This window comes from Magnolia sinica, chromosome 7 (genome assembly GCF_029962835.1).
Source record: "Magnolia sinica isolate HGM2019 chromosome 7, MsV1, whole genome shotgun sequence".
NCBI lineage: Eukaryota > Viridiplantae > Streptophyta > Magnoliopsida > Magnoliales > Magnoliaceae > Magnolia > Magnolia sinica.
The window spans coordinates 23,875,764-23,947,852 of record NC_080579.1 but is presented as its reverse complement, the minus strand read 5'-3'; the positions used below and the strand labels follow the sequence as shown (position 1 = coordinate 23,947,852).

General features: G+C 40.8%; 1 protein-coding gene across 1 annotated transcript; it reads left to right on the top strand.

Annotated features, from left to right (window-relative positions):
* The first annotated feature begins 20,855 nt into the window (after window positions 1–20,855).
* LOC131251225 (protein STRICTOSIDINE SYNTHASE-LIKE 10-like) lies at window positions 20,856–71,517 on the top strand. Its single transcript, XM_058251829.1, has 3 exons — window positions 20,856–21,320; window positions 22,764–23,039; window positions 70,592–71,517. The coding sequence occupies exons 1-3, from the start codon at window positions 21,034–21,036 to the stop codon at window positions 71,163–71,165; spliced, it is 1,137 nt and encodes a 378-aa protein (XP_058107812.1). The 5' UTR covers window positions 20,856–21,033; the 3' UTR covers window positions 71,166–71,517.
* The last annotated feature ends 572 nt before the right edge of the window (window positions 71,518–72,089 follow it).

Here is a 72,089-nt window from a genome sequence, read left to right as displayed (position 1 = left end):
ATCGGGCTTGATTTCTTATGGCAAGAGGAAACAAGGCCAAACGAATAACTTCAATTTAAGATGTCCACATTCGTGAAGAAAGTGACGAATTAAGGCACACTAACAATAATCTACAATGCATGATGGAGAAGGTTTTCTGAAGACTTCTTGTACAAGCCTCCACAAGTATTTTGATTTTAATTTATGATGAAGATGCTTATAAAGTGTTTGATGAAATGATCGAACCAAATATAGATGGAGTGAACGAAGGGCACATGAAATTTGATGATGATGAGTCAATTTATGATAAAGATGCCCATGAAGTGTTTGATGAAATGACTGATCAAATGAAAATGGAGTGAACAAAACCACATGAAATTTAATGATGACAAGCCGACTTCCAATAAAGATGTTCATGAAAGACTTGATGAAATGACCAGACCGAATGAATATGAAAGTCTTGTTATTTGCAAAGTTTTGTTTGTTTCTCAAGCACCCAATAACCATTTGCTACTTGTTTTGCATGAAGAGAAGTTATATGTCAACTTAAAATAATACTCATTCATGGTTGGCAATGTAGTCTTTTTGGGCTATATTGTATTATCCCAAGGCATCAAAGTATATGAAGAGAAACTCAAAGCAAGTGTGGAGTGACCAACCCCAAAATTAGTTATCGAAGTATGATACTTCCATGGTTTAGCAACATTTTAATGACGGTCCATGAGTATTGGGCAAGATACTTATATTTAATATCTCGTTAGGTGGAAGAACAATTCTTGATATGAAGATATTTAATTTGATTAATGATGAAGAGTTATGGGATCTCAATAGAAGTATGTGGAAAAAAAATTATCAAGCCAAACTCAAGGATTACAATATCTATTCTTATGCTTATGAAGTTTTAACTAGGCTAAATGTTTTTGTTAATCCCTGCCACTTATCAGATGGAAGCTACTCATGATATATAACATTATTCAAGAGCGGATGATTCTAGCTATCAAGGTAGCGAATGCTTGGATAAAAGGGAAGAGATCACCATGTCCTTTCCTATGATAGTTCTTAAATTAGAAGAAGAGAAACCTCTAAATCAATGATAAGAAATAATATTTTTAAATGAAAAATGTTGCTCATAACGAGCCTGATGTGTTTATGAGTAAAAGAAGCTTTATACCCTTAATTTGATTTAAATTAAATATCTTTTTCAAAATAGTAAACTTACTAAAAATACTAAAATGTCTAATTCTCCCAAAATTCATATGCAACTCTTGGATGATTAGACCAAATGATCATCAAAATCCTTAAAATGCGTAAACACTTATCTTACTTAAAATGGTAGGTTTTGACTTCATACTCGACTTTAATCCTTGAAATAATTGAATTTTGCAAAGTTGCTCAGGAGAACCAGTAAACCTTAGTTGATTGGTAAGACAGAATTTGTTGATAGCATTCTAATTAGGTATTATACCCTCCAAATAGATAAGTAATCACAAACTCATAACCATTGAAAGCTATAGCCTGTGGTCAGGCCCTTTGTTCCCTCAAACTCCTATGGCCATATAATCCCAAAGTTACATTGACTCAACCCTAACCTGTCCTCCATTAGCCACCGAGAAATTTCCTACTGTACGGCCCATTCCCAAAAATAAGCCCACTTATTCTGAGCTCTCAAGATAAGCCCCAGCTGTACGGCCCCATTTCTTAGGTCGAAAATGCCCCTGCTTTTTCAGCTTTTTGATATGTGAAAATTGGGGGGCTACCTTTGGCTACGGATTATAACTGTAGCTATAGCTGTCGCTATAATCGTACCCATAACCCGCCGATTGTAAAAGGGTGGACAACGAGTTGGGGTCAACCGGGTTTGGACCCGGACCACCCTGAGTCACTATCCCACTGACCCAGTCAACCGGGTTGACCCGGTCGATCCCAACTCGCTGTCCACCTTTGTACTTTTTTTTTTTACAAGGAGAACTTTTTCTCTCCTACATTTTTCTCTAAAACATATTTATATAAATATGTATATATAAGCATATAAATTTTTTTTTCTCTTTTTTTATTCATTTCATTCTTTATTCATTTAATAAACATATCTCTTAAACCAGAATGAGTTACTTGACGTACCATATAGGATTTTGGGGTAGGAGATGCTACTTTAGCTAACCAACCTACCTATTTTCCAAGATTCCATCAAGTCGATGGTTGAAAATTCATTTCATTAACTTCGTGGCCAATTTCAATCAGTTCGCGGTCAATTTGATTCATTTCATTTCATGGTCAATTCCATGCATTTCACAGTCAATTCCCTTCACTTTCACGCCCAATTCGCTTTACTTCACGATCAATTCCATTCATTTCATGGTCAATTCACTTCACTTCACGGTCAATTCCATGCATTTCACGGTCAATTCCCTTCACTTCACGGTCAATTCGCTTCACTTCACGGTCATTTCCATGCATTTCATGGTCATTCTCGGCGATTCCGTGTTGATTCACGGTCATTTCCATGCATTTCATGGTCAATTCCCTTCACTTCACGGTCATTTCCACACATTTCACGGTCAATTCGCTTCACTTCACGGTCATTCCATGCATTTCATGGTCATTCCCGGCGATTTCGTGTTGATTCACGGTCATTTACATTTCACGGTCAATTCGCTTCACTTCACGGTCATTTCTGTGCATTTCACGGTCATTCCCGGCGATTCCGTGTTGATTCACGGCCATTTCTACGCATTTCACGGTCAATTCCCTTCACTTCACGGTCATTTCCATGCATTTCACGGTCATTTCGCTTCACTTCACGGTCATTTCCATGCATTTCATGGTCAATTCGCTCCACTTCACGGTCATTTCCATGCATTTCACGGTCAATTCGCTCCACTTCACGGTCATTTCCATGCATTTCATGGTCATTCCCGGGGATTCCGTGTTGATTCACGGTCATTTCCATGCATTTCACGGTCAATTCCCTTCATTTCACGGTCAATTCGCGTCACTTCACGGTCATTTCCATGCATTTCACGGTCATTCCCGGTGATTCCGTGTTGATTCACGGTCATTTCCATGCATTTCACTGTCAATTCCCTTCACTTCACAGTCATTTCCATGCATTTCACGGTCAATTCGCTTCACTTCACTGTCATTTCCATGCATTTCACGGTCATTCCCGGCGATTCCGTGTTGATTCACGGTCATTTCCACGCATTTCACGGTCAATTCCCTTCATTTCACGGTCAATTCGCTTCACTTCACGGTCATTTCCATGCATTTCACGGTCATTCCCGGCGATTCCGTGTTGATTCACGGTCATTTCCATGCATTTCACTGTCAATTCCCTTCACTTCACGGTCATTTCCATGCATTTCACGGTCAATTCACTTCACTTCACTGTCATTTCCATGCATTTCACGGTCATTCCCGGCAATTCTGTGTTGATTCACGGTCATTTCCATGCATTTCACGGTCATTTCCCTTCACTTCACGTCGTGTCTGAGTCGACCCTCAACCTGACCCGACCCGCCTGAGTAGCACCACTGCTCAAGACCATTAATTCAGGCATGGGGTAAGGAGTACAATTCTTTATAAAGTCCAATAGATTCTTTTATTAAAATCAATGGATTTTTCATTGAATTGCCCAAATTGGAGTCAGACATCAAAAAGGCTTTTTAAAAACTTGGCCTTTTTTTGTTGGTCTTCCAGCTGAACTAAAGCTTTGAGCCAGGGATCCTTTTCCTGTTCATGCTAATCTATACTTCTCATCAAGGGAAGGGGTCCGGTGGACGATTTTGCTGTCGTGGACTTGCCAGCTATCTGAAAAATCAACTCAACCCAAGTAATATAATACCACTTTCTTGGAATTAAGATTTACTTGAAATGCCCTCTGACACTATTGGCCGTGGTCCCAAATCATTTTACTCCACTTCCAAAACAATCAGGCAGTGTCTTTAAAATGTTGGCTATCCAGATGTCATTGTCCTTGCTAGATAATGCGCAATAGTTAAGCCTCAATTCAAATTTAAAAATCACAGGATTTGGACCTATTAGGTTGGCTATCTGGATATCATTGTCCTTTACAGATAATGTGTAATAGTTAGGCCTCAAGTCCAGTTTAGGCATGATTTTGCTGGCATGTGAGTGGTGTAATCATGCATCAGTGAGCTACGCCCTATTCTCGGCAGTAAATACTCAACCATGTCCTTTTTCACTCAGTATTGGATAGTGGCATATTTGCCTGCATGCTTAGCGGGCTCATCTAGCACTACGAGCTCTAGATGTCCTACTTGTGTAATTCAGATAAGGTATGGATACGAGGAACAAGACATGTAAACTGGATATCCAACATGCCAAAAGCGACAGTTAAAAGAAAGACTGCGAATCAACACGGAATTGTATGGAATGACCGTGAAATGCATGAAAATGACTGCGAATTGAAGTGGAATGACCGTGAAATGCATGGAAATGACCGTGAAGTGAAGGGAATTGACCGTGAAATGCATGGAAATGACCATGAATCAACACGGAATTGCTGGGAATGACCAGGAAATGCGTAGAAATGACCGTGAAATGCGTGGAAATGACTGTGAAGTGAAGGGAATTGACCGTGAAATGCGTGAAAATGACTGTGAATCAACACGAAATTGTTTGGAATGACCATAAAATGCATGGAAATGATCATGAATTGAAGCAAATTGACCATGAAATGCATGGAGATGACCATGAAGTGAAGGGAATTGACTGTGAAATGCGTGGAAATGACCATGAATCAACACGGAATTGTTTGGAATGACCGTGAAATGCATGGAAATGACCATGAATTTAAGCGAAATGACCGTGAAATGCATGAAAATGACCGTGAATTGCAGGGAATTGACCGTGAAATGCGTGGAAATGACCGTGAATTAACACAGAATCGCCGGGAATGACCGTGAAATGCATGGAAATGATTGTGAATTGACCGTGAAATGCGTGGAAATGACTGTGAATTGAAGGGAATTGACCGTGAAATGCGTGGAAATGACCATGAATCAACACGGAATTGTTTGGAATGACCGCGAAATGCATGGAAATGACCTTGAATTGACCATGAAATGCATGGAAATGACCGTGAATTGAAGGGAATTGACTGTGAAATGCGTGGAAATGACCGTGAATCAACACGGAATCGTCGGGAATGACTGTGAAATGCATGGAAATGACCGTGAATTGAAGCGAATTGACCGTGAAATGCATGGAAATGACCGTGAAGTGAAGGGAATTGACCGTGAAATGCATGGAAATGACCGTGAATCAACACGGAATTACCGGGAATGACCATGATATGCATGGAAATGATCGTGAATTGAAGCGAATTGACCGCGAAATGCATGAAAATAACCGGGAAATGAAGCGAATTGATTGTGAAATGCATGGAAATGACCGTGAAGTGAAGGGAATTGACCGTGCATTGAAGGGAATTGTCCGTGAAGTGATTGAAATTGAATGCGAAGTGAATGGAAATGTCCGTGAATTGAACGGTCAAGTCCCTTCACTTTACGGTCAATTCCATGCATTTCACGGTCATTGTGGTGAATGATAAAATTCTTCACCGAGATTGTAGAACTGGGGGCCATGGTTGGTTTATCCAAGCCATTGATGTGAACATTCTCACCATGGATGGATCACGCCCTCTAAATCTCCTAAATTATAAGATCTTAGCCACCAAATAATTCTTAAGCATGCTGTTTTATACGAACACAACAATGAGGTTAGAGTTGACCAATTGGGGAGATTTCTCAGACATGACCCATTCATGATGGTTTCCTCCGTATCAATGACTTGGATAAATATACAGGGTCAGGTGGAATAGATGGTTCTTGTGAGCTATTTTGGATGCTTAGCTAAAAGCATAGACTTCTTTAACTTAGCCACAAAATGTTGTGGTTAAACTTAGCTACAATTGGTCATGTGGGATAGACTATCACCATTCCGGCCCCATCCCAAAAGCTGATTAAAAGAATCTAAGCTTAGCTACAGAATGTTATGGTAGAGTGGTTAAGGAATCAATTCCATGCATTTTACGGTCATTTCGCTTCACTTCACGGTCAATTCAATGCATTTCACGGTCAATTCCCTTCACTTCACTCTCATGTATCCAAAAATGATGTAGATCCAAAGCTCAGTGGGCCACATGATAGAAAACAGTGGAGATTGAATGCCATCACCATGGAAAATAGTCGGGGTAGACCAGGTTTTGACCCGGTCGACCCCAACTCGCTGGACAGTTACCCAGTCGATCGGGTCACAACTCAGTTGACCCCATTTACATAAAATTCACATAAATGGGGTCGACTGGGTCACAACCCGGTCGATCGGGTAACTATCCCCATTGTGACAACATTCAATCTCCACTATTTTCTATCATGTGGCCCACTTGAGCTTCTTATTTCCATGCCAATTTGGAGACATCATTTTCATCAATAGAGAAAGGGCCAGTTTCATCATCTGGTGGATGATCTGGAGTGGAGGAGGTGGGCCACCATCTTCCAATTGAGAATCTCTATTTGCATGAAGGGGGAGGAGACGGTAGTGATTTAGAGGGTATGTTATTCCACCAATCAAGAGTCTTGATTTTCTTGAAGGGGTAGAAGGAAATGGTAATGTACTGGAGGGAATTGACCGTGAAATGCTTGGAAATGACCGTGAATCAACACGGAATCGCTGGGAATGACCGTGAAATGCATGTGGTGAAGTGAAGCGAATTGACTATGAAATGCGTGGAAATGATCGTAAAGTGAAGGGAATTGACCGTGACATGCATGGAAATGATCGTGAATCAACACGGAATCACCAGGAATGACAGTGAAATGCATGGAAATGACCGTGAAATGCGTGAAAATGACCGTAAAGTGAAGGGAATTGACCGTGAAATGCATGGAAATGACCGTGAAGTGAAGCGAATTGACTGTGAAATGCGTGGAAATGACCGTGAAGTGAAGGGAATTGACTGTGAAATGCTTGGAAATGACCGTGAATCAACATGGAATCGCCGGGAATGACCGTGAAATGCATGAAAATGACCATGAAATGCGTGGAAATGACCGTGAAGTGAAGGGAATTGATCGTGAAATGCATGGAATTGACCATGAATCAACATAGAATCACTGGGAATGACCTTGAAATGCATGGAAATGACCGTGAAGTGAAGCGAATTGACCGTGAAATGCGTGGAAATGACCGTGAAGTGAAGGGAATTGACCGTGAAATGCATGGAAATGACCGTGAATCAACACGAAATCACTGGGAATGACCGTAAAATGCATGGAAATGACCGTCAAGTGAAGTGAATTAACCGTGAAATGCGTGGAAATGACCGTGAAGTGAAGGGAATTGACCGTGAATCAAGATGGAATTGCTAGGAATGACCATGAGATGCATGAAAATGACAGTGAAGTGAAGCGAATTGACCATGAAATGCGTGGAAATGACCGTGAAGTGAAGGGAATTGACCGTGAAATGCATGGAAATGACCGTGAATCAACATGGAATCGCCGAGAATGACTATGAAATGCACGGAAATGACTGTGAAGTGGAGCGAATTGACCGTGAAATGCGTGGAAATGACTGTGAAGTGAAGGGAATTGATCGTGAAGTGCATGAAAATTGTGAGACCCGTATCCTAAACCGTACTATTCCGTAGGCTTCCGCAGTCCTCTCGGTCGAATTCTGGCAACCCGCGACCTATAATCGGCATTTGTGATATGGTCCAAATGATCCTTCATTATGATTCTTTTTGGGATGTGATTAGGCCCATTTGATGTATTTGGGGCCCTTGGGTCGAGGCCCAACGGGATGTTTATAAGGCCCATTGCAATGTGTGATTCCACCATAGTTGTGTAATAATATTTATGGCGGGCCGTGCCTTGGGAGCAATGATGGTTTGGCGTCCATATTGTAAGATTAATGTTGGTTAGATGTCCACATTGTCACTCTCCCTACGGCCCATTGATAGGCCCAACTTGTTGTATATGAGGCCCATGAGCAGGGCACGCCTGTGATGTATATTAGGCCCATGTTTAGGGCCCACCCAACGTGTATTAAGGCCCATGGGTTGTGTCCCATTGTGATGTATTTCCGGCCTAGATGGCAAGGCCCGATGTGGTGTATTCGAGGCCAATGGGATGTGGCCCATTACAATATATTCGGGGCCTATGGGATATGGTCTACTGTAATGTACATGCGGCCCGTATATGGGGACCATTATGATGTTGCATATGGCCTTGTGTGAGGACTAATGTGATTGTATGTGAGGCTTATGTGATGAGGCCCACTTTGTTATATTTGTAGCCCATCTATGAGGCCCATTAGTGCGGCCTATTGATGCAACTCACTTGATGTGTATGAGGCCCATTAGTGCAGCCCATGGATGCAACCCACTTGATGTATATTGGCCCATTAGTGTGGCCCATTGATGCAACCCATTTGATGTGTATGAGGCCCATTAGTTCGGCCCATTGATGCAACCCACTTGATGTATATTGGCCCATTAGTGTGGCCTATTGATGCAACCCACTTGATGTATATTGGCCCATTAGTGCGGCCCATTGATGCAACCCACTTGATGTGTATGAGGCCCATTAGTGTGTCCCATTGATGCAACCCACTTGATGTATATTGGCCCATTAGTGCGGCCCATTAATGTAACCCACTTGATGTATATTGGCCCATTGGTGCAGACCATGTGATGCGGCCCACTGTGACGTGTATTAGGCACAAGAGATGCAGCCCACCGTGACGTGTATTAGGACTATGTGATGCGGTCTGTAGTGATGTGTATGTAGCACTTGTATGAGGCTTAAAGTGATGTATGTTGGCCCATATGATGAGGCCGATGTGACGTAAATCACGCCTATCGTGATTGTATGTGAGGCCATGGGCCTACTATATGTTTGGCCCTATGTAGGTCACTCCTTGGGAACAATGTTGGTTAGATGTCTCATTGATGGGCAATGACGGTTAGATGTCCTCATTGTGACCTTCCCTTAGGCCTTGTTAGGCCATTCTCTTCATGGGTTAACCCAAATAAGTGGCCCCATTCGCCATAGACGGATGGCTCCGAGCTATCGGATTTGATATAACCACGGTCGAGAGCCGATCTTTACATTATGGTTGATTGGTTATCTAGCTATGGACCCCACCTTGCTTATATATGCTGGTTGTCGGTACCGATTATCGAGGCCGATTTCGATTTGTTGAGGCCAATTGTGTAAACCGATTCCAATTTGTCGAGGCCGATTTTGATTGTTAAGGCCGATTTCGATTGCCAAGGCTGATTGTCGAGACCTATATGATATATATATGACCCGTAGTTGAGGCCCATTGTGATGTATCGTGGCTTATGGGCAAGGCCCATTGTGATATATATATTAGGCCCATGATGCATGACCCATTTGATGTATTCGAGACCCATGTGCAGGGCCCACATGTCATGTATTTGAGGCCCATGAGTAGGGCCCACCTATTGTGTATATGTGGCCCTTGAGTAAGGCCCATTGTGTTGCATATTAGGCCCTTGTGTGAGGCCATGGGCCCATTATGTCATGCCCCAAACTTGGAAGCCGGGCTCACAAAATTTTCGATCACCGAATCCAGCGCCGACAGCCTCTGTAGAACCCCATTCTCGGCTCCTCGCACCTATTTACCAGGTTCCGATCCTGGGATCTTACAAGAAGAATTTCTAATATCAATTTAATTCATAATGAACATAACCATAAGCATAACCCACGAACAATAACCATAAGAACACCATCACGAAATCATGTGAAGACATGCCTAAAACATATAAAATCACTTGGTGGGGCATACCTGAAATTTGAATGCAGCTGAAATCTGGTTTGAACCCTTAGCCAAGTGGGATGCACATAATGGGTGGGCTGGATTTGTGAACCACATCAGGGTGGACTCCCTGTCCATGTGACCCTATCAACAGGTTGTATGGCAAATGAACATTCCAGTGGGCCCCATGGCCACGTGACCCTATCAACAGGTTGTATGGCAAATAAACATTACAGTGGGCCCTAGTTTCTCCCCTGGTCCACGCAACATCATGAACAATTTGGTTGGAAAATAAATATTATAGTGGCCCCCCCTGGCCCACGTGACCTTATGCACAGGTTGGATGGAAAATAAACATTATGGTGGGCCCTGGTCCACGTGACCTTGTGAACAGTTTGGATGTCATATAAACAGTACAGTGGGCCCTAGGTCTGAGTGACCTTGTGAACAGTTTGGATGTCATATAAACATTACCGTGGGCCCCCAGGTCTGGGTGATCTTATCAATAGGCTGGATGGAAAATAAACATTATGGTGGGCCCCACATGGGACCCACTAAGGCATGTATTGTAATCAATACTTTCCATTAGTGTGGGCCCCACCGTAAGGTATGTACTTCATCTATGCCGACCATCCTTCCCATCCCTATGGGATCCATCATGATGCATGTGTTTCATCCAAAGCGTCCAACCATTTTGGAGATAATTTAAGGCCCATTGTTGAGGCCCATCTTGATGTATTGGTGGTCCTTGTTGAGGCCCACCTTAATATAGTTATATAAGACCCATGTGGTGAGGCCATTGTGATGTATGCAAGGCCCATGGGTTATGGCCCATTGCAATGTAAGTAAGGCCCATTGATACGGCCCACTTGATGAATATAAGGCCCATATGATATAGCCCAATTGATGTATTTAAAGCCCAATGGGGCGCAATTAGGTTCATTGCAATGCGTGATTCATGTTTATAACGGGTAGTGCCTTGGGAACAATGATGGTTAGAGGCCCACATTGTAAGGATGATGTCGGTTAAATGTCCGCATCGTCACTTTCCCTAGGGCCTATTAATAGGCCCATACTTGTAGTGTGTAGGCAGTCTAGGTCCATCTTCGTTATGATCAGAGCCCATCACCACATAACATGTTTAGTATAGATCCATGATTCGTGATCATACGCATTATATGTATGCCTGATGTGAGGATTGACTGATCATTGCACATGCCTTCGGGTAGATTGTTTATGGACTCCCTGATAGGCGAAGTTGCCCTACATGAGCGCTCAGTATTCGCAGGATTGTTACATGTCTGAAAGTATGATTCATGCACTTGCATTGTGTGATTATTATATGCACTAGCGACATTAGGGCCATAACCTCCACAGACACATCGTGGGTGGCTAGATTGGATACCGAAAATATTGTTACTAAGCATCGGGGCACCATAGATGTCCCTGGGTGAAAATCCCTAAACCTGATGGTACCAAAGGATGACTCCAACGTCGAGACCGAGTGGATATATGAGTGCATGAGGGCTGAATACCAGGAGGCCGTGTCTCCCACTGTATCGTGGTCGGTTGGAAAGGGGTGTGGCCTTACTTGCCCGAGGGTAGGGGGCAATACTAGGATGAGTTTGACCAGCTTGTGAATGGGTCCACTATCGACATGCCGGATAGGTATTGGCAGATTATTGGCCAGGCGAATAGTGAGGTTTCTTACGCTCACTTGGACTGTGCGGCTAGGAGAGCGGCAGTGCCACTTGGAGTGTACTAAATCCCGGTGATTATCCAGAATGAGAACTGTACTGATTTATGACGAGGATTGACAAGCTTGAGTTGCATCTCGTATCGCATGGCTGTGTTATGGCCGATAGCATTTATATCTTGCACCGCATAGCCTTGGTACGGCTGATTGCATTCATGTATTCATCACCATGATTACGCATTACTCTGACCTTACATTCTGAGCACGCTTATATTGCGCACACACTTACACCACCCTCTAAGCTTTCTATAAGCTTATGCACGATCGATGCGTGCAGGTGACGCCAGGACGCAGCCGTAGCCTTGTCACAGCAGGAGCGTGCAGTCGAGCTTTTGGAGTTTCCGTTATTTTCATTATATTGTATTTCCCTTTCATACGCCTTGTACTTAAAAGTCTTTGATCATAGTAAATTTTGTGATGGTGTTCTTGTGGTTATTGTTCGTGGGTTATGCTTATGGTTATGCTCATTATGAATTAAATTGATATTAGAAATTCTCCTTATAGGATCTCAGGATCGGAACCCAGTAATGAGTGCTTGGAGCCAAGAATGGGGTTCTACGGAGGCTGTCGGCGCCGGATTCGGCGATCGAAAATTTTGTGAGCCTGGTTTCCGAGTTTGGGGCGTGACACATTATACGTTATACTCTATGTGGGCCATTCCTTGGGGGCAATGTTGGTTAAATGTCCACATTGTTGAGGTCGATTGTCGATGTCAATGTCGATAATGATACCGATTATGAGTATGTGACTGCATAGCATCATGACACATGCCCATACGCATCATCTGTATGTTTGTTATGAGATGTGATTGATCATTACATATGTCATTGGGCAGGTTGTTATGAGACTCCCTGATAGGCAGAGATTGTCTCACCTGAGCGCATGGTATGCGTAGAGTGAATGCATGATTGGATTGTATGACTCATGCATCTTGCATTGTGATCACTGTACGCCCTAGCGACATTGGGGCCGTAGCCTCCACAGGCATATTATGGATGACCAGATGGGATATCGAAAATCTGTTCAAGTATCAAGCTGCCATAGATGGCCCTGGGTGAAAATTCCTAAACCCTCTTGGTATTAGAGGACGCCCCAACGTCGAGACCGAGTGGATACGCGCCCGAGTGCCGAATACCAGGAGGCCGTGTCTCCCACTATGTCGTGGTCGATTAGGAGGGGGTGTGGCCTTACCCGCCGGAGAGCAGGGGGCATTGCTAGGCTGAGTTTGACTAGCTCATGAATGGGTCCGCTATCGACATGCCGGATAGGTATTGATAGACTATTGGCCAGGCGGATAGTGTGGTTTCTTACGCTCACTTGGACTGTGTGGCTGGGAGAGCGACAGTGCCATTTAGAGTGTACTAAACCCTGGTGATGATCTTAGAGAGGAACTATACTGATTTGTGGATTTATTGAGTAAGAGTTGCATACTCATACATTCATTTTATTCACTATCCACTCGGGCTGGTGGTGCGCAACTAATTGTTGTGTACCTTCGCGTGGCTAGGATTTCGGTTGGGTGCGCGACTAACCTAAGATCAGGAGTCTACCACATTGGGTCTGACTATCTAAATTTAGGTATGAGACTGGTTTGGATAGAAGTCCTTTGTGATAGACCCCGTAGCCTGTGATACTACGTACTATCATCCCGACTTCACACTCCAGCATGGTCATTCCATTTGCAACGCATATTACATTACATCCGTGGCATATGGCATTTTGGATTACCGTTTTTTTTGTGTTTATGTGGTTTAGGTACAGCTGACGCTATTCGTGAACTCATCAGCAATTGCATATTGTATCGCATCCTCGACATCTAATATTTGGCTCTTTATGACTCCTCATTTGTATGGTTGTTCTATATTGTGTATTCTGATATTGATTGACTCGTGGACTTGTTCGTACTTCCGCTTACTCTGTTATCGTATGATTTATGATCTTGTCAGTATTTCTGCTTACTCTGATAATTCATGATCTTGTCAATATTTCTGTTTATTACGATATTGTACGATTTATGGATTATTAGTATTTTTGATATTGTATGATGATGGCATTGTATTGAATACTTGGCACTTACCTTGTGCACACACTTACACCACACTCTAAGCTTTCTATAAGCTTATGCACGATAGATGCGTGCGAGTGATGTTAGGTTGCAGCAGCGTTGAGCTTGGAACGTGCAGTAGTCTTCTGGAACTTGATTTTTGATTTATGTATTTCCCTTTCAGCATTGTACTTAAATGATTATATTAGTGAATATGTGATGATGATGTTGCCTTTATGATTTGGGTATACTTGTGGTTATGCTTATTATGAGATAAATGTACAAAAAAAAATCCTCCTTGTAGGATCCCAGGATCGGAATTTGGCGTATGGATGCTAGGAGCCGAGAATGAGGTACTACGGAGGCTGTCGGCACCGGATTCGGTGATTGGGATTCTTGTGAATCCGATCTCCGAGTTTGGGGCGTGACAGAAATGACCATGAATCTAAATGGAATCGCCGTAATTGACCGTTAAATGCATGGAAATAACCGTGAAGTGAAGCTAAATGACCGTGAAATGCATGGAAATAACCGTGAAGGGAATTGACCGTGAAGTGCATGGAAATGACCGTGAATCTAAATGGAATCGTTGGAAATGACCGTGAAATGCATGGAAATGACTGTGAAGGGAATTGACCGTGAAGTGCATGGAAATGACCGTGAATCTAAACGGAATCGCTGGAAATGATCGTGAAATGCATGGAAATGATCGTGAAGTGAAGCAAATTGACCGCGAAGTGAATAAAATGAATGAAATTGACCGCGAGGTGAATGAAATGAATTTTTGACCATCGACCTGATGGAATCTTGGAAAATAACCACATAGGTTGGCTAAATTAGCTTCTCCTACCCCAAAATCATATGTGGTACGTTAAGTTACTCATTCTAGTTTAGGAGATATGCTTGCTAAATAAATAGACAAAGAAATGAATTAAAAGATAGAAAAATATTTTTATATACTTATATATACATATTTACATAATTATGTATTAGAGAAAAATGTAAGGGGGGAAAAGTTTTCCTTGTATATATATAAAAAATAAAAAATAAAAAAATTTGCCAGGCAGTCTGGTCTGGGTTTTTTTTTTTTTTTGGCTGTTGAATTTTCGTTACTTTTGTGGGTCCCATCATAAGGTTTGTGTTATATCCAAACCGTCCATCTATTTGGCAAGCTCATATTAAGGCTTGAGACAAAAAATAAGACAGATCTAACTATCAAGTGGACCACACTGTAAAAGGCAGTGGGGAATTGAATGTATACCATTGAAACCCTTTTAGGGGTTACAGAAGTTTTGGATCATTATAAAATTTGTTTTGCTTCTTCATCCAGGTCTTTTTGACCTTATGAATAAATTGGATGGAAAATAAATGTTATGGTGGGCCCTACAAAATTTTTAACGGTGAAAATCAATTTTCCTGCTGCTCGTTGTGGTGTGGTCCAGTTGATCTTTGGGTATGTTTTTTTTTTTTTGATAATGCCCCGAAATGATCTCGAAATATGGATGAACGTTGTGGATATAATAAATACATAACTATGGGGCCCATGTAACTTTGATATCTTTTGAACCGTTCGTACACCTCGGAGTTCGAGGAGCGTAAGCGCTCGTCTTTGAGCACCAGGCGATCCGGCTCAGGAAGGAAAGCAGGGGCATTTTCGACCTGAGAAATGGGGCCGTACAGCTGGGGATTATTCCTGGAAGGTAAAAAGCAAGTGGGCTTAAAAAGGTTGTGGGCCATATACTGTTTGTACAGTTGGAAATTTCTCTCAGCCACCCAATGTTTGTTCTCCTTCTGGATTGTTGTACTGTTCTCTTAATTTCAATTTCCAACCCAGATTTTTGGGACATCCATTCAAGGTGGGCCTAACAGATCATGTGGTGTGGATCACCAATTCATGGGTCTCATCAGCACTGACTGGAGTGACAGTGGTGCATGTCCATGCACGTCCTTACGCATCAGGAGCTTATGATTTGATATCTTCCGCATGATGTGGATGCAACAAAACTCAAATGAACACAAACCGATAATTGTGGATGCAGTTAGCATATAACATCCGCGTGATGTGTTTGTTTCAACTGCAATACATTATTACTACATGACATAAACGTGTGATCCCAGGGAAGCGGATTGGGTGGTGTACCACACACCACCGACCTGGCTGGTGTGATGACGTCACTAAGTTTTGTGGGTCCCATTTGAGGTATGAGTTATATTTAAATCGACCGTCCACTTGGCAAGCCCATCTTAAGGCGTGAGCCGAAAATAAGACATATCCAAATACCAAGTGGACCACACTGCAAAAGGTTAAGGAGGATTGAACATCTACCGTTGAAACCTTTTCGGGGGGTTTATAGGAATTTTGGATCAATATGATTTTTTTTTTTACTCTTCATCCAGGTCTGCGTGACCTTATGAACAGATTGGATAGATAACAAACGTTACGGTGGACCCTAGGAATGTTTTAACGGTGAGGATCTTTGTCCCACTGTTATTTGTGGTGTGGTGCACTTTAGCTTTTGATATTACTCATTTTTAGAAGAAAGATTTAAAATGATCTCTCCAAATAGATGAACGGTGTGGATATAATAAATACATCCTTTTGGGGGCCATGTAACTTTGATCTCCTTTGAACCGTTCGTACAACTCAGGGCGTCGGTGCTCATCTTCGCACTACACGTATCCACACCAGTTAGCTTTTTGTACTTGTGTCCTGGAACGAGCTGGTGAAACTGATGGATGAAATGGATATTTGGTGGGCCCACATGCCTACAGGAACCTCTCCATAGGTGTGGGGCACCAGCCCTCAGCGTCCCAAGTTTTTCGTCCGTACAAATCTGACCCATGTTTCAATTAGGGCTGAAAGTCGGTTGGGTTGGGTTGGGTTGGGTTGGGTTGGTGCTCAACCGGTAGCCTAACCTAAGGTTCTTATACCTCAATCCTAAACCAACTCAACCCAACCTCAGGTTGGGAATTCTCAACCCAAGCCTAACCCAAGCAGGTCCGGTCAGGTTGATCAGTGGATACATGCTAATATTTTAATGATTACATTAGTTTATCATATTTCAATACACGTCCTATTTTTATATTTATGAATTCATTAATTTTATATGTATTTCTAAACAAACAAGCTAAAATATAGGACAACTACTTATTTAAAAGTCGTGTTGTGTAGCACACAATCTATTTGGGAGAGAGAAATCGAGCATATCTTGTTAGCTTGAGTCATCGAAATGATGTGGACCAATGAGACCTGACAACATTGGAATTTTATGTCTTTAACACATATGATCCACACTCAATTATAATTTATCAATAACTTATATATTGATCCGGTTTGGGTTGGGTTCGGCAACCCAAGACCTCAACTCCATCCCGACCCAAGTTTTATCGGGTTGGTGTTTGTATAGCCCAAGCCCAACCCAATGTTAGGTCGGTCACAAGTCCGTCAGGTTCAACCCGCCCAACTTTTAGCCTTAGTTTCAATGGGGGAGCTGATGAGGAGAGACCATGACTCACACGAGATGGTGCCCCTATTACTGTGGGGCCCACCTTGATGTATGTATTCTTTATCCACCCCATCCATCCATTTTTACATATCATCTTATGGAAGTATCCATAAAATGAAGCAAATCCGATAATTAGGTGGACCATACCATAGGAAACAGTGCTAATTCAATGCCTCCTATTAAAAATTTCTCAGGGTGCACTTTAATGTTACCGTAGTGTGTATTTGCCGTCTAATCTGCTGATAAAGTCACGTAAGCCTGGATGAAGTGAAAAAACAAATATGGGCTTGATTCAAAACTTTGATTGCCCATTAATGATAAAACACGTTTTCTTATGGTATGGTCCACTTAATAACTGCATCTGCTTCCTTTATGGGATGTGGACACTGGTGGAAGGTTAGGCTGCCTCACTAGGTGTACCTATCAGAAATGATGGTTACATGAATCAATATATATATATATATATATATATATATATATATATATATATATATATATATATATATTATATATATATATATATAGTAGAGAAAGATATATATATATATATATATATATAATATAATAAAGGTAATTGCATCTTTATTATATATATATTATATAATGTAATATGTGGAATACACACACACGCGGATGCTCAGCTGCGCACGAGTTCGCATGAAAGACCCTCTCTCTCTCTCTATATATATATACAACTTGGACGTTCAACTAACAGCCTAATTTCAAAGCTATTTAATGCTATGAAATGTTGCTATTAGGGTCCAAAAATCATACCTGTCCATAGTTAAGTTAGACTATAAGACCGGACACTGCATAAAAAGCACACCCTTCAGACTGTTTCCCATGGTGTGGCCCACTTCAATCACTTACGGACCTATGTTTTGGGCCTCCGTCATGGATGTTTGTTTGGAATTTAATAGTTAGAGTGGATTTTACATGTTCATCATGGTGGGCCCTATAGAAATCAACGGTGGATGTCTCTCTTCTAACAGTTTCCACTGGTATTGCCCACTTAACTAACGGATCAACCTAATGTTTTTCCACTAGGCCCATAATAGGGTTCCACATCCAATGGTCCGATCGGATCTCACGTGCGCATTAAAGTGGATCTCGTGCAAAATAAAGGGCGGCTTCATTCTCACTGTGCCCAAATTACAATAAGTTTGCAATGACTTTGAATATATATATATATATATATATATATATAGATATATATATATATATATATATATATATATATATATATATATATATATATATATATATATATAGGTTAGCTTGTTAGCACACACCCATGTGTGTACACACACTTCATGTTAGCGACCCCCACTAGGGATTGATACCAAGACCTCAAGTGTTGAAGCGAGGTATGTCCACTCAGTCTGCCAGTTGAGCTATGGATATGGGTGCAGGGACTTTGATTACTAGCCTGTTTCGTGCTCAAAAAAATGTCTTGGGATGGTGTTAACATGGCTAAGTGTTGTGAGCCATGATGTATGTGTTATATCTACACTGCCTATCCACTTGTCCATATCATTTTTAGGGCACAAACTTAAAAAACAGGACAAATCCAAAGCTCAAATGGACCTCACCACATAAAGCAATGGGGATTAAATGCATATCATTGAAAATGCTGATATTTGCGTTTTTCTGTCGTTCTTGTTTGTGTGACCTTATGAACAGGTTGAATGGAAAATACAGATCATGATGGACACTAGGAAAGTTTCAACGGTGGGCGTCACTGTCTCCAATGCTTTATACGGTGCGGTCCACTTGATCTTTAATTCATCTGAAAAAATGGATGAACAGTGTAAATATAGCATATAGATCATGGTGGAATCGACAAAACTTTGTGTCGTCAACACGGCCCAAATAACTTGTGAGAACTAGTGTGCATGTGAACATTCCTCTCTCTCTCTCTCTCTCTCTCTCTCTCTCTCTCTCTCTCTCTCTCTCTCTCTCTCTATATATATATATATATATATATATATATATATATATAGTGTATCCTTAATTGAAATGAGCACAATAGCATGTGAATGCCCATATTCGAAGTCTATTCAGATCGAATGAAACCCATAATTAAGATCTTATACTTGAACATCGTAGAAGGGTTGGGTAAAATTTGTTAATGAATTTTAGGTTCTCAATTGATATGAGCAATATCATATAAAGTCTTAAATCTGAAGTTTATCCAGATCTAGTTATACCTCTATACCTGAACCATACAGTAGGGTTGAGAAGAGAATGTAATAATTATATTGATACTGTCCGTAGTATCTCATGCAACCTACTCATGTATATATATTGATTAGAATCGTCACAAGACAAAATGAAGATTTTATAATTCATGGTTGGTTGGAATCTATAGAATCGCCTGGAGATTAAGAAAACCATAGAATTCCTAACTTGAGAGACTATTGGATAAATCTGCGTCGTGGATTTTAGACAAAGGCCTCAGTTATAGAAAAGGAAAACCCTTTTACCACCCATGAGAAACATGATCTCTACTTTGCCATAACTTCAAAAAACTATTAAGATTTATATGTCTAAACTATAAAAAATAAACTAAAAACAAAATAGAAAGGTAGAAAGTTATTTTTCCAATAAAAGTATAGAAAAGAAAGGAACACAAATTTTTTTATTGCTCTTTTAAATCACATTTTTTAATATAGAAGATTCTTAAGAGAGATGACTGTAAAACATTCTTTACGTGGTGTCAGAGCAGAGCCTGCTACCTTAGGTGTTCAAAGCAAAGAGATTAGAATGTACAAACTAAAAAAGAATAGATTGATAATGCGACATTGATTTTAGAGTTGAAATAAGATAGGAGAATATTAGCCTTGATTTTAGAGTTAAAATAGAGTAGAAGAAAATTGACCTTGATTTTGAAGTTGAAATAGAACAGAAGAAGATTAAAGTATTAGAAAAGACCTTAGGATCTCTCTCTCTCTCTCTCTGGGTGGCTCTTTTTACTGAAGGTGAAAATGCCTTTTTACAGGCATTTGGAGGGTGGATTAAAAAATCTGCTACAACATATAACTTTTTTTTAACTCGCTTAATCAAGTCTATTTATAAGCCATCCATTGAAGCATCAGGATCTTCCCATTTTTCACATAAGAGCATCCCAACACTTCTCAATTTGGTTCTAGTACTTCTATTGAATACCAACAGTTGCTTTATTTCATCATGACATCCATTTACATTCCACTATTGGGAAGGTCCAAATCATCCTATTCGGAAAAATTCCTGAGCGCCCATTCTTTAGTGGGTCCTATAAGGTGGGGCACACATGTATACAGCCGTCCATGTGACGAGGACCTAATAACACGTGAAGGGAACCCTCCTCATCAGATCACGATAAAGAGTTCAGTCCGTGATCTCTACAGTTCTTCGAAGATAAGATTCATTTCTACACCGACCCAAATAACAAATTACACGTGTACTGGTCCTCATAACCTTCGTTTAAGATTGGTCCGGCCAAAAGTTTGTGCAGTACCATCCAGCCTTTCAACTAGTACAAGTAGGGCCCACAGTCCAGTCATCCAAACCATTAATACCATGGCTCTTACATTGGATTGCCCATACAACAAAAATTACCCATATTTAAAAAGTCACAACCCTTGAATAGGTGACCCAACAAATAGACGGCTCATAATAAAAACACAAACAAATAGATCACTAATAAATGATATATAGCAACAGTTCACATTAAAAAATACTACTGAAAAAGAAAGAAGGGCCATCGATGGTGTGACCCATCGTACCAATGGTTTGGATACAGAAAGTGGGGCCCACTTTTACAATCCATCTGGCCCAGTCATTGTATAATAATACATCTTTTATGCTATTGTTCCTAACAATAATATAAGTAGGAGAAACGCAAATCCAAACCATTTCCATTCTTTCCGAACAAGCAAGCAAGCAACCAAGCCAAAGCCATGAAGTTGAAGGTTCTCTTCGTTACAGTTGCGATTGTATTCATCTCTATCTTCCTAGCCCTCCGTCCTTTCCAAACTCTTTTCAATACTCCCTTTCTAGCAACTGGAGCCTCCAACAAGTTCAGGGGCTCGGAATTAATCAGTGTCGTTGGTGCAGTCGGCCCTGAAAGCCTTGCTTTCGATCCAAACGGAGGAGGGCCCTACACCGGCGTATCCGACGGTCGGATTCTCAAGTGGCACGGGAAAGATATTGGATGGATTGAATTTGCAGTCACTTCTCCCCATTAGTAAGTCTTTTATTATTATTATTATTATTATTATTATTATTTAGTACTAATAAGGAATTTAGTTATTTATACAGAGGAGGAAGCGGATTGCGTCCGGACCCGCCCGTCACTAGTAAGGAACGGGCAGATCTGTATGGGGCCCACCGTAATGTATCTGTTTATTCACACCATCCATCCCTTCTCTTAGATTATTTTAAAGTATGGTCTCAAAAATAAATTGATACAACGCTTCGTGTGGTCCACTTTAGCGTTGGATTGGCTCATTTTTCGGCTCATACCTTTAACTGATAGGAGAGAAGGGATGGATGACATGGAAAATTGATGTGGTCCACTTGAGAGTTGGAACTGCATCTTCTTTTGGCTCATACCTTAAAATGATATGATAGAAGGGATGAAAGGATGTATGGCGTGGATAAACAGATACATCAAAGTAGGCCTCCCACACAATTCTGCTCATTCCTTGGTGGGGACCGCCGGTGCCGGATGCAATCCGCTTCTACACAGAAGGCCGTTAAAACAAAAGAACGGTCGCTAAATGCATTTATTTCTCTATACACGTCTCGCTTTCCATTCAACGCATAAAACACGAGGCAGCTTCACGGCGCCCGGCGGTACCTATCTAAGAACGGAGTGGGGCTCTAAGGGACCATTATACACAACGATGTATGGGTTTTATCCACACCGTCCATCCACTTTACCGTATCATATCATCTCAGGATACAAAAAAAAAAAAAAAAAAAAAAGAAGATCCGAGGCTTAAGTGGACCACAGCATAAAAAGTAACAGTGATAATAACATCTACCGTTGAAACCTTGATACGCTAGCCCTGATGAATAATTGCTGTCCAACTTACTCATAATGTTACATAGACTAGGATGAAGGGAAAATATAAATATCAGCTTGATCCAAAACTTCCGTGGCTTTTAAAATGTTTTAGATGGTAGGTATTTAATCCTCATTTTGTAGTCTTCTTAAGCTCTGGATCTATCTACACCCAGATCCATAGCTCAACTGGCAAATTGAGTGGAGATACCTCGTTTCAAGTCTTGGTATCGATCCCTGGTGGGGGTGGTTAACATGGTTGTGCATTAACAAGCTAACCCACCCCCAACCCCCCCCCCCCCCCAAAACTAAAAAAAAAAAAACTCTGGATCTAGCTCATTTTTATTTTTTATGAAAAAAATAAACCGAGATAAAACCCATTTATCCTTAGGTATCAATCATTCAATGATTAAATTGCCTAATAGTTATTATTTTTAGGCTGTGGGCCCCTCATTCAGACGGCCTAGATCAAAGCAAATTGACAACTTGAAGTCAACCTCATATTTCTACACGAGTTCTTTTCCTATCCCTTATGCCAAATGGCACGTGTAGCTTTGCTCGTGAACATTAACGCCAGCCGTTCATCTTAGACCTGACCTGCCTTTTGTCTTTTTCGGCTAGCTTGACGAGAAGGAACGATTGTGAGGGTTCACATGACCCGGGATTGGAGCACGTGTGTGGACGCCCCTTAGGACTGCGGTTCGATGAGAAGACTGGCAATCTCTACATAGCCGACGCTTACTATGGGCTACTCATGGTGGGCCCCAGTGGTGGATCAGCCGTACAACTGGCAAGTCATGTCAATGGCAACCCTTTCCGTTTCACCAATGATTTGGACGTAGATCACGAGAGTGGAGCTGTTTATTTTACTGACAGCAGTGCACGCTTTCAACGGAGGTACGAGTTATTTCCCAAATCTATTAAAGCCAAGGCAATCATTATTCGTATATGGTGTGACAGGTGTACGAGATCCAAACCTTTCATATATACGGCCCTACTCTCTTTTGGGCCCACCCCGATAAGCACATTAATCGGGTGATCCTGGCCGCTGATTGCTTCACTCTTTAAAATGACAAGTAGGCATTTTTTTAAAAAAGTCAGCCAACGGTCATTTTTTAATGGGAGAAATCCGCGTTAGACGGTTAGGATCATCAGATCGATGGAAGCAGATTTGCCGGTGTACCTCACACCATCTATTTAGCTGTTAGATTGACGTGAGCAAGTTCCTTGGGTCTAATCACGAGGTATGTGTTATCTCTAAACAGTCCATCCATTTGGCAATACCGTCTTACAGCTTGAGACGGAAAATAAGATAGATGTAACTATCCAGCAGACTACACTGAAAAAAAACAGCGGGAATTGAACGTCTACCATTGAAATCCCTTTTAAGGTGACAGAAATTTTGGATATATATAAAATTTATTTGTTTTTACTCTTCATTCGGGTCTTTGTGACCTAATGAACAGATCGGATGGAAAATAAACGTTATTTGGGCCTTACGAATTATTTAACGGTAAAAATCATTATCTCCGCTGCTATTTGTGGTGTGGTCCAGATGACCTTTGGATGTGATTATTTTTTGGATATACCTTAAAATGATCTCTAAAAATAGATGTACGTTATGGATATAATAAATACATCACTGTGGGGCTATGTAACTTTGATCTCCTTTGAACCGTTCGGACAACTGGGAGCTCGAGGAACGTCAGTGCTCGTCTTCGCACGGCACGTACCTACAGCAGCTATATAGCTGATGCGTGGTACACCAGCCAATCCGCTTCCCATATTGATGCGATTTTGATGGATGGCCCATCCGGTATAAAGTGCAGAAGATGAATGGATAGGAGATCTCGCACGTGTGTCATGCCTATTGGCGGAGAATGACCCAAAAATCACCTAGATTAGAAAACCCATATACTAATATTAAAGTATAGTTTCTTGACATGTATGTTTTCATACATTTGTGGTCATTGAGTGATCCAAGCCGTTGATCCAGTAAGATAATTGACGGGAGGTTCCCTGGAAGTCGTTGAAACTGAAAGATTTTAACCCCTCCACTAATGCCCACAAAATATGGCTACAGAGACCGGCCATAGAAAACAGTTCAATCAATGATTGTTAGTGTGTACATGCATTTGTGATTCTCCATACATCGTAAGATTATTACTATATTTACCCCTTTGCCACACTGGTATCTATTCTTTGCTGAACAAAGAATATCCTTATCCAGTCCATTATAGAGCTGGACACGCTCGGTTAACTTGCTTGACTCGGCTTGTATAAGCTAAACTTGACTCTTTTGAAAGCTGGGTTGGGGCTGAGTCTAGCTATTTAATAGAACTGTAATTTTTTTTTTTTTTAAGTTTAGTTCGACTTGACTCGGCTCGAAAGTCGGGCCAAACTCAACTCGGTTTGACTCGACTCGAAGCTCAGCCCGAACTCAACTCGTCCCGCTTGACTCGACTTGGCTCGATTTATATACCTTATTATTATTAGAAAAAAAAATACCTATAAAATTAAAAGGGAGTGTTTATTATTATTATTATTATTATTACCCTAGCCGACCTGAGCACCCCATCCTGTCCTAGCACCCTCTCTCTCTCTCTCTCTCTCTCTCTCTCTCTCTCTCTCTAAATTTGGGTGCTCGACTATCGTCTATGGTAGTCCGGCTCAGTCAAGGTATGAACACTATTAGGGCCTGTTTGGGAGCTTAGATTTGGAATGCATTAGAATCCAAATCACAATTACATTGGAATCAAGGTGATCCCAAATCCACATTTGTGTTTGGTTGAAATGCATTAGAATCCAAATCTTTCGTTTAGAAGCTTGTACTTGGAGAGCATTCGAATTCTTCGATATATTCACGTGTCTTAAATTTAATTAACTAAATCCGCTTTCATATCCCAAATCAGCATGTATGTGTGTGCGTGATATTTAATTTGATAAAATGATTGTAATAAGCCTGATGTTTTTTAGTCGTCCATTTAGATGTCTAACGTTTGGACGATTTAGATCATTTTTTGATGTGATTTTAGTTAGAACTTTTCTTGTTAATTAGATTTTTAAATTGTTAGTTAGATTGTTTATTATTAAATTTCCATCAATTGTTGAAATAGCTAGATTAATTAATTAATTTATTTATTGTTCTAGTATAGGATGATTAGTTGCCTGTTTTTGGATTTGTATGTTGTTAAGCATAGAAAAGTGTGTTTTTGGAGGTATAGAAATTCTCAAATTGTTTTATTTTTTTATAGTTCAAGCTTGGATAGATTGGAATGCTTTCATTTATTCCAATTTAAATTGCATACGTTTGTTTTGATTTATCTCTCCATTTCTCTCTGGATATATTTCTTACATTTATTTTTATTATCAAATATCTATACTTTGTATGGATACTTGTTGTGGAAATCAAATGAAAGATCAATATTTCTAGAACGATGAGGGGAGATGTTGTCGGAATTTTAGTGTAGCATTTAAATTAGAAATGAAAGCATTACAATCTATCCCAAATGGGTGTCTAATTTAGACAATTAGGCAAGTCAAAGAAATTTAACATGACATTTAAATTAAAAAATGAAAGCATTACAATTTATGAAGTGTTGATAATTTCTTTCCATGAGATTCAAATTATAACTCCTCAGATCCGCTTTGTTGTAAGTTGACACCAATTTATTTTGATAAATGTCTAAAAAGTAGTTTCTTATTTTTATATTTATATATGACTAGTGAGGAAGTTCCAACTACCCATGGTGCCATGTGTCAGTCACATCTCTTCTTATTGTGGAGTGAGAAGCGTGTTCAACTTCGGTCAAAAGAAATAAAAGATTACTAGTGTAGGATGACTTTAAGGTAGTCGTGATCAATGGTGTGGTGAAGATTATATGTGTTCATTATAAATTATTATACATTAAGAATCTTAGGAGGCAACTACTCATTTAAACAGAAACAAGTTGTTCAAAGATACTTAAAATCACAATTCTAGACCAACAGTTGCTTTCGTTTATCAAAATTGAAGGGGACGACTCTTTATGTATACTTTCTACTCATAAATTTGACAAAGATAAGCTGAAAGACTGGTATGCAAAATTAGTGGTCATTGAAGAAAAATACTTTAGAATGATAGAGAACAAAGGTCACATGGAATACAATAAATTACTTAACTCTTAAGTTAAGAAGGCCTCCCGCGTCACTGTTAAGAGAGAGTACATGAAGATGTATGCAAACAAGAAAATAAAATGAAAATAGTTTTGACATCAGTCTCTAGAATAAATTTAATTTCTGATTTGTAAACGGTGTCCAATCAAAGAAAGTGATACATTTCATTAACCACACACTACATTGATGAATTTTAGAAACTCTATAAGAAAATTTTAAACTTTCGTCACCTTCCTTTTCCTTATAGTAGTTTAGTTATTTCAAATTACTTCTACAATTGTTTACTAAAGTGGGGCATTGAAAAGAAAATCTCTTTAATAACTTTAAATAATGCCTCTGAAAATAACAGTGTAAGTTCATTCTTATGTAGTCAATTCAAGGAAATTTAAAATTTATTTTTTGAGGGAAAAATATTCTAGGTTAGGTGTTATTCTCACATACTAAACTTGATGGTAGAAAAATGGATGAAAATAATTAACCCCACTATAGAGAACATGAGAGAGAGTGTAAAATACATAAAGGGGTGGCCACCTTCAACATTGAGTACATGAATAATATAATCCAACATTTGAATGTGAACTCCTAAAAAAATGTTGAAGTTAGATATATTCACACATTGAAATTCGACTTTTAAAATATTGGATTCAGTTGTGGAATTAGACCTTGCATTCCCTGAATATGCAGTGCATAAAAAAAAATATGCTTGGTTGCCTAGTGAAGATGATTGGAGCAAAGTAACACAAGTTTATAAGTTTCTCAAAATGTTTTATGATTGCACAGATTTTTTTTCTTCTGAAAATAAGTATTCTACTATAAATATGTTTCTTTTGTCTCTTTGAAAGATTAAGGAAACTCTAAAAAAGTGTCGGTGAGGGTCCATATTTTATACAGCTAATGGAATTGACATACAAATGAAGTTTGATAAGTACGGGGACGAATGCCATTTATTAATAGCCTTGTCGGTTGTTCTTAATGCTCAGTGCAAGATGGGCTTACTTAGGTTCAATTTTGTGAATATTTATTCTATTGAAATGATGGTAATCGAAACCTCAAAGGTTCGTGACGCAATCGAGGAATTGTACACTTCGTATGTTCCTACTTTATTCACAACAGGTGATAAAGTAGTTAGATCTCCATATGGTTGTACTAGAAGCGATGACAAAGTGCTAAATGAATACATGTATTACTTATCATAAGAAGAAACAAATGATCAATTAAATAAATTAGAGCTAGACTTGTATTTTAAAGAGCCAATCGTACAGCGTTCGGGCTCAAACTCTAATGTTTTAGGATGGTGGAAGATGAGAGTCAGTGAATTAAAATACCCTACATTATCGGTGTGTAGACCATGGAGGGTGGATTTCCTAAGGGGACAGGAGATCGACTCTCCTTTCCACTAGTTGCCTTGATCGAGGGCTTTCGTTTGGGTGTAAGAGGGTGTAATATTTGACCAGAGTCGTTACTAACCAATTATTATAATCCTACAGTCGGTTAGACCCTATAGAAACAATTAGGATTGAGAACCTGAAGTTTCTTAATCCTAAGATTACTCATGAGTTCACGTTTCAAATATTCTGTGTAAGGGACCGCAATTATAGAGGAGGAAAGTGTTAGGCACCCACTTTGCCCATATAGATGTACGGTCTTTACTTCACAAGTTCTAACTAATTTCTGAGGAATATGACTAGTTCTTAAGTGTAGAAAATATAATGCGATGTAATGGCAATGGTGATTGATCGATCTAAATTTTTTATGGCCAGGATCCAATTAAAGTTGCAGAGCATATGTTCGAAACGATCGAGCATAAGGCGCAATGTATGTATGGGATGTTTAATGTTGTGTTGATGCTTATGATAAAATGACGGTCAATTGGCAAAGGTTTCTTGTGGACCCGCTCCAATTATATCAGTAGGCCTCAGATCATATGCCCGCTAGTCATATACGAGAAAATGATAAAATGCAATGCATATGTCAAAACGACGACTAATTAGCTAAGGTTTCTGGTGGGCAAGACTCGATTATATCAGCAAGCCTCAAAGCATACGCCCGTCAGTTAGATATGAGAAAACGATGAAATGCACTGTAATGCTAATGTATATGAGGAGGAAATGGGTTGAGAAGGGAATGAATGTTACAGATGCTAATGCTCTAGTTTGATGAAATTGATTAAAGCTTGAATGGCTATATGAACGGTAGTATCGTAAGGGTAGATTGAGTGGCTCAGATTTAAACTTAGGTAGCTCGTGGGGCTTAGAATTTGGCTAGGCTAGGCTAGACTAGACTAGGGTTGTACTCTCTCTCACTCTTACTCTCCATGGTGGGCGGATGACTAAATAGCTAAGGCTAAGGAAATTCTGGGTGAGAAAGGAGCTTCTTGTATTTAATGGATCCTTGAAATGAGGAGGGGAGGGGGCTATTTATAGTCTCAAAACCTGATTTTTTTTTTTTTTGGTGATCTTATGGGCAAAAGGTGGTTGAAGGGTTGAGATTAGAGATTTCTGCATGACATCATCTCATGGGTTGAATGAGGTGGTAAATGTGTAATTTTTGGGTAAGGAGATGGGCATCAGAATAAATACACTTATATCGCACACTTGGGGTTTAAAAAAGAAGAACTCCACATGCTTGAGGGATGCCACCCTAAAAAGGGAGAGTGTCACATGGTCGGCGGTAACCTGGTTAACGCCGTCCCCCACTTGGACTCCCTGCTTTGGCAGGCTGCCTCCTCCAAGCATGTGGAAACTTTGTTATGAGGGTTGCTGTTTTGAAGTTTTACTGAATCTCTGATTGGGCTTGGTTTTGGGCTTGTGTTCGGATTTGGTTTTAGGCTTAACTAGGTGAGTTGATTAGATCATTGGATTGGTTAGGTTTCACAACCTCAAGTGTAGGGTCGTGATGTAGTAATAACTCAGTGAGACCGAGGTCGAATCCACAGGGACTAAACTTGTATGTATTCTGAAAATAACTAGAACTAAAACTAGAACAAGATCTAACTTAAAACCTGGAATAGTCAAAAGTAATTGTGAATAAATTATCAATAATTAAAAGGGAACTAGAGCGCCAATCATCTACTTGTAGCTATCAGGATACTACCTCACTTGATTCAATAAACACAACTGGAATTGAAATCCTATCCTATCCAGTTGGAGGATAAGCAATTAAAGCACAATCTGAACTTCTCATTGAATTAATTTACACATGAATGAGTATTGTGATGATTGGAAGGGAATTCAACCATCTATCATGCCCAAGAGACGATGGTGAATCACGAATTTCATGAATTTCACCAATCTCACAAACTCAAAAAAGAAAAGAAGATATTCAAAGCTATCACATCATCTATTATAATTTGAGTCACAATAAACCAAAGAAAACTGAAAATATTCCTTAAATTCAAACTAGAAATCAATAAAGTTCAACATAAACAAGAATCAAAGCCAAGTAAACAACCCAACACACTACAAGCTTCACCTCTTTGCCCTAGCTAAGAGGTAGTTAATTATAGACATGATTAAGACTAAAACCCGTAAACAAAACATGAAAAATAAATTAAGAAAGAAGAAAAACTCTTGGGAGGCTGCTCCACCCTCTGGCTCTGCTCCTTGAAACCTAATTCCTCCTAGAACTCCTTGGAGAACCCATATTTATAGCCTTTGTTTGCCCGACTTTGAAAACCGCCTTGAATTTATGCAACAGAGCTACGCTTCAGTCGGACCGAAGTCGAGTTCGAGTTGTGATCGGATTCTGTCTTCAACGGTTGCCTGATTTCGGTCACACCGAGCTTGGGTTCGGTCGGACTGAATTAACTCCTTTTAGTGTTAGAGCTTTTTGTGCACTTTTGGTTGCACCGAATCCTTCCTTCGGTCGGACTGAATTTGTTTTCAGTTGGACCGAATTATCCTTTGGTCGAACCAAATTAGCTATGAATTTCATCTTTGGTTACTAGATTGTTTTGTGTGATTTCGGTTGGACCGAACTTGGTTTCAGTCGGACTAACTGGCCTGTTTTTCTGTTGTGGACTTTGTAGTCTTCTCTAGTATTTCTTCATCCTTTGTATTTGGTTTTCTTAGATCTTGAGGTCTTGAAATCTTCAATGTTGGTCTCCTAAGATCCACTCCCTGTTTTGGTGATTCTTGAGCATCAAATCCATGCTTTTAACATTCTTTTCAATGCAAGCTCTCAGATTCACCTCGCAATACAAACATGTATAAAATATACCAATTAAGCATTGTCATTTTCATCAAACCAATATATAAACGGGGGGAAATATGCAATATTTGACACTCCACATACCCCCAAACAATATTTTGCTAGTCCCGAGCAAAACATGTGTGACATAATCTTCAATTCTCGAATTACAATCCTCTTTCAGAAAATAATTTTTTTTGTAAATAAGCATGAATGAGTATAATCTAAATAAGCAAGAGTGAAATTTTGAAAACCTATAGCCGAATCACACGAGCAATTAATCAAATATGTTTTTTTTTTTTTATCAATTACTTAGGAGCATATGTTCATATATCAAGTTTTTCCAATGTGCTTAGTGAATTCCAACTTACTTTCTATAAAAATACTATTATTTTATAATGTTAGCTATGCTCATCACCTCAAGATTAATTGAATAATTAAGTGCTAATTCCAAACTTATCCCTTTTTTCTTCTTTTTCTATTTTTAAATTTTATATCGATGGTTCCTTTTATTTATTCATTCTTTTCAATCTTTTCATCTTCATTCTTTTCAGACTTTTCATTCTTTCATCTTTATTCTTTTTAGACTTTTTATTCTTTTCACTCTTTTCTTCATACATGACCTTTTTGTCAATTTCTCTATTTTTTTAACTGGTTCTTTTCATCTTTTTAAGGTGGAAATTCTTTAGACTCAATTCTCAACATCTATCAATGATACACATACTAACAATCAGAAATTCTAGCACAATTCACAGCAAGCAAATTGAATGTGGCTTGTGATTTAGATCATCACGATATTCAACTTCCTCTTAATCAATTAAATGAAAGAACTTAAGTGATAGTCTACTTAGCTGATTAAACTTCAACAATTCAAAATTCAATCTCCCTCTTATCATCATACTTGAAACATTCTTAGATGCACAAACTATCATTTTCAGAATAGGTTTTTAATTTGAAAAATTGAAAATTTTTAATTTTTTTTCAAAGATTAAGAAAATACTTATTAGTTTCCTTAATCCACATCCCCAACCTATGACCTACATTGTCTCCAATGTAAAAGATATAAGCATGCAATGCATATAAGACAACAAAAGGCAAGGAAAAGTGAAAGGTAGTACTTGAAAAAGGAGAATTGAAGCTTTTTCAAAGTTCTAAACATAAAATGGGTTAGCACGAAGACTGAATAAACTGAAATCAGACTATCATAATCCTAAATCTTATGAAAGTAATAAACCTAACTACACCTCTATCAAACTAGGAAGTCAATCCTGATACACAAGATCAATTAGAAGCGTGGACATATCCTTTGAGTTAAACTTCTTAACAAATGGCTTGAGATGATGACCATTCACTTTAAAAATATTGCCATTTTTCATATTCTTTATCCCGACAACCCTATGAGGATAGTTTTCATAATAGTGAAAGGGCCAGTCCAACGAGAGTGAAGTTTACCCGGATGTAACTAAGCATTATACAGAAGGACTTTTGGACCGATTATGCATGATTTTCGAAGGATGTTCCGGTCGTGGAATACCTTCATCCTGTCATTGTAAATTCTTGAGTTCTCATATGCATCATTTCGGATTTCCTCCAGTTCTCAATTGAGAAGATTGCGCAGCGAGCCCGCGTTATCTAAGTTTAAGTTCAGATTTTTTTTATAGCTCAGTAGGCTCTATGTTTCAACTCCATAGGCAAGTGGCAAGCTTTTCCATAGACGAGTGTAAAGGGAGACATTCCAATGAGAGTCTTAAAAGTTGTACGGTAAGCCCATAAAACATCAGTCAAATGAATTGACTAATCCTTATGGTTAGGGTTAACTGTTTTTTCCTAAATTTGTTTAATTTTCATATAAGAAATCTCGGCTTGCCCACTTATCTGCTAGTGGTATGAAGTGCTCACCTTATGGGAGATGTCATATTTCTTCATTAAGTTCTCGAATAACCTATTACAAAAATGTAAACCTCCATCATTAATGATGGCCCGAGGCATTTTGAACCAGGAAATGATGTTTTCTTTTAAGAATCTAATGACTGTTTGATGATCATTGTTCCGACACGGGATCACTTCAACCCACTTAGTAACATAGTCTACTGCTAACGAAATATAAATATTTCCAAAGGATTGGGGGAATGGCCCCATGAAATCGATGCCCCAGTAATCAAATGCTTCAATGATAAGAATTATGTTGAGAAGCATCATATTTCGACATGACGATCCTCCCAATTTCTGACAACGCTCACAAGCTTTGCAAAACTCATAAGTATCTCAGAACATAGTGGGCCAGTAAAAGCCACACTGTAGAATTTTGGTGATTGTCTTTTTAGCAAAAAAGTGACCACCACAGGTCTGAGAGTGACAAAAGGAGATAACACTCTAATGTTCATTGTCTGGAACACATCTTAGAATTTAGTCTAGGCAATATTTAAATAGATAAGGATCATCCCAGAAAATTTTACGTACCTCGATGAAGCATTTTTTCTTATCTTGCGCAGTCCAATATGTCGGCGTGAAACCTATGGCAAGATAATTCATAATGTCAACAAACCAAGGTGATTGGCAGAGTTTACACAATTGTTCATTAAGGAACATATCATTTATCGGCGTTGGCTCAAGGGAATTAGGGAGATCAATCCTAGAGAGATGGTCAGCTACTATGTTTTCTAGTCCCTTTTTATCTTATATTTGTATGTTGAATTCCTGAAGTAGAAGGATCCATCTTATCAGGCGAGGCTTGGTATCCTTCTTAGAAAGAAGGTACTTCAGCGCCGCATGGTCTGTATAGATAATGATCTTGGATCCGATCAAGTAGGACCTAAATTTATCGAAAGCGAACACTACGCTAAGAGTTCCTTCTCTGTAGTAGAATAATTCACTTGGGCAGAATTTAGAGTTCTACTCGTATATTGAATCACATAGGGTTGCTTCTCTTTTTTCTAGCCTAACACCGCCCTAATAGCATAGTCAGATGTGTCGCACATAATCTTAAAAGGGATGCTCCAAATGGGTGGCTGCATGATAGGTGTGGTAGTCAACATGTCCTTGAGCTTAGTGAAAGCTTCCTAGCATTGCTCAGTCCACTTGTATGGTGCTTCATTTTGAAGTAGATTACATAAAGAATGAGAGAGATGGATGAAGTCCTTTATGAATCGTCTAAAAAATCCGGCGTGTCCTAAGAAAGATCACGTGTCACGTATGATCTTAGGTGGAGGTAGGTTAGAGATAAGATTAATTTTAGACTTGTCCACGTCAATTCCCTTGCACGAAATTATGTCCAAGCACTGTTCCCTTGGGAACCATGAAATGACATTTCTCCCAATTCAGAACCAAATTCTTTTCTTCATATTGCTTCAACACATTTTTAAGATTTTCTAGACACTCGCTGAAGGATGGACCAAAGACAAATCGTCCATGAAGACCTCTAAATATTACCCCACCATATCAGAAAATATACTCAACATGTATCGTTGAAAGGTGGCGGGGGCATTACATAGTCCGAATGACATCCTTCAGTAAGCAAATGTGCCAAAGGGGCATGTAAATATTGTCTTTTCTCGATCTTCAAGGGCTATCTCTATCTGGTTGTAACTCAAATATCCCTCAAGAAAGCAATAGTAAAAGTGATCAACGAAGGACAAAAGAAAATGGTCCTTCGTTGTGATGGTATTCAATTTCCTGTAGTTAATGCACATTCTCCAACTAGTAGTAACTCTAGTTGGCATAGTTCATTGTCGGCATTGGCTACGACAGTGATTTTGGACTTCTTAGGAACCACCTGAGTTGGACTCACTATTGACTGTCAGATATAGGGTATATGATACTCATATCCAACAATTTAAGGATTTCTCCTTTAACCACTTCCTTCATATTTGGATTTAACCGACGTTGTGGTTGTCAGGAGGTCTTCACATTATCCTCGAGATGAATGTGGTAAGTACAAATCAAAGGGTTAATTCCCTTGAGGTCCGCAATCGACCATCCAAGAGCTCCTTTATGCTCAATGAGAGTATAAATAAGCATACTCTCTTACTCTTTCTCAAGGTTGGAAGAAATCACCATCGGGTATGTCTCATCTTGACCTAAGTAGACATTTAAGATCGGTGGGCAAAGGTTTTAGGTCAAGCTTTAGTGCCTTGAGACTAAACAGTAGAGGCACTATATCGGTGTGGGGTAAAGTTTCAAATTATGGCATCCACCGGTTAATTTCAAGTACTAGCATAGCATCAAGCAAGGCATCCATCTCCCTAATCATATCATCTTCTAAATTAGGGGAGTGGACTAAGCACGTCTCTAGAGGATCAAAATATAGAGTCAAAAGTGCTCTATCTTTCACGAAAGAATTGATCATGTTAATGTTGTGGGTATCGTCAACATCCTCTGACTGTTTATTCATATTGAAAAACATGTTGAGCTCCAATGTCATATTTTCGAAAGATAAAGTCATAATTCCATTCCTATAATTAATTATGACATTTGATGTAGCAAGGAATAGGCAACCAAGAATGACAGGAATTTAAGTGCTCACATCCATGATGGGTTGAGTATTCAGGACAATAAAATATATTGGATAGTAGAATTTATCAATCTAGACCAACACTTCCTCAATCATCCCTCTCGGTAAACGAACTAAGCGATCGGGAAGTTATAACGTGGTCTGGGTGAGTTTTGATTCATCTATACTCAGTTGTTCGTAGATTAGGGGATTAGATTTACACTCGCTCTCAAGTCAAGAAGTGCATGCTCAATCCGGTGGTTCCCAATTACACAAGTGATGGTTAGGCTATTGGGATCTTTGTATTTTTGTGGTACATCTTGCTTAAGGATGGTACTCACTTTTTCTGTCAAAAAGATTTTCTTTTGTATGTTTTGTCGTCTTTTGGTAGTGCATATGTAACGCCCTGAAATTCGGGGGTCGAGCATAACTCAGATCCCAAGTTTCGAAACATCACTTATGCAACATATTGAATGATGGATGTATGTTCTCTGTATGAGTACATAAAACATGGAATAGATTAAGCCAAACTGCAAACATAATTCAGGGATAAGTGAAGAGCGCAAGCGGAAGACTTAAAGAAATATGTGTACATATGCAAATCCCTGAAATACATATACATACCAGGTCATACTTATAAGTATTACTATCAAAATTACAAGTATTAAATGACATCATCTAATTCCAAAAGAAATCTCAGAATCCCACGCATCAGAACAAGGCTCACTAGAACCCGCCTGAAAACTGCATGAAAGAAAATGTAGCCTCATCATCCTCGATCTCCTGCTCTGCCTCAGAGGTCGCATCAATATCTGCAACTAAGACAGAGTCTGGTGGGTGTTTAAACACCGCCCCAGAACGTGGGAGTGAGTGATCAACTCAGTGGAACAATAAAGAAAAGGTTAACATGTTATCAATTCAATCAAGCAGTAATGATAAAGTAGAACAATCAAACATGTCCTAAGTACTCTTGTTAATGCAAGGATGTATGTAAAATGATGCGTGCCCTCGCGCGTACACCCTCAACGTCTTCATCTTACGTTACGCATGACACCACCTCTTCCAGGCACATGCAATGTGGTGCATGAACATGATTACCAAGTTGTTATTAGTCATTTTCATACAGCAGGATTGGGAAGCTAAAGTACCTTCCTCATATTAACGTCCAAACAGTGATCCATTCTAGGGTCGTCAGTCCTAGACAACTCATACAATCATATGTTTTAGGTCACTGCAAAGGGCTCGTCACCAATCAATGCACGCCTATCATACCTTCGTTACTACAATAAGGCTCGTCACCTCAATGCGGTATCCAGGTATGCTCGAGGTCACTACAAAGGGCATGTCACCAATCAATGTAGGCCGACAGCACGAATAGTGTCCCATACCACCATAATCAGTTCACGAGTTTGGTTGCTCACTGGTCACTATGGGGAGGCTCGTCACCCTAGCGTAGGCTGATAGCTCAACCACGGTGTCCCATACCACCATGTCCGGCTCATGAGTCTTAGCGGATCAAGGTACCATGGTTAATAGGATTTCATCGGTAAGTTTGGTACCCTAGATTCAAACAATAGCGTCCATACATGGTGGACATACATCGGACAATCGGGTTACTTGACGAACTCGACTAGCACGAGCGCACGTTGGGTTGCACGACATAGAGTGCGCAAACACTCCATGTGGCCAAACCACTGCCGACAACTCTAATACGACTCGGGTTCGTCAAAACACGTCCTTTGTGGCGAAAGCAACCTCACCACAATCTCAAGGTCGATTACTGATTTCCTGGACTAATTCATAGTCCCACACACATTCCACTACAACAGATATTCATATCAACAATTTAGAATAGTAATGGAACAACAACTCAAATCATGTGGTACGCAAGCATTTGAAGAATATCAACTTAACATGGATTTTCACATAAGTAATGCTTGAAATTAAACAACAAGGAATATGACTTGCATGTGGTAAATCATACACATCAATAGGAGTGTTGAGAATCGCTTCTCAACGCCCGCAATTAGGTTAATATATTACACTTTAGATCATTCAGACATTTCTATAAACACTTAGAATACATAGTTCAACATACATGACGCATGTTGAAATACACGCATTTGGACAATTCCTTTTGCCAAGGAATAGTCACACATACAATTAGCACAAGTACACGACAAATAATCATGGCAATCACATGTTCATATTTTATACGTATACGGTACATCCTACATACACAAGGAATACACAAATCTCTACACAAGGCATATATATCAGGAATACAATATAAACATAACATTTGGCATGTGAAATCTCATCCATAACAAGAATAAACCATTAGCTAACATTGAAAGCCTTGAAAACCATAACCTATACGATTAAAGTCCGCACCTTAAACCAGAAATAGAACACCGAACTGATTCAGATGATATGTCTTCGTCAACGGCGACAAGATAACCTAAAGCAAGAATAGAAATGAGCTACTACAACACATAGACTATTCTAAGCTCTAAAGCAGATTAGGGTTAGGTTAACTTACCCAAAGATAAACTTAGAATCGCCGGAATAACGATTCAAAAGTGGAGGTTTAAGGATGAAGAAGAACAGGAAAGAATCTAAGATGATTCACCAGCTTCTCTCTCACTTTCTCTCTCTTTTCCTCTCTCTTTCTTAGCTAGGGTTAGGAAATTCGTATGGAAAAGAGAGTTAGGGTTTTAAGGTTTATATATATGCCTAACATTGATGAAAATAACCCCAGGGCCAAGGTATACTTAGGTTATAACCAAAACAGGCCTCTCTCGATCTAACGGAACACTTCCGGTGGTCCTTTTTCCACGAGAGGTCGGACTTAAGCTCACCGACCATGGATCTAGGTCAGGCTGAGTTTTCATACCGATCGGATCTACAGATCAGCCGTGGTGGACCACACTCAATTCAACGGTCACCGAAACTCGATCAGGACCACAAGCACTATGACCTGCCAGGGCCATCTTCCCTGATCCGAGGGTGAAATTGGGTCAGAATCCAACGGTCAGATTGCTTAAAATCGTCGCGCAAGCGACACGACTCAGATTTCATAAACTCATATTTAATTTCTCACCGTTCTCACACTCTTCACTTTGGACTCAATCAAATCGACCCAGGACATCCTCTGGACTTGATTTTTGAGTTGATGGCCAAGTCCAACATGGTGACCAATACTGCCTAAGATCATCGCTATCGGACTTTCGACGCGTAGTCCAGGTCTGATCCAAAGCTTCCAAAAATTCCCAAGAGCAACTGGATTTAACAATGAATCCCAGATTTCAGATTAACCTCGCACTAACTATTTTACAGGTTTTGAGTCATGCAGATCAAATTTAAAGTGATTGATGCTAATTTCACAAGCAATCGAGTTTAGCGCTAATTACCCCACAAATAACTTCTAAGGAAAATAGAGGTAGTACTCGGGTCTTGGCACAAAATTTTTTAGGTCATTACAATCTACCCCCCTTAAAGAAAATTTCGTCCTCGAAATTCATACCTTCTCATATTCCTCAAGGATTTGAGGGTAGCTCTTTTTGACCTCTGCTTCAGTTTCCCAAGTAGCCTCTTCTTCACTATTATGCGTCCATAGAACTTTCACAAGAGGGATGACCTTGCTACGCAATACCTGCTCCTTCTTGTCTAGAATACGCGTCGGTCGCAGTACATATGTGGCATCCTCGCTCAACTGCACCTGCTCCCAACTGATAATATGCGAAGGATCAGGAACGTACTTCTTCAACATAGAAATATGAAATACGTTATGCACGCCCGCAAGAGGTGTGGGCAAAACAAGGTGGTATGCTACCGCTCCCACTCGATCCAGAATTTGAAATGGACCATAAATCTCGGCGTAAGCTTTCCCTTCTTATCGAACCGCAGAACTCCCTTCATAAGAGACCTTGAGAAATACATGGTCTCCAACCTCAAACTCAAGCGGTCGCCGCCTCGTATCAGCGTAACTCTTCTGCCTACTCTAGGCTGTCAGAAGTCGACGTCGAATAATGATAACTTTCTCTGAAGTCACCTGCACCAACTCCGGGCCAATCAAACTACCCTTGCCAACTTCTGCCCAGCAATGCGGTGCTCTACACGGGCGACCATACAACGCCTCATAGGGAGCCATGCCAATACTCGCCTGGAAGCTATTATTATACGCGAACTCTGCATACTGGAGACAATCATCCTAACTGTCCTTGAAATCCAAAACACAAGCTCGCAACATGTCTTCCAGAATCTAATTCACACGTTCCATCTGCCCATCTGTCTGCGGATGAAACGCGGTGCTGAACTTCAATTTCACACCCATCGCTTTCTGGATACGAGTCCAGAAGATAGATGTAAAACGCGTGTCTCTGTCAGACACAATCTCCAAGGGAACTCCATGTAGACGCACAATCTCCTTGATATACAATCTAGCCAACTCGTCTGCAGAGTTTGTGACTCTGATCGGTAAGAAATGAGCCGACTTCGTCAATCGGTCGACGATCACCCAAATAGAGTCATGTCCCTTCTTCGTTCTCGGCAACCCAGAAATAAAGTCCATAGAGATGAAGTCCCACTTCCATTCTGCTATGGGCATGGGCTGAAGCAGCCCAGGAGGTCGGCGATGCTCTGCCTTGACCTGCTGACACGTGAGACAACGAGATACAAACTCAGCAATATGAACCTTCATGTTGTCCCACCAATAAGACCTTCTCATATCTTGATACATCTTCGTGTTACCTGGATGCATCGCAAGCTTAGAACTATGGGCTAACTCGAGAACCTCCCGTCTCAAGTCAGGAATGTCTAGGACACATAACCGGCCACGAAATCGTAGGGCCCCATCAGAACCAACACTCCACTTGGAGTTCTCATCTGTACCAACCCGCTTTCTCATCTTCACCAAAAGCTCATCATCTGCCTGAGCTGCAACAATCTTCTCATCAATGAGGGGCTGTACACGAATGTGTGCGATAACCTCATACGGCTCTTCCACCGTAAGCTTCTACTCAAAGTCTCGCACAAACTCCAACATGTCCCATTTTGCTATCATTAGCGGAGCCGTAAATTCTATAGCCTTCTTGCGACTGAACGCATCTGCCACAAGGTTCGCCTTGCCCGGATGGTAAGAAACATCGAACTTAAAGTCTTTCAATGTTTCCATCCATCGGCGTTGCCTCATATTCAAGTCAGCTGTGTGAAAATATACTTCAGGTTCTTATGGTCACAAAAGAGCTCGAACTCCTCTCCATAGAGGTAATGTCTCCAGAGCTTTAATGCGAAAATGACAGCTGCTAACTCCAGGTCGTGTGAAGGGTAATTCTCTCCGTGTTTCCTCAACTGTCTCGAAGCATAAACAATCACCCTATCCTTCTGCATAAGGACACAACCCAGGCCAACGCGAGAGACGTCAGTATATATAGTATACTTAACCCCTTGCTCTGACAATACTAGCACAGGGGCGGACGTCAACTTGTCCTTCAGCTCCTGAAAAGCTATCTCTGCCCTCTCATTCTAAGCAAACTTCAAATCTTTCCGTGTCAGCTGAGACAACGGTCTGGCTATCTTCGAGAAGTCTCGTATGAAGCGTCGATAATAGCCTGCTAGACCCAGAAAGCTCCTCACCTCAGTAACTGAACCAGGCTGCTTCCAATCTTGAACTGCAGCTACCTTAGCTAGATCGACAGCTATCCCTTCCTTGGACACCACATGTCCCAGGAACTTGACTTCCTCTTTTCAGAAATCGCATTTCTTGAACTGCGCAAAAAGATGATTCTTCCTAAGAGTATCCAAAACCACTCTTAAGTGCTCCTCGTGCTCTTCCCGACTCGTAGAATATATCAAGATGTCATCGATAAAGACAATAACGAATCGGAATAAGAATGGCCGAAACACCCTGTTCATCAGATCCATGAACACGGCCGGTGCGTTCGTAAGACCGAATGACATCACAAGGAACTCATAGTGACCGAAGCTAGTCCTGAAAGCGGTCTTCTGCACGTCCTCATTCTTGACGTGCAACTGATGATACCCTGACTGCAGATCAACCTTCGAAAAGTACCGTGCCCCCTTCAACTGATCAAACAGATCATCAATCCTGGGCAAAGGATACTTATTCTTCACAGTTACCAGATTCAACCTGCGATAATTAATACATAATCGCAAGGACCATCTTTCTTCTTCACAAACAAGACAGGTGCTCCCCAAGGAGACACACTAGGCCGAATAAAGCCCAAATTCAACAAACCGTCTATCTACTTCCTCAATTCCTCCATTTCACTCGGAGGCATACGATAGGTGGGCAAAGAAATGGGCACCGCACCAGGCATGAGATCGATGGTAAAGTCAATCTCACACTGAGGAGGTAATCCAAGAATCGACTCAAACACATCTTCAAACTCTCGAACTACAGGCGTGCTTTCAAACGTCAATTTAGCCATACTCTCCAATAGAGAAGTATAATAATCAAGACGAAAAGGGTAACTGACCTGAACTGGGAAAGTAACTGTCTCACCCTTAGGTCCATGGATTGTCACCGACCTTGCTTCACAATCAATCTATGCTCGCATCCTCGTGAGCCAATCCATACCCATAATAACATCGTAATGAAAAAGAGGTGCGATAAAAAAGTCAACACGAATCGATCCACTTCCTAGATCAACCCAACAATCCATACAACGCTTGTTCATAGCAGAGAAAATTCCCTTAGCGGTAGTGAGAGTCACTCTTTTCATAGAAACAGTGCTCAAACTCAGACGCCTAACTGCCGCATATACTATAAGAGAGGTAGTGGACCCTGTATCCACTAACATAGAAACGAGACTACCTTCAATGTGCGCTGTAACCTCGAAGGATCTCGGCACCAAGTCAGACATAGGCGCTTCAGCTGAGAGCGCATGAACTCGAGCCTGCGGCTGACGATTCGGCTGAGGAACCATAGGTCGCTGAGGTGGCCTGAAGTTAGGTACTGCAGGTCTGAAGGATGGATGAGCTGGCGCTGAACGAAGAGGTGGTGGTGAAATAACCTGAGGCATCGGACAGCTGATCCTCTGCGGTGGAGTAAAACCATTAGCCCGCATATGCAAGAAGCAAAAACGATCCAAATGCCCCATCTTCCCATAGTACGAACAGCGAAGATCAGCTCGCATCTGCTGAGCAGGCGGCGCTGAACGCCTCGGAGGAGAATCTGCTCGCGGCCTCTTGCCGAGAAAAGGTGCACTCTGAAAGTCAGGTCGCAGCCTAGGAACCATAGGTGCTCGCATACGGGACGACCTGTCCCCGTCCTGCTCAGCTCGCAGGGACATGCTCACCAACTCCGCATAGGAAGATATGCTAGCACAGCACATCTTCGATCGGATCTCAGGTCTCAATCCCTCAGAAAAGCGCCGCATCCTCATCGGCTGATCGCTCAGAATCAAGGGAGAATAGCAACCTAGCTTAGTGAACCGGTTCTCATATTCCGTCACTGACATCCCTCCCTGGCGGAGGCAAAGGAACTCACTCTCCTTCTCGTGTCGTTACGTAATCGAAAAATACTTCTCGTGGAAGCGTGCCTCAAACGCCTGCCACGACCACTCATATCCTTCCTCGACAGTGCGAAGAACACCGACCCACCATAAACTGGCCTCCTCAAACATGAAGGAGGCAAGCTCAACCTGCTCAACCTTTGAACAGTGTAGCGGTCTCAGTATCTTAGAGATGCGATCGATCCAGTACTCGGCCTCCTCGGGTCTATGAGAACCCACAAATGTGGGAGGTCGTAAGTGGTGGAATCGCTCAAATGTGCCGCTCGCACTAGCGCTCCCAGATGGGGGCATAGGTGAAGCAGGTGGAGTCGCCCCCACCGACTGAGCAAAGATGCCAGCCATGGAAGACAAACTGCTGCTGTTGCTGCTGGTGCTGCTGCTGCTGAATCTGCTGCTGCTACATCAACAGCACCATCTGCTCAAACCTATCAGGAGGCGGAGCAGACGAAGATGCACGGTTCGGCTTAGGAACCGAAGGCGTAACTGGAGGAGCCATAGGTGTCGGTCCAACACCAGCATGAGACGGGTCTGACTGTGGATCCGTCTGGCTATCGCTCAGGGGAGGAACCCTGACAAGCGACTCAACCAAAGAGAGACGGGCCGAAGTCTTCGAACCCTTAGGAGGCACACCCTACATTGAACAGAGGATGCAACCTGTAAGATTCAACGACCACATAATCCACCTACACAGCATTCACAGCACAACTTCAACGATAAACAACATGCATTCCATTTAACAAAATTTGTCGCAATACAAGTAGTGCAGCATTACATGAATCACGACAGAGAAAGCATGTGAACTACAACATTTAAAACTTCAAACAACAACAAACAACTTCCAACTACTAAGCCAACAACGGCTACACACAGAAAGAAACAACAAAACAAAGCAAATAACGACTACAACGACAACTACTCGTCGGAATCAGGAGATGGAGGCGGGGCACCCTTATCCTGCAAGCAACACAGGATAGACTTCAGAGTTCGAGTCACCTTCTTGAACTTATGCTTCACAAGGCCTCGAAGATCCATGATATCCTAGCATAGAACAGCCTGCACTTCCTCAAGCCGAGCGATACGGGCATCCCTGACATCCTGATTTGCGCTCTGCTCTGGTGCCACAGGAGAACTCTCACTCGTATCCTGTGCCTCAACCTCTTCCTCGTCCTGCTCTATTTCTTCTTCAATCTCAACTCCACCCTCAGCATAACTTTCATCCTCATCACTCTCTGACTCATCCTCACTCTCAGAGGCCTGTCGACGAGGACCAATTTCCATCTGCTTAAGGGTCGTCAGATTAATGTGGCGAACCGGTACTGGCTTTTCTGCCGTAAGCCGATAGCCAAACTCATGTGCAAGCTTACAAATGAGTCGACCAAATGGGAGTGATTTGGTCCTCCTAGTCGAACTAGCGATAAGGATAATCTGAGGCAAGATGTATGTCGGCACACATAACTTCGTTTCTTGCCCCACCTGATACAGAAAATCTACCATCAGGTGCGTACACTCGCTGCGATTGCTCCACCTTGGATATACATTGAATGTACACATGTGGTGAAGCAAGCGGAAGTCGTCCGTCATGTTGGTAGCTAGAAGGCTTCTATTAGGCTACATTCGACCAGACGACCACACAAGAGCTGGGTGCGACAATCCCTCTCGCGCATACTGTTCAAATTCTTCTCACTGACATGCACCCCTTCAAGTGGCACATTCAGGAGTCGGGATATCAAAGCGACGTTGACCATGGCCTCCCGACCACTACCACAAGGAATCTTGAACTGCAAAGGCTCCAGCGAAGGATCACGAATGTTGGCATAAAAAGATCGAATAGTATTGCATTGGCGCGATACTCGCCCTCAAACAAGGGACATCAACCGGCCCCTTCCAGACGCTCCAACAACAGAAACTCGACAAATAGCCGCGGATCAACATGAGCCTCAAAAAGGACCCTACGGCCTTCATAGACTCCATGTGATAACTCCGCCAACAAGGTTCTTCCAATGGGAGCTTGAGGATCAAGGTCCCACTTGGTCTGAAACTCACGAGCGGCGGTCGTGCTCGCGGCGGCACCTCTCAGCCTCCGTGCACGAGTTGGGCGGCTAGGCCTGGCTTCATCCACGGGCGCTCTCTTCTTCCCCATTAAAGAGAGAAGGATAGAGATGAAAAATATGGCCGTGATAAACTCAAACAAGGCCATGAAAAATGAGAGAAAGAGAGAAATAGGAAGAATGGTGAAGCTTCCACACACTTGAGATCCCAAAGGAGGATTTGAGAGCCCAAATGAGAAGAAAAGAGAGTAAAATCAGCAATGGGGATGGAGTTTGAGATGGGTTGGTTGGGTGTGCACGAAAATGGAAGAAGAAGGAGATTTGGAAAGGGTTTTAGTGGAGTTTTGAGAAGAACTTGAAGAAAAGGAGAGCTTGGGATGGTGATTTGTGAAGGAAGTAGGGTTTAGAAGAGGTTTTAATCAGTAAACTGTGGAGGGGTGGGCCACACTAGGCCCCGTGAGCGTCGGCCCGCCCGGCCTAGTCCGCTAATCGGCGAGGGCTGGCCGAACCGGCGAGGGCTCGCCGAACTGGCGAGGACATCGTCGGTCTCTGGACTGTCCGGTGATGGCTCGCCGTTTGGGCGAGGTCCTCATGGCCCCTTAGCTCCAAAATGAGGTGAGTCCCCCCTGGGTCCCCCTGAAAATGCCTCGATCGGTCCCTTTGTCCGATTCGACGCCTATCGGGCTATTCAAGTTAAAATCTGATACAAACGGAGGTTTCTTGACAAATGGAGGGTTAAGATGGGAAGATAAACTATCTAGACCCATTAATAGATGGTCTAGAAGAGATTTTGGGTCGCTGTGTGTGATCAGGAGAGAGCACAGACTCGATCTCGACGATCGTTTTCAATAAATTTTCACCGATAGAAGAAACGAGACACAAACACAAAATCTACAATAAACTCGCACCCAAATACACTAAAGTGGCGACAGTGTGCGGTGTGTGACTATAACCCAGGTTCGATTTAATCCAATTCATGCTCTGATACCAACTTGTAACGCCCTAAAATTTGGGGGTCGAGCATCACTTAGCTCCCGAGTTTCGAAACATCACTTATGCAACATATTGAATGATGGATGTATGTTCTCTGTATGAGTACATAAAACATGGAATAGATTAAGCCAAACTGCAAACATAATTCAGGGATAAGTGAAGAGCGCAAGCGAAAGACTTAAAGAAATATATGTGTACATATGTAAATCCCTGAAATACATATACATACCAGGTTATACTTATAAGTATTACTATCAAAATTACAAGTATTAAATGACATCATCTAATCCCAAAAGAAATCCCAGAATCCCACGCATCAGAACAAGGCTCACTAAAACCCGCCTGAAAACTGCATGAAAGAAAATGCAGCCTCATCATCCTCGATCTCCTGCTCTGCCTCAGAGGTTGCATCAATATCTGCAACTAAGACAAAGTCTGGTGGGTGTTTAAACACCGCCCCAGAACGTGGGAGTGAGTGATCAACTCAGTGGAACAATAAAGCAAAGGTTAACATGTTATCAATTCAATCAAGTAGTAATGATAAAGTAGAACAATCAAACATATCCTAAGTACTCTTGTTAATGCAAGGATGTATGTAAAATGATGCGTGCCCTCGCGCGTACACCCTCAACGTCTTCATCTTACGTTACGCATGACACCACCTCTTCCAGGCACATGCAATGTGGTGCATGAACATGATTACCAAGTTGTTATTAGTCCTTTTCATACAGCAGGATTGGGAAGCTAAGGTACCTTCCTCATATCAACGTCCAAACAGTGATCCATTCTAGGGTCGTCAGTCCTAGACAATCTCATACGATCATATGTTTTAGGTCGCTGCAAAGGGCTCGTCAACAATCAATGCACGCCTATCATACCTTCGTTACTACAATAAGGCTCGTCACCTCAATGCGGTATCCAGGTATGCTCGAGGTCACTACAAAGGGCTCGTCACCAATCAATGTAGGCCGACAGCACGAATATAGTGTCCCATACCACCATAATTAGCTCACGAGTTTGGTTGCTCACTGGTCACTACGGGGCGGCTCGTCACCCTAGCGTAGGCCGACAGCTCGACCACGGTGTCCCATACCACCATGTCCGACTCATGAGTCTTAGCGGATAAAGGTACCATGGTTAATAGGATTTCATCGGTAAGTTTGGTACCCTAGATTCAAACAATAGCGTCCATACATGTACATCGGACAATCGGGTTACTTGACGAACTCGACTAGCACGAGCGCACGTTGGGTTGCACGACATAGAGTGCGCAAACACTCCGTGTGGCCAAACCACTGCCGACAACTCTAATACGACTCGGGTTCGTCAAAACACGTCCTTTGTGGCGAAAGTAACCTCACCACAATCTCAAGGCGGATTACCGATTTCCTGGACTAATTCATAGTCCCACACACATTCTACTACAACAGATATTCATATCAACAGTTTAGAATAGTAATGGAATAACAACTCAAATCATGTGGTACGCAAGCATTTGAAGAATATCAACTTAACATGGATTTTCACATAAGTAATGCTTGAAATTAAACAACAAGGAATATGACTTGCATGTGGTAAATCATACACATCAATAGGAGTGTTGAGAATCGCTTCTCAATGCCCGCAATTAGGTTAATATATTACACTTTAGATCATTCAGACATTTCTACAAACACCTAGAATACATAGTACAACATACATGACGCATGTTGAAATACACGCATTTGGATAATTCCTTTTGCCAAGGAATAGTCACACATACAATTAGCACAAGTACACGACAAATAATCATGGCAATCACATGTTCATATTTTATACGTATACGGTACATCCTACATACACAAGGAATACACAAATCTCTACACAAGACATATATATCAGGAATACAATATAAACATAACATTTGGCATGTGAAATCTCATCCATAACAAGAATAAACCATTAGCTAACATTGAAAGCCTTGAAAACCATAACCTATACGATTAAAGTCCTCACCTTAAACCAGAAATAGAACACCGAACTGATTCAGACGATATGTCTTCGTAAACGGCGACAAGATAACCTAAAGCAAGAATAGAAATGAGCTACTACAACACATAGACTATTCTAAGCTCTAAAGCAGATTAGGGTTAGGTTAACTTATCCAAAGATGAACTTAGAATCGCCGGAATAACGATTCAAAAGTGGAGGTTTAAGGATGAAGACAAACAGGAAAGAATCTAAGATGATTCACCAGCTTCTCTCTCACTTTCTCTCTCTTTTCCTCTCTCTTTCTTAGCTAGGGTTAGGAAATTCGTATGGAAAAGAGAGTTAGGGTTTTAAGGTCTATATATAGTCCTAACATTAATGAAAATAACCCCAGGGCCAAGGTATACTTAGGTTATAACCAAAACAGGCCTCTCTCGATCCAACGGAACACTTCCGGTGGGCCTTTTTCCATGAGAGGTCGGACTTAAGCTCACCGACCATGGATCTAGGTCAGGCTGAGTTTTCGTACCGATCGGATCTACAAATCAGCCGTGGCGGACCACACTCAATTCAACGGTCACCAAAACTCGATCAGGACCACAAGCACTATGACCTGCCAGGACCATCTTCCCTGATCCGAGGGTGAAATTGGGTCAAAATCCAACGGTCAAATTGCTTAAAATCGTTGCGCAAGTGACACGACTCAGATTTTATAAACTTATATTTAATTTCTCACCGTTCTCACACACTTCACTCCGGACTCAATCAAATCGACCCAGGACATCATCTGGACTTGATTTTTGAGGTGATAGTCAAGTCCAACATGGTGACGAATATTGTCTAAGATCATCGCTATCGAACTTACGACGCGCGGTCCAGGTCCGATCCAAAGCTTCCAAAAATTTCCAAGAGCAACTGGATTTAGCGATGAATCCCAGATTTCAGAGTAACTTAGCGCTAACTATTCTACAGGTTTTGAGTCATGCAGATCAAATTTAAAGTGATTGATGCTAATTTCACAAGCAATCGAGTTTAGTGCTAATTACCCCACAAATAACTTCTAAGGAAAATAGAGGTAGTACTCGGGTCTTGGCACAAAATTTTTCGGGTTATTACAGCATAGATCTTTCAGAAATTTGGCATATGAAGGAATTTGTTTAACGGCATCTAGTAGAGGGATATTGACCTTCACTTGCTTAAGTACCTTTAGAATATCCTGAGAGTTAGATGAGATTTTGGTGCAATCAACCACTAAGGGAATGATGCAATTGGCTTACACACTTCTTCCGGTTCCTCCTCTTCTGGACTAATGTTAGGTCAATCATTTTTATCTTCTTTTAGATCCTTAGGCTTTTCAGCCCTTACCAAATAGATTTGTCAACTGTCTTTCCACTCCTAAGAGTGGTGATAGACTTGGCTTGCTCTATTTAATTTAAAGAGCTCGGGTCAGTAATTTCACATTGTGGTTTTGGATTGGGGAGGGGTTTGGCTGGAAGCATTCCTTTCTCCCCATTCACTAAGTGTGATTTAATCCTTTGAATTGACAATGCAAACATTCCCATTATTGTTTTGAGATCCTAAAATGCTTGCACCGTATTTTGCTTGAATAGCTCTTGGTTTTGCATGAATTTTTGAACCATATCCTCTTGAGGCCTTTTTTTTAAAAAAAATTTTGAGGCCTCTTTTGATTTAAGAATTGTGTAAGGGCCTCTTGTGGGTTGGTCGTTTGTCCATTCCTCCAACTAAATTTTGAATGGTTTCTCCAACTAGAGTTGTATGTATTTGAGGTGGGTCCTCTGAAAGGTCTTTGTTAGATGTTCACGACATTTAATTGCTCATTCAATATTTCTTTAAAAATAGGAATAGTAGGACAATTTTCAATTGTATGTATGTTGCAAGCACAAATACCACAAATAACTTCCGCAACCTTGTTGGGTTTAATAGGTTCTGTCTTCTTAAGTTCCATGGCTTCGACTTCCCTTGTGAGATTGGCCAACCTTGTGCTCATATCATCTTCCTCTTTTAAAATATAAATTTCTCCCATTTCCTTTGATTGATTAGGCTTAGAAGTGGTGGGTCTTGGGGAGGTATCCCATGATTGCACGTTTTCTGCCAATTGATCAACATAATCCTACACATCATTGGCCTCCTTGTTCATGAATTCATTGTTACACATCATCTCTACAAACTGACACATTGGTTAAGTTAATCTATTATAGAAAAAGCTTATTGGTCGCCATATTTCGTAGCTATGATGTGGACAGGAATTCGTGAGATCCTTGAACCTTTCCGAACATTGAAAGAAAGTCTCTGCCTCTTTCTAGGGCAAAGTTCATGATTGACTTAAAGTATTAGTTTTATGAAACGGGAGAAACTTTTTGAGAAATTCCTGGGTCATCTCGGCCCATGTGTCGATGGATCTTGACTTTAAGGAGTGCATCTACATCTTAGCCTTCTACTTCAGTGAGAAGGGAAACAATTTTAATCACATTGTGTCTTCAGACATGTTTGGAAAGTGTAATGTGACAACTATCTTATCAAACTCTTTGATGTGTAAGTATGGACTTTCATATTCTAGTTCATGGAACTTAGGAAGGAGTTATATTACTTCCGGTTTAATATCCACGTTTCCTGCATTCAATAGGAATATCATGTAGAAAGGTGTACTCACTCCCACTGGTTGTAAATAATCTCGTAGAGTATAAGGCGGGGATGCATTATGCACCTCATTCTCATCTTCAACTTCCTTTGCTAGATGTTGAGGTTGATTTACAGCCATAACTTCAATTAATTCAGCGGATCTCAAGTGGTGTCTAATTTGGTGATGGATAGGCAACACTTCGACTAATCATCCTCAACTCAAGAGATGAAGAGTGTTGTCACGAACCCACTTGGGCATCAAATACTCGCAGCCTTCAAATTAAATAACTAAAACCTAAGAAAAAGAAAACTAAAAACTACAGTAAGTAAGAAATCTAAAAAATAATAATAAAAGAGAGTTGGAGAGAAGTTACACGATTAGAGTTGCTATGTTAGGATTCTACAAAACAAAAAACAAATTTAGTTTTAAAAATAAATTTAGAAAATCCTAACCTAAGAACAAAAACTTAACACTAATCCTAAACTAATTCCAATACTAATTAATCTCAGGAAAACGTAGTCGTAGTCCCCGGCAACGGTGTTAAAAACTTGTTCATAGCCCCAAGTGTAGGGTCGCGATGTAGTAATAACTCGGTGAGACCGAGGTCGAATCCGCAGGGATAAAACTTGTGCGTATTCTGAAAATAACTAGAACTAGAACTAGATCTAACTTAAAATATGAAATAGTTGAAAGTAATTATAAATAAATTATCAATAATCAAAAGGGAACTAGAGCGCCAAGGATCCACTTGTAGCTATCAGGATACTACCTCACTTCATTCAATAAACACAACTGGAATCGAAGTCCTATCCTATCCAGTTGGAGGATAAGCAATTAAAGCACAATCTGAACTTCTCATTGAACTAGTTCACACATGAAGGAGTATTTTGATGATTGGAAGGGAATTCAACCATCCACTATGCCCAAGAGACGATGATGAATTATGAATTTCACTAATCTCACAATCTCAAAATAGAAAAGAAGATATTCAAAGCTATCGCAACGTCTATTGTATTTTGAGTGACAATAAACCATAAAAAACTGAAAATATTCTTTAAATGAAAACTAGAAATCAATGAAGTTTAACATAAACAAGAATCAAAGCAAGATAAACATCCCAATACGCTACAAGCTTTACCTCTTAGCCCTAGCTAAGAGGTTTAGTTAACCATAGACATGATTAAGACTAAAACTCGTAAACTAAATATGAAAAATAAATTGAGAAAGAAGAAAAACTCTTGGGAGGCTTCACCACCCTTTGGCTCTGCTCCTTGAAACCTAATTCCTCCTAGAACTCCTTGGAGAACCCATATTTATAGCCTTTGTTCAGCCGACTTTAAAAACTGCCTTAAATTTACGCAAAAGAGTTACGCTTCGGTCGAACAGAAGTCAAGTTCGAGTTGTGATCGGATTTTGTCTTCAACGGTTGCCCGATTTCGATCGATCGAGCTTGGGTTTTAGTCAGATCGAATTATCTTTTGGTCGGACCGAATTAACTTCTTTCAGCGCTAGAGCTTTTTGTGTACTTTTTGTCGCACTAAATCCTTCCTTCGGTCGGACTGAATCATTCCTTCGGTTAAACCGAATTATCCTTTGGTCGAACCAAATTAGCCATGAATTTCATCTTTGGTTGCTAGTTTGTTTTATGTGATTTCAGTTGGACTGAACTGGCATATTTTTCTGCTGCGGACTTTGTGATCTTCTTCAGTCTTTCTTCATCCTTTATACTTGGTTTTCTTGGATCTTGAGGTCTTGAAATCTTCAATCTTGGTCTCTTAAGATCCACTCCTTGCTTTGGTGATTCTTGAGCATCAAATCTATGCTTTTGACATTCTTTTCAATGTAAGCTCTTATGCAAGCTCTCAGATTTACCTCGCAATACAAACATGTATAAAACATACCAATTAAACATTGTCATTTTCATAAAACCAAGATATAAACAGGGGAAAATATGCAATATTTGACACTCAACATTAGGCTGACTAGGTGAGTTGACTTAATGAGTTGACCGAGTGAGTTGACTCGCTAAGTTGATTCAAGGTTCTAGGGTTTAAGGTTAGGCTAGCTGGGTTGAATGGGCTAAATTTAGGGTTTAAGATTGGGATTGCTAGGGTTTAGGCTTCTAGGGTTAGGGTTGGGGTTTGGTTGTCTATCCATCAGTTTAAAGTCAATAAGCTTCTTAACCTAGGGTGGGGTGTCTACAGATGCCCCTCTTTGGAAGAGGTTCTGTGCAATCGAATGGCAAAGCGAGTGGACACCCCACCTTTACCAGTCAGTCATGAATTATGATAAAGATTCGTTGCCTATATTTGTGTATGTGTCAGCTAGTTGCCTAGAAATAATAACTCGCACATATCGCAAGGGTTTGAGAAAAACGTTGTGATTATCCATACGTAGACTGCCAATCACAACCCTTTCACTCCTAAGCGGCACTAACATCGAAAAGGTACAATAAAGCCCCTACGCTTTCTACGGCCTTATGAGGATATTGACTTAGTACTGGATTTTTTGTCGCTTCCCAAATCACCCCATGAGCACCTTTTTTTTATCGTCATAGTAGTTAGTTGCCTCGCGCTTTGTGCAGCCTTACAGGGAACTCACTATGCCAAATTGGACTTGATCAAGTTCCGTAAGCATCCACGCCTAGGTATGTGTGAGTGACTTTTTCCCATGCAATCTTCTGGCTTTAACAGTTATGTTACAATTTGTCTTTTTCACCGTTTGAATGATTTCTTCATACCATTCTTGGCCTTTCATCTCTTCTTAGCATTAGCATTTGATACGATGGATCTAATACTAGAGTTCAGTCTGATCATACTTTGATGTGCATTCGGATCCAATAATCTTTGGGGAAACCGTGAGATATCGGATCTTATTTAATTTTTTGCTGACTACCACCCAGAGATATGAAAGATCTCTTAGTGCCTTGGAAGTCTGATGCTTTACTTTGAAAATATTTTGTGATTTTGAAAGTCACCCCACTCTAGAGAGTGATACTCCGTGGGGTTTTTTTCTAGCAAGATGATTTTAAAATATGTCCAACTTACTGGTTATCTCCACTAAGGATGCCTACGGGACTTCAAGTATGCTAGTTTTTTTTATTATTGAAAATGTGTGAGGGGCTGGTGCGTATGCTGGTTGTGATGGGGATTGAGGATTTTTAGAAATTTGTACTTTATTGCTTGGATTTGGTTGTCGCCATGAGGACTGAAATCTGCTGAGGAGGGTTTGTTTGGTGCAAGTCTGATTAGTGGTTGTGATCAAGAGTCCGATTAGAGATGGTAATTAATCGGTTCCATCGTCTCAAGGGGTAATTAGACTTGATTGTTTTTGGGCTGATCCGGGTCGTTGGTTGTGATCAACTCTGGCTTTTATTATAGATGGTGTAGATCTATCTATTAATGGTGGTTAAGATTCTGATTTGTGACTAATCAGGTCTATCATTCCGCAGGTTTGTGGTCAAGATTTTGATCCATTATTGATTCCATCGTCCCGCGAGTTTGTGGTCAAGATTTCAATCCATGATTGATTCCATCGTCCCACTATTTCATGGTTAAGATTCTGATCTATGATCTATTGGCTTCATCGTCTCGCAGTTTTTGTGGTCAAGAATGTGACACATGATCGATCAAATCTGTCATCTCATAGTTTGTGGTTAAGATTCCAATCATGATCGATCGGATCCATCGTACCACAGGTTTGCGGTTAAGATTTCGATTCGTGATCAATTCCATCGTCTCGTTATTCCACGGTCAAGATTTTGATCTATGATCAATCGGATCCATCGTCCCATGGTTTTTGTGATCAAGATTCCAGTACATGATCTATAAGATCTGTCGTCCCACAGTTGTGATCAAGATTCTGATCATGATCGACCGGATCCTTCGTCCCATAGTTTGTGGTCAAGATTCCAATCATAATCGATCGGATCCGTCGTCCCACTCATTTGTGGTCAAGATTTCGTTCCATAATCAATTCTGTCATCTCATGCATTTTCTTTTTTGGAGAAATGTTTTTGGGATGTTGATAGTGCTCTAGTCTATCGGATCACAAATTTATGGTCGCGATCGATGCTGGTTTTTATTAGAAATGATCCAGTCCATTAGATCGTGAGTTGATGGTCGCGATCGATGCTGGTGTTTTTGAAATTTTGAAAAGGATCCAATCCATCGGATTGCGAATCAACAATCGTGATTGATGTTGATTTTTATTAGAAAGTATCTAGTCCATTGGATCGCGAGTTGATAGTTGCGATCTATCCTGATATTTTTAAGATTTTGAAAAGGATCCAATTCATCAGATTGCAAATCGATGGTCGCGATTGATGCTGGTTTTTATTAAAATGTTTTGAGATTTTAAAAGTGGTCCATTCCTTCGAATCGCGAATTAACGGTCGTAATCGATGCTGGTTTTTATTAGGAATGTTTGTGAAGTTTTTACAAATGATTCAGTCTATAAAAGCATGAATTGATGATCATGATCAATGCTGGTTTTTATTGGAAGGAAAACTGACCTTGCTTTGTTTTACTTATGGTGTTCTTTTACTTGACACGATGATTTTATGGGCCATGAGGTGCTAATTGCTCATTTTTGTGCATTGGCTTGTGCCAGCAAGTGAGATTGCTTTATGGTCGATGAGCTTCAGTACCTTGAGGAGAGAACACTTTAGTAAGAGGATTGAAGTATTGGATCAAGGAGAGATACTTACATTTTGGGGATTCTGATCAGGATTGAGAGTTTATTGCTTGGTTTTTAGATTTATTGGGTTGTCTGTATGCGCTTCTTGTATGGTACAAAAACAGTAGAAAGCATTGTATTTTCTTTTTGTAAGCAAAGGAAAGACATATACATTGAAAGAAACATATGATGAAATGAAAAGAAAGCTTTTAAAAATTGTGTCTCGTGTTGTCTGTGTATGCGTGGGTTGTACTTGTTGTACCCATAGATGTATGAATTAGAACGTTGACTCACTTGGATATCATAATTAATTTTCTAATTGTTCACCAAGGCTCCCCAACCCTTTAAGATAGTGTGCAATTGTATCATGCCCCTAGGATTTGGGAAGAGCTTAAAAGAATTCTCGACTCATTTATGTCATCTTTGCATCTGTTGAATCTTCATGTTACCTTAGATCTTCCATGTATCTGCTTTCTGTTTTTTTTTTCTTGCCAATATTTCCCACAACGCCCTTTTAAGTTTTCGCTATGTTCGTCTTTCCCGTCATTTTTTTCCTGTGACGCCCTTTCATGTTTTCACCATGTCCCCGAGTATTTGACCTTGCCTTCCCCTTGGCAGCTTTACTTTAAAAAAAAAAAAAAAAAAACTCATGGTGCCCTTTCGGGATTTCACCACGTCCTTAGGTATTAGATCTTGCTTGCCCATTTTTCTTAGGCATGCTTTTTTTTTTCTTTGATTTCTGCGGCGATGGAGGGATCAGACTTCCATCCTTGTCGACCGACTGGTATTTCTTTCGTTATTGTCTTGAGTCACGATGGTTAAGCCATTAACTCGAGTTGAGATCATCCTGAAGGAATGTGAGTCGGGATGGGCTTCTTGGGTCGAATTTTTTTGGTCAGATGTTCTTTTTTTTTTTTTTAATACTTTCATGGACCGTGCTATTATTTTGTCCTCATTTCTTTTTCTTTTTCTTTTTTATGCTATCTCGGATCACATGCTCTTATTTTGTCCTCGTTTCTGGTTTTTTCTCTTTTTCTCCTTTTTTATTCTTTGACCCTTCTTATTGAAACACTTATTTAGGGACAAGAGGGAGTGATTCTCAGGATGACCATCTTTGGTCAGTTGACTTCAGCTTTGCTATTGTAAATCTTGACATAGTTAAATAAGCTTACCCATTATTAGTGTTGATAGGCTCTGGAAGATCCTCGCCCCAGGTTGGTGAGTTGGATGGCGCTTTCCAGAAGAACTCATCTGATCATTGTGCCATCTCATGTGATCTCTGAACTTGCCCCTTGAGTCTAATAGATGAGGCGATATATGTTGTAAACCCAATATGACTTTTCTTTCCTCGGCTTCACTCTTTATGAGATTTCAACTTGAACATGTAGGATTTCTTTTGTTTCATAAGTTAGCTTGTAAAGAGTTTCAACCATAGTTGTGTATAAGGATTAGCCCAAGGTGCAAACGGAAGCAGCGCGATGTCTTCTGAGTTTGAGCTTCTCGAGAGACTTGCCCAACTTTGACATTCTATTGCTAATGACGACGCTGTATGGGATCCTCTAACGGCTGATGATGTTGTTCTTCACGAGCGTCATCATGTGAGATGTGGGATGCTACCTCCATTCACTCTTTGTGAAGTAATTGATCGTCATGAACTCACGACTGTTAAATATTGTCGAGCTGAATTTTCTGCTGATGTCAATATCCTGCATAGAGGATGTCTAGGACCTTGCAAGGTTGTAGAGTTTCGAAGCACACATGGATCCAATGTGCTCGCTCCTGACACTTGAAGTACTTTCTGATGTGGAATGCAAGCATGGTCTTCGCAGCTTCTGCTTGACAGGCTTCATTTCAGGCTTTATTGATAAGTTTTCAATCGAATCCAGATAAGTGTTCATGGGATGCAAGATTGGGTAGTCATGACTTCAAGAATTCGATCATTCTCTGCTCATTTTCTAAGGATAAGGATTTGCAATCATATAAGTTGGCTTCATACTCAAGTTCAAAGTCTAACTCTAGATCAAAAACATATAAGTTGGCTTCATACTCAAGTTCTTTAACAGACAGGACATACTTGACACTTTATTACTTGGGATTTTTGAAAAGTATTTCTGGATTTTTTGGGTTATGAAACTTTTTTCTTTTTGAAAATTTGAAAATTTGGTGTTTTGGATTTTTGAAATCTTTGATTTTTTAGAGGTTTTTTTTTTTGCTATAAGGGACCTTGATCTAGACGACGATGGGAACCGGGGGAAGCCAAGCACTATTCATATTGGCTTTTATTGCCGTTTAGGGGCTATGAATCTATTGTTGCCCTGCACTCCTTCCCCTTAGGAGGTAGGGCTGAAGGGATCAATAGGTGGGCCCCCGTCATTGTGCCCAAACATCATGATAAATCTTGGATCGGGCTCTGAGTCTGTATCGAATGCGATTTCTCCTGGTTCATCCCTGATGGATTGCAGCTCCTTGGGTTCCTCCAAATTAGGTGGGACTAGGATTGTGGTCGAGTCAATTGAGAGCAATTCATCCACCATATCTAAGACTTTTGTATCGTTAGATGGGATTGATGTGTAGGTGAAAGGATTGCCCTCCTTTTGATGACCTTGTTTTCTTCTGGTGCCCCTATGCTTTGGTTTCTTGCCTGGAGGAGGCTGATATCCTAGTCTTCTCTTGTTCACATTCTTTCGATCCTCAATGACTGGGGTCGAGCCTTGATATTCAAGCCGGTAGTAGAAGATTTGGTTCTCACCAGGAAGGAAGATTTAGTTTGATCTGATGGGACATGCAAGAGGAATGTAATCCGTAGTCTCGAACTCAAGACTATGCTATGGGATGTCTTCATCGGAGCATTGTATGTCTATGCCTGGGAGGACAGGATCCTTCTATCTCTCGTTACTATGACTAGATGGTGGGGACTTCTGCCTTTAGTTCTTGACTAATGATACTAGTGCAGATGACGATGTAAGCGGTGCGGGCAAGGCATACCCCTGGTTGACTGATACTAGGATGGGCAAGTTACGCCCTTAGCTGAGTGTTGAAGTGGGGAAGTTGTCCCTGTGATTGACCGATGCTGAGAGGGCAAGGTGTGCCCTTGGTTGATTGCTGGAGTGAGAAGGTTATGCCCTTGATTGACTGATGCTAAGATAGGTAGGGTGTGCCCCTGATTGATTGATGGAGTAGGGAGGTTATCCTATTGCTTGATCGATGCTGAGACAGATAGGGTGTGCCCCTAGTTAATTGATGGAGCGAGTAGGTTATCCCCTTGATTGATTGATGCTGAGACAAATAGGGTGTGCCCCCGATTGATTGATGGAGGGGGGAAGTTGTCCCTTTGATTGATTAACGCTAAGGCAGGAAGGGTGTGCCCCTGGTTGATTACTAGAGCGGGGAGGTTGTCCCTTTGATTGATTGAGGGTGCGAAGACTGAACTAACTAGAGATGCCCATTGTATAGTTAGGGGCATAAAGATTAGACTAACAGGAGATGCCCCTAACAAGGTGAGGGGCTCTGAAATTGGACTGGTTGGAGGTGCCCCTTGCAAGATAAGTGGTTTGAGTTTCGAATGAGAGTCAATGTGGTATAGAAAAATTGGACCAGATGGATAAGAGATTCTTCCTTGATGATATTGATAGTATGGGTGCCCGATATATTAAGACCCGCTCGATGTTGTGGTAGGGGATTCTAGAGTATGTTGTTCATTACTGCGTCAGAGGCCTTAATTGAAATTCTTCCTTGATCGATCAAGTTTTAGATTGGGGGTTTTAAGGTGAAATAATTGGTTTTAAGGTGAAATAATGATACTTTGTGTTTCTCTTGACTTGATGGTACTCACAATACTCGTTCTCATTAAAGGTCGGTGGCAGGTGATTTGGTAGGGGTCCACGCGGCAGGGGGGTAATAAGTTGTCCTTGGACTAGTGCGCTTAGCATTTCACTGTAAGTCCAGTTTATCAATGTCAACTGCTTACGTTGCTGGACCATGCCCATTTGCCACCCATGATTGGGGTATTGCGGGTTCCATCTTGGTTATTGTTGTTGTTGTTAATGTTGTCCCTGCTAATCAGTGAATGGTGCATCTTCGGTACAGGCGACAAGATCATCTTTTTCAATTGGATGGGGGACGGAAACACTTTCGTTACCACTTTCACATTCAGTAGATCATCCTTCCACTATCGGCTATACCGGGGAGACCTGATGAGGCCACCAAGGGGAGATCATCCCAAACTTTATTCTGGCTTCGACTTGTTCCCCGATGCGGATGAGATGTGTGAAGTTGGCATATGGATGCAAGAGAATGTATATAAAGATGCTCAGGTTTGTTAAATGGCCAATCATGTAAAATTTCTCATCATCAATGAGTGTCTTCATTCTGACTGCCATGACCCACCACCGTCCAACGTAAGCAGACAAGGACTCATCATCCATCTTACCTTAAGGCAAGCAGATCTACTCTTCTTGGCATTACATTAAGATTGTACATGAAACGATGAATGAATGCTTGGAAGTTGTTCCCAAGTTTTGATTCGATGATAGTCCAGTGACGTATACCAGTCTAACGCATTAGCTTTCATGGACCTCTGAAATAGATGGATTAATGCTCCATCATTGCCTTCCATGGCAATAAGTTCTCCACGAAATGTTCTTAGGTGGTCTACATGATATCCTGTACCATCATATTTTTAAAATTTTGATACCTTAAATCCTGGAGGTAACTTTACATCAGGGAAGGGACAGAGGTCCCTGAACTTGGTGGATGGGAGATCCACCCCACGTTGCTTCTATAGTTTTCTCTCTACCTCTCAAAGTTGCTCAATTTTGGAGGGACCAGATGGGAGAGGTTTTTCCCCTTACCAAGCCTACCCTGTATCCTTCTCATAATAGTTGACCTTGTTGACATCTCTATGATTCCTACTTAGAGGAGGTTGGACCTAGTGGTTGCTCCCATTATAGGAAGTTTGTTGAACTGGAATTGGAAAAAGATGCTGCAAAGAGGTAATGGTTGCATGAGATTGTTGAAATTGACTGGAATTCCCGTAAGAGAGAATTTTGGAATTGAATGGGAGTCCAGGGTGTGGAATGATGGAACTGAATCTCGTTAGTGGGATGATATTGGAAGAAATGTGTAACGCCTCGGTTTTTGAAATCTGAGTATATGACTCGTTTTCCAAAAACTCAAGTGTTAGCCTTTAAAATTCAGTCTCAATTTGAACCACTTATCATTAATTAGAGTTAGTAGCAAATGTTGGCAGAATAAACCATGCATTGTATAAAAACATTTCAATTACTATAAATATCCAAATGTAGCATCCATACAGGACTCATACAATCCCAAATAACAAATTTCATCAAACAAACAAAAAAAAAAACAGAAATATATCTAGTGATAGAGCTCAATATGGGCCGCAGGGACCCCGTCTAACTCCTTAGCTACCCGATCTGCTCTAGCAACCCAATGAACACCATCGGCTCACTCTACACTTGCATCAACTGATATAGTTTGATAGCGTCAATGACTATCGCAATGAGGAGTACCCTTTAAGATTACACACTCATTATTCATAATCCAGAATAGATCATAAGTCATAAGAATTGATATATTAAGCAGTGCAATTCATAATCTTAATCATATACTAAAAAGTTAAGCCAATCAATATAATCTCATCATAAGAAAAATATAATAGCAATCACAATGCAAGTGAATGTCAAATAATCAATCATACAACTTTCTATTGCACCTAAAAATCACATTGTACGTGAACTCCGCAAGATGACTAGAAAATCGATAAGCGAACTTCAGCTCCATCCGGAAATCATGGTACAAGTGAACTCTGCAAAGTGAATAAAAAATCCATATTTAAACATCTACTTCACCCAGAAATCATATTGTATGTGAACTCTGTAAGATGGTTAGAAAATTGATAAGCGAACTTCAGCTCCACCTGCAAATCACAGTATGACTGAATACTGCAAGATGACTAGAAAACCAACATACATTCCTCTACTTCACCCGGAAATCATATCGTATGTGAGCGCCGTAAGATGGCTAGAAAATTGATAAGCGAACTTTAACTCCACGCGAAAATTATGGTACGACTAAACTTCGTAAGATGAAGAGATAATAAACATACAAACTCTATACCACCCAGAAATCCTATCATACGTGAACTCCGCAAGATGACAGAAAATCGATAAGCGAACTTCAGCTCCACCTGAAAATCATAGTATTCATATCAGACGTGAACTCCGCAAGATGGCTAGAAATTTGATAAGCGAACTTCAACTCCACCCTGAAATCATGGTACGACTGAACTCCGTAAGATGAAGAAAGAATCAACATGGGAACTCTGACGTCATTCGAAAATCACATTAACTCTACAAGATGGCTAGAAAATCGATAAACGAACTTCAGCTCTACCTGAAAATTATAATGAACTCCACATAATGACCCAAAAATCAACACGATATGTGAATATAACCAATAAGGTATAAAATGGCACCAATGTTCCAACAAAGCCACGAAGGGCAAATATGCAGTTCAAGCCTTGTAAGGCAATGTGTGATCTAAGTCACGTAAGTCAAATATGAATTGCGAGTGGTGAATCCACAACGAGTTGTATTTAATCTATCAAGTATCACAAGTAGTAACATGTATAGCAAGTTTCTTAACTGAAGGCAACATGCAACAATCAAATGATTTATGATTGGTAAAATTAAAGAGATGTATCAATTATATGTCACATGAGTCAGTTGTGCAATAGGTTGGCATATTCACGTAATGAGATAAGCTATGCAATAACTTATGAGTTACTGTAAGAAATTAGAGCGTCGTCTATGATTAGATTAATGAATTTAAGTGGGAAGCTCAAAGGGTGAGTCCTCACTTCGATTAAGAAATCTAGTTACGTGGCCCGCTAGATAACACGACTGAAGCCCGATAGAGTCAAGCCTACTCGATAAACATCCAACCATGACCATATTAAAACATTAAGGAAAGTAGTTAATACTTGGCTTCTACGGTCATTATACTTAGTGAAAACAATGGAGTGAGTTGTGATTTACCTCAACTTGATAGCCTATCACGGCGACCTGACACGAACTTAGCTGAAACCGACCGAGTCGACTCGATCGAGACTTGGAGGTAGCTCCTCTCTTCCTCCCTTCTTTCTTCCTTCTCCCACTCACTCCTCTCTCTCTCTCTCTCTCTCTCTCTCTCTCTCTCCATCTTCTCTCTTCTTATGCTCCTCTTTCCTTCCTCCTTACTGGAATGTCCAACAATGGGTATGGACAAACCAAACCCGAACCAGCTCCACTTAGTTAACTTAGCATCGAGTCAGCTCACTACCCGAACTCTCTCTCTCTTTCCTTCTCTTTCTTCCTCTCCTCTATGTTCTTCCTCTCATTTCTTAATTTTCCTTTCTTTTCTCTTCCCCTCCTAACCCCGCAAACCAGTGCCTAATGACCAGCGACTTGCAGCTGAGTCAGTCAACTCGTCAACTCGAACTAGACTCGACAGTAACAACACCGAAACTTTATTTCTCCTTCCTTCTTTCTCCCTTCTACTTCCCCCTTCCGCTCTCTCTCTCTCTCTCTCTCTCATTTTCTTCTCTGCAACGACCGCCGCTCAGCCTAGTAGCCTAACTGAGTCGAGCGGTTGTGACAACCCCCGACTTCAACTTGAGCTCGGAAGGGAGTGCGGCAGCATCCCAGCTCTCTCTAGTTTTTCTTCCTTTCTTTCCTTTCTACTTCTTCCCCTACTTTCTACCCTCTCTTTTCTTTTTCTTTCCCTGCAGCGTCTCGCACTTGCGACCCAGCGAGTCAGTGGTCCGCAGCTCGGGCAGCAGCAAAGTGCCGCATCAACATGCTGACTCGACTCAGCAGTAACTCACTCTTTCTTCTCCCTTTTCCTTTCTCTTCCTCTCTGACCTTTTTGCTCTTCCTCTGCTGGTCTGATAGAGCTTGCGACCGAACTTAAACCGAGCTCAGTCCTAGTAAGCGCGGTGCGGCACAACGGCGCCTCGAACAAGCTCTCTCTCGCTTTCTTTCTTTGGGACAAGGGCTACCCTAAAAGGGCCTTTATAGGCCCTAGAAGATCCGAAAACACCGTCCACTAATCTTAGGATTAGTAGCGGTTTTGCGATTCTAACTCAAACAAGAGCTCAGTCTGTCGCTGATTTAATCTTGAACCTGGTTTCATGGATGCAATCCTTCGTTACGGATGTAATCCCAACATGATAATCCACTAAATGGTCGTCTTAGATCAGCAAGTGGGCCACATTACAAGTGGGTGGGTTTTCCACACGAACGGAGAAGGTGACCCGAGCATTCATGGCAGAATGTGATCAGAAGGTTCATCTTTCGATCCATTCCTTGTGGACGGACCGGATTGTCCCTAGGGACTTGTGGGACCCGCCAAATGGACGGTCATTAGTGTATTTTCTTGATGGGTTCGTTTGCAACTTGCAGCGGCGAAAAGAAAAGCTCTTATGATGGCTATGAAACCCTAAAGCTGAGGTGAAACGGAGGGCATGGATCCTCTCAGTGGAGGGCCGAGATTACAGTAGCTAGAGCACGTGGATAGCCAGCGTGTAAAGAGGAAGAAAGCGAGAAATTTCCGTTTTTGGAAAAATCCAACCGCACACGCTCGGTTTGTGCTTGAGTTTGTGTGCACATCTGTGTGATCCAATGGGTGAAATCGGCTGAGATTGGACGGCTCTGGGTTTCCTATAATATGAATGGTTTGGATCCTGTATATACCTGATCATGGTGGGCCACAGCGCTTGCAGATGGGTGATGTAGGTTTAAATCCTGTTCAAGCGGCAAAAATAAAGGAAGAAGAATCCTTCCCTATTTTGGCTACTGGCGGGTTAGAGCTAGCTTGACCAAAAATAGTGTTCAGTGTACAGCGGTTGTACACACACTTGTGCACACGCAGTTCTAATGTGGGGTCCACAGGAGGTTCGGGGTAAATCTACTTTGTTCATTCATTTTATCAGCCCACATTAGGGCCTAACCCAATGAATGAGACGGATCCATGGCTTAGGTGGGCCATACACGCCAATTTCATGTTTGATTAGTGATTTGCGGGACCCACAGAGACATTTCAGTAAATCCAATCCGCCCATCTGTTTAGTAAGGTTCGTTAGGGCAGGGGGATCATATGCATGGTTGATCAAAAGGTTCTGGTGGGCCATACCTTTAGATCTTGGTACTTGATTGTGGATTCTCGTCGAACCAATGGCCAGATTACATTCAGATTTGACCATTAATGGTCATCAAGGTTTCTAGTCTAATCTAAATGGATCCTTGAGTGTTGTTTTCGTAACCGGGTGGTTGAATTGCGTGATCAGGTGATGATTTGATCAATAGGGTGTGGTGGCCACGATGAGCAGTGGATCTCGTGATCTGGGTTCCTAAGTCTAAGATGGTTAGTTAGATTTATCCATTAACGAAATTGAAATCCTAAGAATAAGTTTTTCTAACGATGGGGTGATCCATCTTGAAGAATATCGGATGGATAACTTAATATACGGATGGGAACTGTTTTCAACGGTCGGATCTAAACTGGAAAGCACGTGAATGTTTGCTTAAGCTAGGTTTGTATTCATGCTGAATTAAGTTACACGATAACACCCGAGGACTGAAAACACGGGGTGTTACAAAATGCCCTAAGGTATATGGTTGTGCTGGTCAGATGTCTCCATTAGGAGGGTATCGGAAGTCCCACGCAAACCTTGATTGCTATGGTTGTTGTGCTTGGCCAACTTAGGTGTTGGATATTGGAACTTATGTTGGTGTGAGCTAGTAAAGCATTTCTTGCATGATCTTTGTATTCTGGACCACCTCCTGGATGTAAGAGACTAGCACTGATCCTACTGGATGCGGTTGTGGGGGAATGCCTTCATGTATATCAAGAGTGGAGAAAAGGAGAGATACTTCTTCGTGGTTGGTCATGGCTGTTCAAGATCCAGTTTGGATTATGCTACAATAAGGGAGTTTTTTTAGGACACTTGACTCATAGAGGCACAATCTTTTGTTCTTTTTAGTTTTTTTTGGAATGAGTAACGATGTGGATGCAGAGGCAGATGCATATGCAAATGTGTGAGAATTGGTATTCCTCAGGTATTTGTAAGATCTTATTTTTCAAGTTAGGTTACGACTAGTGTGGCTAGTTCATCCTCAGCAGAGTCATTATCCTGTGGACGTTGGAGGACAGATTTTCCAAGGGGACAGGAGATCGACTCTCCTTTCCACTGGTTTCCTCGGCCGAGGGCTTTTGTTTGGGCGGAAGAGTGTATAATACTTGACCAGAGTCGCCACTAACCAATTATTACGATCATACAGTTTATTAGACCATGTAGAAATTCTTAGGATTGAGAACCTAAAGATTCTTAGCCCTAACATGACTCGTGAGTTTACGCTCTTGAGATTCTGAGTTAGGGACTGTAGCTACAGAAGGGCAAGGTGTTAGGCACATACTCTGCCCGTATGGATGTATACTCTTTACTTCATAAGATCTGACTAATTGCTCAGGAATATTGCTAGTTTTCACGTGTAGAAAATAGAATGCGATGCAATGGCAATGGTGATTGATCGATCCAAATTTCAAATGCGCAAGATCCAATTATATTGACAAGTCGTAGAGCATACGTTCAAAACGATTGAGTGCAGGGTTCAAGGTATGTATGTATGGGAAGCTTAATGTTTTATTGATGCTTATGATAAAATGACGAGCAATTGGCTAGGTTTTCTGGTGGACCTGCTCCAATTATATCAGCAGGCCTCAGAGCATATGCCCACCAGTCAAATATGAAAAAAACATTGAAATGTAATGTATATGTCAAAACGACAACTAACTGGTTAAGGTTTCTGGTGGGCAGGAGCTGATTATATCGATAAGCCTCAGTGCATACACCTGCTAGTTAAATACGAGAAAATGATGAAATGCATTGTAATATTGATATTATGAGGAGCAAGGAAGTTGAGAAGGGAATGAATGTTGCATGATGCTAATGCTCTGGTTTGATGAAACTGAGTGAAGGTTGAATGGTTGGATGAACTGTGGTGTCGCAAGGATAGATTGAGTGGCTCAAATTTGAACTTAGGTGGCTCAGGAGGCTTAGACTATGGCTAGGCTAGATTAGACTAGGGTTGGGCTTTCTCTCACTTTTACTCTCCTTGGTGGGAGGATGGCTAAATGGCTAAGGCTAATGGGCTTCTGGGTGAGAAGGGATACTTCCTAGATCTAATGGATGTTTGAAATGAGAAAGGGAGGGGGCTATTTATAGTCTTCAAACCCAGTTTTCTTGTAATTCCTGATGATCCTAATAGAAAAAGGTGGTTGAAGGGTTATGATTAGAGATTGTCATATAACATCATCTCGTGGGTTGGATGAGGTGGTAAAAGTATAATTTTGAGATAAAAAGATGTGCGTCGGAGTAGATACACTTCTATCACACACATAGTGTTTGAAAAGGGAGAACTCCACATGCTTGAGGGACGTCACCCCAAAAAGGGAGAGTACCACGTGGCCGGTGGTAACCAGCTTGGACTCCCTATTATGGCAGACTGACTCCTCCAAGCGTGTGAAGGCTCTACTGTGAGAGTTGTTTTAAGCTTTTTCCTTTTTCTCCAATTGGGCTTGCTTATGAGCTTGGGTTCGGGCTTAGTTTTAGGCTTAACTAGGTGAGTTGACTAGGGCTGATCGGGTGAGTTGACTTAATGAGTTGACCAAGTGAGTTGACTCGCCGAGCTGACTCAAGGTTCTAGGTTTTTAGGTTTTTAGGATTTAGGGTTAGGCTGGCTGGGTTGACAGGTTTACTGGGTTGAATGGGCTGAGTTTATGGTTTAGGATTGAGATTCTTAGGGCTTAGGCTTCTAGGGTTAGGGGTTTAGGATTGGGGTTTGGTTGTCCATCCATCAGTTTAAACACAATCAGCTTATCAGCCTAGGGTGGGGTATCTACACGGTGATGGCACGGGACATATTGTCAATTCTAATTTCAATAGTGGCATCAAAATTTTCTTTTCGTATGGAAAGTAAGGCCGTGAGCAAGCATCGAAGCTCACTTTCACAAAAAATCGTTGAAGCATTGATTTGTACACAAGATTGGTTGCATTTAATTTTAGGATGCAGTAGTTTTGATACTGAGGATGAAGATGAGGAAGAGATTGAGTGTCAAGACAAGACTACACTAGCAATAACATCAACATGAAGGAGGTTATAAATTATTATTAACCTGTTGAAAGTGGTGTATTATGTACTTGAATGTATTACACATATGAAGAAATGCAATGACTTTTACTTCATTTTCTTTATATTATACTTTCGTCAGAATATATTTCATTATTTCTTTCATTTATTATATTACTTTTGTTTAGCTTTTATGTCAAGTTGTTCAGTTTTAATTTTGTTTAATTCACAACTATGACAAAATAATATATATGTTTTTAAATAGAGTATAAATATGTCGTCATGTAACCCATCGACTGACGTTTGGGACTACAATTCCCTAATCCACTCCCAAATGTTTGAAAAAATGAAGATTATGTGTCGTTTATGTGGGATAAAATTTGTTAACGAAACTAATCGGCTTGGGTTACACTTAGCATGTCGAGGTGAAGATACAAAACAATATCTTAAAGTCCCAAAGGAGGTCCAACATCTTTTTCAGGCTATTCTAAATTCAAATAAGAAACTTTCCACCACATCCAAACCTTCCACAAGAGTTTTAATTGGTTAATGTTCTAATACACGAAGAGTAGAGTAAACTAGTAAGGAAGAGTCAGAGAGCGAAGCTGGATTATTAGCATGGGAAGAAGAGTAACTACAACTGATCACCTTGAAATGTAGTATTGAAGGGGCTTTTAGACATCAACGATGTCCTCCAAGACAACATAGTGTTGAAGTAGGATTAAGCACAAGAAAAAAGAAGAAAAGTAACAAAGCATTGAAGTTTCTCTCTAGTCACTATGTTTTATTGGGTGTTGGGCACTCTGTATAAATTAACTCACAAATAAAGCTTAAAAAATCTAGTTGAATCTATACAAGAGCATGATGGAAAGTTCGCTTTACCTTCTGATTCAAGAGAGGTGAACGAATACATATATGAATATTTAGATAGCAGCTTAAGCTCACATACGAATCTCCTATAGTGAAAGGAAAAAAGAAAAACACATTAAGGATGGATCGGATGGCAAAAGTGATGGAACTAGTTCCGATGAAGGAGGTAATTATCATGGACACGACTATGGTTATATGTCTGGAAGGCACTCTTCCTATGGAAGATATTAAGTTGATGTCGTGAACACTGTAAATTTGTAACATTTTCACTTTTTCGTTTATAAGTCGACTTTGACTTTTTATTGGATCTTATGTACATTACATGTTGGGGTTCCACAATTCTCAACTTCACTATACTTTAAATAAGTTTAAATACGAACTCAACTCGACAATGCAAGATTACAGAAGAATCGACTTGAAAGCTCAAACTCAAACTCGGCTCAAGCTCGGCCCAAGCTACTGACCAAGCCGAGCAGAGCTGGCCAATACGGCTAGAGGACCGAGTCCAGCCAAATTTGAGCTGAGGTAAGCTGCTACTCAAAGCTCGGTTTGGCCACTTTAGCAAGCACATTCTTACATCCTAATCCATAGCTCAAGTGGTAGACTGAGTGAAAGATGCCTCGTTTGAACACCAAGGTCTTGGTATTTATTCCTTATCGGGGGTGGCAAACAATGAAGTGTGAACTGACAGTGGGTGTACTAACGAGCTAACCCAAAAAAAATAGCAAGCACAATCTTCATTGATGCGCTTGTTGAGTTTGGGCCTTTTTTATATAACACATGGGCACTCAATCCCATGATCTCAATGTTAACGATCAATCTATCACTTAGCCATGGAGCTGGACCCAGGACTATTGTTGTATTAGTGGCATTAACTATATATTTGTAGGATTGTCAACCATGCACTCCACTTGGTAGAATTGAAAACCCACGTGTAACAGTGTTTTAAAACCCAGACTATACTAAACCAGTTGGTTCTATTGGACAGGAATCCCATGTAACCCTAAACTCAGTTGACCCCACTATGACAGCTTTGGCTGAAATCGGATTCTCTCCTGAGTTACCGTACTAAGTAAACTTTGTTGGGCCCACTGTGAGTGTATGTGGTTTATCCATACCGTCCATCCGTTTTTTCAGCTCATTTTAGGGGTTGAGTCTACAATTGAACCTTATCCAAAGCTCAATTGGACCACACCACAGGAAACAGTGGAAATAATGATTTCCACCGTTGAAACCTTGCTAGGCCCCACAGTGATGTTTATTTGTCATCCTAACTGTTCATAAGATCACACAAACATGGATAAAGGGAAAAAAAAAACAAATATAAGCTTGATCCAAAACTTCTGTGGCCCCCAAGAATTTTTCAACAGCAGACATTCAATTCACACTGTTTCCTGTCTTGTGGTCCATTTTAGTATGGTATATACTTTGGTTTTTAGATAAGCACATAAAATGATCTGGTAAAATGGATGGACGGATTGGATAAAATATATAAATCACGGTGCACCCCACAGTTTATTCAGTAGGCAATCCGCTTCTGCTTTCGCTATATTGGTTCCATCCATTGGTTGGGATTGAATTTAGGTTGGTTCATAACTCCAGGGAGCTACTTCGTAAGTAACAATGTTGATTGAATGCTTACAAATGAAACCTTCTCGGATGGCATTAAGTTGGATCAGGTTCATATCTGTGTTTTCCGTTCATCTAGGTGGGAATCACTTTATAAACTGGTTGGGTGGCTTATAAACATCACGATGGGCCCTGTGAAGGCTTCAACGGTGCATGTTTCCATCCCATGTTTTCCTGTAATGTGGCCCACTTGGGTCTTGACTCTGCCTTATTTGTGAATCACATACGAAAATGATGGATGGAGTAGGTGTCATACAGACATTGTAGTGTCATACGAAAATAAGGATTCTTGCAACAGCCAGGTGCATCAATTTGCATATCTGGTTGTCTAACCTCCGGTTCAACTGCACACGGTTTTGCTAGTGATTCGAGCATCGGCAGCTAGCCAGTGTCAAAGCTCCGTGGGCCACACCATAATGTATGTGCTTTATCCACACGGTTCATCCATTTTAAAAGCTAATTTTAAAGCATGCACCCAAAAATGAGGTAGATCCCAATATAAGGTGATCGACACCACAATAAATCAGTGTTGATTGAACATCCCCCGTTAAAAACTTCCTAAGGCCCATTGTAATGTTTATTTCATCCAACTAGTATATAAATTCACAAAGAAATGGATGAAGGGAAAACACAAATATCAGCTTGATCCAAAACTTATGTGGTCCCTAAAAGGTTTTTAACAATAAGCATTCAATCCTCACAAAGAAATGGATGAAGGGAAAACACAAATATCAGCTTGATCCAAAACTTATGTGGTCCCTAAAAGGTTTTTAACAATAAGCATTCAATCCCCACTGTTGCCTATGGTGTGGTCCACCTAAGATTTGAGTGTGCCTCATTTTTGGGAAAATGTCCTAAAATAATCTGAAAAAATAGATGGACTGTGTGGATAAAACACATACATCATTGTGGGGCCCACGGAGCTTTGACGCCAGCTAGCGGGCTGATGTTGAGGTCACTAGCCAAACCACGTCCGGTCCAACCACTCTCATCAGAGGAATCCTGATTTTATATTTTTATTTATTTTTGTGCTATCAATGCTACTATTGACAGAGATTTTTACAGGCAATTCTTGTCAACGATCATCAGCGGGGATAAAACGGGGAGGCTGATGAAATACAGTCTGGAAACAAAACAAGTAACAGTTCTTCTACATGGCCTGTCCTTGCCAAACGGCATTACGCTTAGTAAAGATGGCTCCTTCCTCCTAATCTCAGAGACCACTGCTTGTCGAATTCTAAGGTTTTGGCTTCGAACTTCAAAGGCCGGAACCACCGAAGTATTTTCCCAGCTCCCAGGATTCCCAGATAACATCAGGAGAAGCCCGAGCGGAGACTTTTGGGTGGCATTACATTCGAAAAGAGGAAAGATCTTGGAATGGATTCTTTCTATTTCGTTGGTAGGTGATGCATTAGTTAGACTACTCCCCATTAACATCGAGCAATTCTATTCATATCTGGTTAGATGGCGTGGGAATGATGCAATGGCACTGAGGTTGAGCGAGGAAGGTGAGGTTTTGGAGGTGTTGGAAGATATAGGTGGGAAAGTTTTGAGGTTTGTTAGTGAAGTTGTGGAGATTAATGGGAGTTTATGGATTGGATCGGTGGTCATGCCTTTTGTTGGTTTCTTTAAGCTCTAGAACATTTAAGATAAGATATATATAAAGCATCTAAATTTTTAGTTCTGGATTATGGTAAATTGACACACGTGTACAAGATCATGACTGTTCATTGTTCTCCTGTTGTGCATTGATATCAAGTGCCGATAATAACACTAGGGAGATGATCTTATCCATCTATGAGATGATTTTGCAAATTGAACTTGACCGCTAGTTCATCTCTATCTTCAAATTCCGGGAGTCCTCCCATCAGTGGCTAGGATTAGAGTGTGATATTGTCCCTCAGGCCCAGATCCTTTGCATGTGTATCACATGTGTGGATATTGGATGCTTTGTAAGTTTGATAATATTGAATGTACAACGTGTTTGGATATGGAAATCTCTCTCTCTCTCTCTCTCTCTCTCTCTCTCTCTCTCTCAGCCGCTGGAAATCTAAACCGGGGCATACAGGTGGGCCCAATTTAATTGTGATCTCCTTACATGAGTAATGCCGGGGCACTCATCATATCATATCGTTTAAGTCTCGTGAGTGTGAAAGAAGTCCAACTGGGGTAGAGGTTCTTGAGGGCATCATGGAGATTTTAGGAGCATCGGCCACCCTCGAACAGACCCAACAGACCAATGGCCCGGATCACTGAACCATGATCCCCACTTTTTCACTGCTCATGCACCCAAAAAGTGGGGCCCACATTGTATAAGCTCACCCATGGTGATTAGATCAGTTCAATCCTTAGGTGGGCCATGGGGGTCTATTGAATTTAGACTGGTGTTGATATTTTTTCTAGCCGTCCATTCTTATCTTGCATGTGCACCCCACCCTATTATAAACTGGCCATATTATTGGAGTAGGGAGTGCTTTGGTTGGCTCACCATATCAATAGATCAACGGTTTTTTATTTCTATCTTATTGGTAAAGGTGATATGATTGGAATGAGTTATTTATTT

Coding starts and splice junctions, on each gene's coding strand:
- LOC131251225 (XM_058251829.1), top strand. CDS start 21,034: ATGAAGTTGAAGGTTCTCTTCGTTACAGTTGCGATTGTATTCATCTCT. Junction 21,321..22,763: donor GCAGTCACTTCTCCCCATTA/GTAAGTCTTTTA, acceptor TTTTTCGGCTAG/CTTGACGAGAAGGAACGATT. Junction 23,040..70,591: donor AGTGCACGCTTTCAACGGAG/GTACGAGTTATT, acceptor AGATTTTTACAG/GCAATTCTTGTCAACGATCA.